This window comes from Alligator mississippiensis, chromosome 16 (assembly GCF_030867095.1).
Source record: "Alligator mississippiensis isolate rAllMis1 chromosome 16, rAllMis1, whole genome shotgun sequence".
NCBI lineage: Eukaryota > Metazoa > Chordata > Crocodylia > Alligatoridae > Alligator > Alligator mississippiensis.
The window spans coordinates 15,801,690-15,872,727 of NC_081839.1; the positions used below are offsets into that span (position 1 = coordinate 15,801,690).

The 71,038-nt window shown below is 51.2% G+C and overlaps 1 protein-coding gene, 1 long non-coding RNA gene and 1 pseudogene across 2 annotated transcripts; 1 reads left to right on the forward strand and 2 right to left on the reverse strand.

Annotated features, from left to right (window-relative positions):
* Window positions 1-10,394: 10,394 nt before the first annotated feature.
* LOC132246654 (U2 spliceosomal RNA) lies at window positions 10,395-10,512 on the reverse strand (annotated as a pseudogene).
* Window positions 10,513-13,274: 2,762 nt separating this feature from the next.
* LOC132246559 (uncharacterized) lies at window positions 13,275-42,279 on the reverse strand. Its single transcript, XR_009457931.1, has 3 exons — window positions 35,721-42,279; window positions 19,322-19,471; window positions 13,275-16,303 (listed from the first exon to the last, which is right to left on the reverse strand). It is a non-coding gene; the product is annotated as an uncharacterized LOC132246559 (long non-coding RNA).
* A 95-nt stretch (window positions 42,280-42,374) lies between these two features.
* On the forward strand, window positions 42,375-48,384 carry LOC132246432 (uncharacterized). Its single transcript, XM_059719525.1, has 4 exons — window positions 42,375-42,538; window positions 42,827-42,973; window positions 43,524-43,817; window positions 45,928-48,384. Exons 3-4 carry the CDS (start codon window positions 43,532-43,534, stop codon window positions 46,407-46,409), a joined length of 768 nt encoding a protein of 255 aa, XP_059575508.1. The 5' UTR covers window positions 42,375-42,538; window positions 42,827-42,973; window positions 43,524-43,531; the 3' UTR covers window positions 46,410-48,384.
* The last annotated feature ends 22,654 nt before the right edge of the window (window positions 48,385-71,038 follow it).

The following is a 71,038-nucleotide window of genomic DNA, read 5'->3' on the forward strand; positions in this document are numbered from 1 at the left end:
GGGCCGACGTGTGGAGTGGATGGAGCAAGCTCCGAGTTCCGCTCCCGGCACCGGAAAATGCGTTCAATGCGTCAGTCCTCGCATCGAGAACGTAAGAACAGATTGACTTTTATCAGTAAATGGTAAGGATGGTAAATCCAAAAAAAAGATGACAAAGCCGATAGGGAAATACAGAACGCCCGGGCGAGGGACTAACAATAGAAGGATGGGGGTGAGGTTGGGAACGCACCTAGGTTACATGCGATACAAAGTTAGCCAACTAAGCCCGGGGGTAAGGGGAGAGGGGAGTGGGGAGGGGGAGGGAGGGGGGGGTTTCGCGACGCTGAGAGAGAAAGAGGATAGAAACACACATACCCGTGACAATGGTCCGCGACGGTGGGAGGAGTGGTCCGAGGATGAAGCGTCTCAGTCTAGATACAGTCTATCGCGGGGGTCCTCTTCGGGTGGCGCTGGGTCGTCGTCCGTCGTTGATGAGTCCTCTTGAAGCGAAGGTCCGTCTGTTGCGGAGGGGGGCGGTTCAGGCGGTCCCCTCCGGGTCCGGTCCGGCGGCTGTTCTCCTGCTGGGGTCCGTGTACTGGCGGTGGCCCGTGATGTGTTCCACGTAGATGTCGCGGGACCACCGGATGGTGTCGGACACCATGAGGCAGCGCATCAGCTTGGCGTAGCGGCGGGAGACGCGGCAGGCGCGCAGGACGCTCTCGTTACTGGGGTCCCAGGCTCCGAGCGTCCCCACGATGAGCGCGTCGACCGTCACGTCGTAGCCGCGGCCCCTCAAGGTGTCGGCCAGCGGGGCGTACTTCTCCCGCTTGCGAGCCCGGGCGTCGGCGAAGGCTTGGCGCCGGTTCTCGAACGGGATGGTGACGTCCACGATGGTGATCTTCTTGGCCTCCTCGTCGGTGATCACGATGTCGGGGCGCATCTGGCTCTCGCAGCCCGGGACGGTGCGGTTGACGGAGACCTGCCCCGCGGCGGCCGGGATGGCCCTCACCAGCCGGTCCTGGACGGCGTTGTGGCGGAGCTGCCAGGCCCTGGCGTGCGGCTTGCAGCTGCACAGCACGTGGGGGAGGGTCTCGGCCGCGTAGCCGCACCGTCGGCACCTCTTGTCCCGGTGGCCGAAGCGGACGGCCCCGTTGAGAGGCAGGCAGTTGAGGCGGGCGCGGTGGAGGAAGCGCCAGTCCGCGAAGCGCGTGAAGCTCCCGCTAGGCATGAAGTGGTTGCTGGCGTCCCACTTCGAGGTGACGTCGAAGACCTTGCCCTGGTCGGGTTTGGCCCTCAGGTCGCCGGCGTATTTGTTGCGGACGGCGTCCTTCAGGAACCTCTCCAGGAAGGTCCTCGTGCGGGGCGTCACGGTCACGGGGTCGGCGTGCGGGGCTGGCTGCAGGGAGACTGCCAGCTCCCGGCGCTCCTCGGTCCAAGTCCAGGCGCAGCCGATGCGCTTCCCGAGGCGGCGCGTGGCGTTGCGGGCTCGGCTCCACAGCGAGGCAAAGTCCCCGCCGTCTCGGCTGAACTCGCCCTCCAGCGAGCCGCTCAGGAAGGTGGCCAAGTCACGTCCGGTGGGTTGCCTGCCGATCCTCTTGCGGGCGGTCTCCTCCAGGGCGCTGGCGGCGATGATACTTACCGTCGCGTCCGGGCAGGTCAGGAGGCGGAAGGCGTGGGTGACCACGGCGATGTCGCCGAGGTCTCCCATGCGGGGCACGTTGGCACCCCCCTGCCGGTAGGGGATGTGCAGGACCTCGTTGCTGGCCCGCAGCGGCAGGTGCAGCCACTTCTTGAGCAGCCGTCGGATCTCGGCGTCCGCCTTCTTGAGGGGGGTCTTGGGGACCGCCGAGCCTCTCAGGACGAACGCGACGCGGGGGATGAGGAAAGTGTTCACCGCGTCGATCTTCTGCCACGGGGCCAGCAGGGACAAGTCCAGTTTGTGCGCGTCCTGCACGATGCCGTTGATGGTTTCCTCCGGCGTCTGCCTGGCCCGGTGGCCGGTGGGCGTCCCCAGGTGGCAGTAGGCCTCTCCGTCGCGCAGGTGCCGCATCGCCTGGCCCTGGATCGTGACGGTGGAGTCCAGGACGCGGCTCTTCTGCTTCCCGTCGACGTGCAGGGAAGCGCACTTGGCGACGTTGAAACGCAGGCCCATCCACCTGGCCGCCTCCGACGTCACGTCCAGCATCTGCTGCAGCTGGGTGGCGTCGGGGGCGAGGAGCACGAGGTCGTCGGCGTAGGCCAGGACGCTCAGCTTCTCGCCGTAGAGGTCGAGCCCGCCGGGGCCGCCCGCCACGGCTCGAAGGAGCGGTTCCATGGCCAGGTTGAAGATGATGGGGCTGAGGGGGCAGCCCTGCCTCACTCCCGACCGGATGGGGATCTCCGCGGTCTCCCCGTCGGTGGCGCGGACGGTTGTGGTGCAGCCGTGGTAGAGCTCGCGCACCAGGTTGGTGACGCCGTCCGGCAGGCCCAGCTCGCGGAGGGTGTCGAAGATGTGGCGGTGGGGCACGGACCCGAAGGCGTTGGAAATGTCCAGCCACGCCACCGCGCACTGCTTCTTGGTCCTCCGGGCGTTGTCCAGGGCCATCTGGAGGGTGAAGTTGTGCTCGTAGCAGCCCTCCGTGGACATGAAGCCCTTCTGGCTTCGGCTGACGGCTCCGCCGGTCACCGCCCAGTCGGCGATGCGGCCCGCCAGGCAGCCGGCGTAGAGTTTCGCGACGGTGGAGCACAGGGTGATGGGTCTCCAGTTGCCCGGGTCGTTCGGGTCTCCCTTCTTGTGGATGAGGACCGTCATGGCCCTCTTCCAGGCGGCGGGCGTGCGCCGGAACTCTCTGCACCTGTTGAAGAGAACAGAAAGAACAAGGCAGCCCGGGTCACGTTTTTTAAGGAGACCGTACCTGATCCCGTCCTTGCCGGGGGCGGTGTCCCTGGTCCTCTTCAGGCGGGCTTCCACCTCCTGCGGCGTGAAGGCGTCCTCGAACCCCTCCGCCGGGGGCACGGGGGTCAGCGCTTCGACGGTCGCGGGGCGTGGGGTGGCGGCATCCGTTGGAGGGTTGAAGACCCTGCTGAAATATCTGAAGAGAGCCTCCCGGGGGACCTGGCAGAAGGCCGAGGGTCCCTCCAGGATTTCTCTCACCGCCTTGGGACGGTTGGCCCGGTACAGCTTCTGGATCCGGGAGGCCGCCGCCGGGTCGTAGCGCTGGCGCCTGGGTCGCCTCTGCGGTTGGGGCCTGTGGTCTCGTCGCGTCGCCGGTCTGTTGTTGTTTCCTCGGGGTTGGCCGGGCCGGGCGGCCGCCGAGAGCTCCTCTGTGAGCCGGGCCACCGAGGCCTCGAAAGCCTCGAAGGTGGTGGCCTGGGAGAGCTCCTCCAGCCAGAGGGTCTGCCACGGAGAGGGCATCCTCTGCTGCGGGGAGGGCTCCGCACCGGGAGATTCCGGCACGCTCGGGGGCCGGAGGGCGCCCGGCGGCTCGGTTCCTCCCGGCGGCTCCGGAATCCTCGGCGGGGCGGGGGCCTCGGGTGGCCCCGGGGGTCCCGGTGGAGGGCTGTCCGGTCGGGGCGTCGCGTTCGGTCGGGGGACCCTGGGCGGAGGCCTGCACGGTGGCGTCGTCGGGGCAGGTCTCTCCGTAGGGCGGTCCTCGGAGGTCTGGTCCGGTGGGGTTGTCGGCGGGGTGGCCGGTCTGGCGGGTCTCCGCGCCGCGGCCTGGGTGCGCCGGGCCGGGGCGGCGGACCTCACCAGCGTGCCGGGTCTCCTCTCTGCTCCGTGGCCTTGGCATACCTTCTGGTGGTTCTTGAGGAGCTTCAAGGCCTCGTATTCGGTGCCGCAGAGGGAGCAGTAAAAAGCTAGGCGCAGCTGGTGGAAGCGCCGCAGGTGCTTGTTCATGTCGCCGTGCGACCTGTACTGTCTCGGCGGGTGGCAGGTCGGGCAGAACAGCTTGCCCGGAAGAGGGAAGGGGAGGAACGTGAGCGCCGTCACGTCTGCTCCTTCCCCTGGGTCGTCCGTGGGGGGGTCCGGCATCGGGGGGGTTCGGGGCTCCTCCACCAGCGTGGGGAGACCCTTGGGGTGGGCGTCCTCGGGGCCGCCGGGGTCCGGGGGCCGTCGCCGTTCGGGGCCCGTCGTCGTCACCGGGGTGCCGTGGGGGTCCGGAGGGCTCCGCTGTCGCACGGGACGCTCCGTCGTTGTCCGGGGGGCGTCCTCGGGCTCCGGGGTCCTCCGCCGGGAGGCGGCTCTCGTCAGCCGGGGTTCCGGGCTTTGAGAGTCTCTCTGCCTCCGGGGGTCGATCGATGGTCGGGGGTCCGCCGCCGCCTGTCGGGGTCCCGACATCGTGGGGGGGTGCGTCGGGGTTCTTCGCCGGCTCGGGTTCGCTGGTCTACCCTCCTGGGAGGGTCCTCCGGGATCCGCAGTCGACGTTCCGCCCTAGCTGGGGTCTCCGTGCCTCGAGCGTTCTCGACAGTGGATCAGGGCGTCCTTGAGACCTGGGGGTGTTGCTCCACGTTCCGTCCTCCGAACCCTGGCGTTCGCCTACCGACCGAGGTCTTCGGCTATTAGCCCGAGCTGGGGTTTTCGCTTTATCGGGGTCCGGCGAGCCAGAGCACCCTTTGGCTACTAACCTGGGAAGCACGGTCGCTTGCGCAACCGGATACCCTTTCGGACGTACTGGCGGCACCGCCTTCTCTAGCCCGTCATGACTGACGAGAACCCTCGCTGCAGCAGGAGAAAGAAAAGCAAGCTGCTAGTCAGCTCACTTTTTGTCTCTATAGTTCCGGCAGTCTGCCGGACTGGGTTGGCGCCGGTCCTGGAAGTACTGCAATACCAGGCCGGGCGCGGGGCGAGAGTAAGTGTTTCTCTGTCTTTTTCAGCAATTAAACTGCAAAACCGGGCCGATGTGTGGAGCGGATGGAGCAAGCTCCGAGTTCCGCTCCCGGCACCGGAAAATGCGTTCAATGCGTCAGTCCTCGCATCGAGAACGTAAGAACAGATTTTTTTTTTTTTTTTTTTTTTTTTTTATTAAAAGCATCCTTCGTTCACCACCACCAGGAAAAACCTCTCTCCTTCACATCACAGCACAACAAACCTTCCCGTACAAAACTGGAAAGCGCTTGTCTCTTTGTTACAGGTTCAGACTACAAAAACCATTTTAGCTCTCCCGTAAGTAACAACGCTGAACATAAAATAACATCACATAACATAACATCTATCCAAACAGTTGTTTACTCTACCTTTCCCACCCCTTTCCTGCCCTCTCACTCAAACAGTTTCTGCCACTCAATATCTTCCCACTCTCCTTCTCCTTTCCGTCGATAGTACCCCAACTCTGCGTACGCTAAATACACACATTCCCGTGGCGCGAAATAAAGCCCCTTCTGTACCAATAAACATCGCGTTTTCCACAGTGCCATCCTTGTACACAACAGTAAAACCCGAATCTCCCATTCCCACGCTTTATGCCTCGCCAGTCCGTACATCGCTCCCTCGTAGCTCACGCAGTCCCCCCACCCTATCTCTTTACAAAACTTCGCCACCTTCTGCCAAACCTTCTGTGCATATGAGCATTCCCATAGCACGTGGAACACCGTTTCCTCCCTGCTGCACAGTTCCCTCGGACACTCCCCTGACCTTAGCAGACCCCATTTCCGCTGCTCTGCCCTCACCGGTAGCACTTTCCTGACCGCTCGCCACGCAAAATCCTCGTGCTCCCCCTTCCATCTTTTCCCCACTATCCCCTTCCAGGCCCTTCCCACCTGCCCTTCTGACAACTCTCCTATATCTGCCATCTCATCCTTCGCTCTGATTCCTCTCAGCACCTTCTTTGCTTCTCTCAGTCCCTCGCACCCTAACTCCTCCAGCCCCTTCGCTCTCAAAAAGGCCCAGGCCCGTGCATACCACTTGGGCGGTCTCTCGGCCCACAAGCCCGTCCACCTCTCTCCGTATAATCCCAACCTCCTTAAAAACCTTCCCGCCCAATATCTGCACAACGCCGCCGCTTTCCTTCCCTCCAAACCCGCAATTCGCACCACCCCTTTCCAAAAGTGCACGTACAGGAACACCTCTAGTTCCGGCACGCCCCAGCCTCCCAAGTTCTCCCCCTTATATAGCTCCCTCCTCGCCACCTTCTCCGTCTGCCCACCCCAGAAAAAGAGACATATCTCCCTTTGCACCCGCCTCACCTGCAACCAGGTAGGCGGGTATACCGTTGCCACAAACAAAATTGTTGGCAGCAGAAACTGTTTCATAATCCCCACCTTTCCCCGAAACGTCAACTTCCTCGTTCGCCATAGCCCTACCACCTTCCTCACCTGCCCTCGAAGCGCCTCCCACGCCCGTTCCCCCTTCCCCTTCACATCCATATAGACTCCCAACACCTTCAAACCCTCCTTCTCTACCTGCCACCCCACCTCCTCCAGCCCGGCCCATTCCCCCACCGCTAACAAACTGCTTTTCCCTGTGTTCACTCGTGGCCCCGCTGCTTCTCCATATTCCTTAATGCTTTCCACCACCCTCTCCAAGGACCCCCTATCCCGCACCATAAACATCACGTCATCCATATACAGAGTCACTCTCACTTCTCCTCCCCCCGGTACCGGTATTCCTCTCACTCTCCCATCTCTCCTCACTCTCTGTGCCAACGGCTCTATGCCGCACACAAACAGCTCCGGAGATAGGGGGCACCCCTGGCGCACCCCTCTCTCCACCCTGAATTCCTCTCCCAAACAGCCCTTCACTGAGATCCTGCTCCTCGCCCCTCTATACAGGGCTCTCACCCACCCCACAAATTTCCCAGGGAAGCCCATCCGGTCCAACACCTTAAACAGGAAACCGTGCTCCAAACTGTCATATGCCTTCTCTAGATCTACACTACCCAGCACCACTTTCCACCCCCTTTCTCCCACGTACTCCAAAGTATCTCTCCATACCCACTGCGTATCCCCCAGCCTCCTACCCTTCACTGCACACGTCTGGTCTTCCCCCACCACCTTTCCCATCACCTTCCCCATCCTTGTTGCCAGCACCTTTGAGAACAACTTGTAATCCACATTCAATAAAGTAATCGGTCTCCAGTTCTTCAACACTTCCTTGTCCCCTTTCTTATGCAACAACACCACCACCCCCACCGCAAAGCCCTCCCCGACCACCCCTGATTCCATTACCTCCCGAAACATCTCCACCACATCCTCCCCCACCACCCCCCAGAAACGCTCGTAAAATTCAGCCGGCAACCCATCCAAACCCGGCGTCTTCCCCTTCTTCATCTGCCCCAACACCTCCTTCACTTCTTCCTCCGTGACGTCCCTCTCCAAATCCACCCTCTCCCTTTCTTCTACCCTCTTTTCCAGCTCCCCCAAAAACCTCTCCCCCGCCATCCCATCCACCTCTCGCTTTTTATACAGCTCCGCGTAGAAACCTGTCACCTCCTTTAACACCTCCCTTTGCGACTCGACCCGCACTCCCTTCCCTGTCACCACCGCCCCCACTTCCTTGCTCCCTTTTCTAACTCTGCCTGCAAAATACTTCCCCCATTCCTCCCCCTCCCCCATCCACGGAGCCCGTGCTAAAAACATCCTTTCCTGTTCCTTCCCCCGAAACCATTCCTCTACCGCCCGTTTCGCCTCCCCCAGCTCCCGCTTCACTTCCTTTCCCCCCATCGCTTCTCGAATCAGCCCCTGAACCTTCCCCTGCAATCTCCCCAGCTCCTTCCTCTTCTCCCACGCTTGCCGTTTTCCAACTCTACTAAACCACCCCTTGATCTTCTCCTTCATAACCCTCCACCAATCCCAATGTGATTTAAACAGCACTCTTGTTGTTCTCCACCTCTCATATTCCCTCCCAAAGGCTTTACACACCCGTTCGTCGTCCAGCACCCTCGTGTTCAGCTTCCACACCCCCTTCCCTCTCCCTCCCCCGACCCGTAACTGTACCCTCAACATCTTGTGATCACTAAAACCCACTTCCACCACCTCCTTCCTTTCCACCCCCACTCCTTCCGAGACCAACACAAAATCAATTCTCGAAACCTTCTGTCCCCTGGGGTCAATCCTCGTTCCCACCCGCTCTCCCTTCCAGACATCCACCAGCCCCTCTTCCCGAATCCAATTCCCCAAACACCTCCCTGTACTATCCAAACTTCCCCCGCCAACCCCCCCTTCCCTATCTCCTTCCTCGAGAATGCAGTTGAAATCTCCGACAAAAACTTTCTTCCCTCCCCCTCCCCCACATATCGCCAATCTCCGAAAGAATTCCCTCCGTTCCTCCTTCACCGCCGGGGCGTAGACATTGAAAACCCCCACCTCCTCCCCCCCCACCTCCACCTTCATGTGTTGCAGGCGCCCCTCAACTAAGACCTCCACCCCGGTTACTGTTACCCGTGTTTCATCCACTAAGATTCCCACCCCCGCCGCTTTATTTCCACCCGCCCCCGCCCACCACGATCTTCCCTTATCCCATCTTCTCCGTAGCACCCCGTAATCTTCTTCCCACCCGATCCCACACTCTTGTAAACAAATAATATCAGCCCTCACCGCCCTCAAAAACCCTCCCATCCTTTCCCACCGTTTCTTAGACGCTAGACTCCTCACATTTAAGGAGACAACACACAATGCCCCTGCCATGGCGAGTAGCAACAACAAAAACTTCCCCTTTTTCACACTTCTTCCCCACTCTCACTCTCCGATGTCTCCAGCACGGATTCCACCCCTTTCCGCCATTTCCCAGAAGTTTTCAAACGCTCCCCCACTGCTTTTGGGTTCAAAAATCCCAAAATGTCTGCCGTTTCCCTTTCCCCCTCTCCCTTTTCTTTCTTCTTCCCTTTCCCTCTTTCCTTTCCACCGTCGGTTTGTACCCCCGGCTTCTTCGTCTCCTTTTCCTCCCCGCCGGAGTTCTTCCTTTTCTTGAGACTCCCGTCTCGCCCTTGCTCAATGGCCTCCATCTCCTCCAGTTGTTCTACCCACGCTTTCTCTTTTATACGACTCGGCTTTTGTCCCTTTCCATGTTGCCTTTCCAAATCTGCTACCATACCCCTCAAGTGTTGCAATCCCTCAGCCTCCCTTCCTTCCTCCTCTGTTTTCTGTGTCCACTTCTCCACATTTTCCTCCTCCACCAGCTCTTTGGCTGCCTCTTCGATCCCCTCGTAAACCTTCTCCTCGTTCTCGAATCTTTCCTCAACCTGCGTTTCCTCCACGCACATCTCGTCCCCTTGCTCTGGCACCAACCTCTGCGCCTCCTCCTCCTCCTCCTCCAGTATTCTCGTTTCCTCCCGGGCCTCCTCACGACTCCCCGCCATCCGTACGCGGTTAGCGTAGGACGAGGGGCACGCCTGCTGCGTGTGTCCCTCCTGCCCGCACCCTGGACACACAATGCTCCCCTTACAGAATTGGGCTGTGTGCCCCAGGCCCCGACAGCGGTAACACACAGTAAGGCGACAGAACGCCGCCAAATGCCCCTCTTGCCCGCACCGGTTACACAACTTGGGCTGATCGTGATATACCACGTAACCTCTGCATGGCCCAATTTGCACCGCCGAAGCTAAGTGCTTGACTGCCCCGGGCTTTCCCACCACCTCGCAGAGCGTCACCTTTGCTTTCCATGCCCCGGTCCACACCCCCCAGCGATCACACTCTCTCTCGACAACAGCCACCCGTTCCACCCTCTGCTCCAGCCATCTTTTAACTTCTTCTTTTTGGTCCACCTCAGTAAACATCTTGATGTAGAGAATTCTCTCTCGTGCTCTCCGCCCCATGTCAAAAACCAGGCCCTCCAAATCCCCTCTGTTCTGGGCCTCCTCATGTGCTTTCCAAAATGCTGCGTAACTGCTCCCATTTTCGAACGTGACATTCCAAACTTTTCTGTTATCGAAAGCAATTACACAGTACAAGTCTCTCGGGTTCACTTTGAGAAGCTTCAGGAGCACCTCTGCCATGAACTCCCCACGCCTCAGTGTCTTACTTCCTTTGTAGCCCTCAGGGCTGAGGGTTATTTTCACCCTCCATTTTGTGCCCTGGCCACCATTTCCTGCTTCTTCAGGCTCTGCTTCTGCCTCTGGCCCTGGTGTCTCCCGACGACTTCCTGCCGCCGGCGAGGCTCCTCCTCCATCTTCAGGGGTCTTCTGCCCCCCCGCTCCCACGTGGGCCTTCCCTTTCCGTTGAACGCGGGTCCACCCCTCCTCCTCCTTCTCCTCCTCCATCGCCATTTGCTCACCATCTCTGGTCTCCGCCCAGTCACCGATATGGTTCGCCAACCGACGTCTCTGCTCCCGGACTCTCTCCGCCTCGGTTCCTGCCTCCGCCGTAATCTGCATACTCATCTGCATATTCATCTGCATATCCGACCTCGCCTTCGAAGCAGCCATTCCACTCTGTGTCACTGTCTCCTCCGTCTCGTGCGCTGCGCTGCTCATGGGTGTCTAAAGACCCCGCATGCCTAGCACGTCAGTTTTTCCACTGAAAACAGCCGAGACTACACTTGATCTGAGCCTTCAAGAGGCCGAGAAGCGATCACAAGAACAGATACTACACTTGATCTTAGCCAAAAGGCCGAGAAGCGATACCCTGAACCCCACGGAAACCTCGGGGCCCCCACCGGCAGCGTCCCCAAACACACCGCAAGCTGCCACGGAGGCCCCGCCGCTCACAGTCATCACCTGCAGCTTCTGGCGCCACAAACCCACACGGAAAAGTCCTTCCGCAATATCTCGTGCCCAACAGGTCCGAAGCACCCCCCTCCCACACCCCCCACGTAGCCCAAAGGCCCCCTCATTCATGCCCTCTCAACACTGCGCTGCCTCCCGCCGCCTCCTCGCTGGCCATGAGATGAGAGATGATTTGCTCACAGCCCGAGCGAGCATGATGACGACAGCATCTCGCTTTAACCCTCTCCTGTTTCACGGGGCGTTCCTCCAGCCCTGCTCTCGCCAGCAACAGCAGCAGCAACCCCCTGAGCAGACACGGGTACACTGGGGGCCCTTCTCAAAGGGGCAGGGATCAAAAGGGCAGCTGCTGATTCCTGAGGGGGAACAGGCTCTAATCCCTGAGGGGCAATGCGCTTCACTGGTCGGTGCCACCGTGCTTACTGGATGTTCGTCACATTCATACATCAGTGTGAATGTACTTCAGTTGTGGTTGAACACCCTTCATCACTGAGTGTGAGTCTCACCCGGTTGTATTTGAACAGGAACACCCTTAATTGTTACCTGTGAGATTATGAATGTCTGCAGTTGTGCTTGAACACCCGTTAATCACTGAGTGTGAGCCCACCCGGTTGTATTTGAACAGGAACACCCTTAATTGTTGCCTGTGAGTGTAAATGTCTGCAGTTGTGCTTGAACACCCGTTAATCACCGAGTGTGAGCCCACCCACCGGTATTTGAACGGGAACACCCTTAATTGTTGCATGTGTGATTGTGCTTCAGTTGTGCTTGAACATCTGTTAATCACTGAGTGTGAGCCCACCCAGTTGTATTTGAACAGGAACACCCTTAATTGTTGCCTGTGAGTGTGAATGTCTGCAGTTGTGCTTGAATACCCGTTAATCACTGAGTGCAAGCCCATCCACCAGTATTTGAATGGGAACACCCTTAATTGTTGCCTGTGAGTGTGATTGTGCTTCAGTTGTGCTTGAACACCTGTTAATCACTGAGTGCGAGCCCACCCACCAGTATTTGAATGGGAACACCCTTAGTTGTTGCCTGTGAGAGTGTGATTATGCTTCAGTTGTGCTTGAACACCCGTTAATCACTGAGTGTGAACCCACCCGGTTGTATTTAAACAGGAACACCCTTAATTGTTGCCTGTGAGAGTGTGATTGTGCTTCAGTTGTGCTTGAACACCCGTTAATCACTGAGTGTGAGCCCAACCACCGGTATTTGAACAGGAACACCCTTAATCGTTGCCTGTGAAGGAGCTGCGGACGAGTGAAACAGACGGAGCAAAACTCTTCTTTCCAGTTTCGGGTGCGGCCCCTCTCCTTTGCTTCGTCTTAGTTGTTCTCAGCTAGCTTACAGCTAACAACAAGAACAGGGTTGCACGTGATTGCACTTCGCTGTTTCTGTGCACACAATTGTGTGTCAGTGGACATCCCTGTTGCGTGCAAATACACTTAATTGCACAGAGTGAACGCTGAGCGAACACGCTTAACAGTTGTGCAGGCACGAGCCGAGAACGACTTGAAGGTGGCAGCTCCTTTCCAGTTTGGGGCGCGGAGCCTCTGCTTTGCCTCATTTGAGGCGTTCTCAGCGTGCTCACACCCCACCGTCCCAACAGAGCTGCTGCTCCCCTTTGGAAAAGGCCCCTTTCCTCTCGGCTGTCATGAGCAGCCTCTGGGCCCAGCAACCTGGGGAGAAATCCCTCTCGCAACGCCGCCCTCGGCACTGGCGTCTCCCTCGCTCGTGTATCCCAAAGATTCCTGCCCCCTCAACACTTCCCCGCCTCTCGCCTCCTGGCTGGCTGCGTGAGGAGAAGAGACGAGACAGAGACACGCAGGATCTGCATAAAGGCAGCGCACCGCCCCATCGTGATGACGACATCCTGACTTGAACCCTCCCCTGGCGAGGGGATGTGCCTCTGGCCGCCCGCCCTCTCCTCTGCCCGGCCCTACTTCCTCCAGGAGCACACGCGACTCGAGCAGGGGACCGACCCCACACAGGGACCCTGCGCTTACTGGAAGGCGGTGTCAACAAAGTGCACGTTAAATACACAGCTGGAACTGACAGTCAGAAGTTTTCAACAGGACGCGAGGCTGTCAGTCTCCCTGTATGCTGCAAATACCGCAGCATTACCAGCACGGTAAGCAGGGCCCGTGAAATGCTCAGCGCTGTCAGCGATAACACCAGTTCAGAAACTGACTTTTGGGGGCCTCGAAGGTTCGCGGAACTCGTCAGTTCAGGACCTGCCAGCAAACGTCACAACCACAGCAACAAAAATAACAACAGTTCATAGATTCATAGATGTTCGGGTCGGAAGGGACCTCAATCGATCATCGAGTCCGACCCCCTGCACAGGCAGGAAAGAGTGCTGTGTTTAGATGACCCCAGCTAGATGCCTATCTAACCTCCTCTTGAAGACCCCCAGGGTAGGGGAGAGCACCACCTCCCTTGGGAGCCCGTTCCAGACCTTGGCCACTCGAACTGTGAAGAAGTTCTTCCTAATGTCCAGTCTAAATCTGCTCTCTGCTAGCTTGTGGCCATCATTTCTTGTAACCCCCGGGGGCGCCTTGGTGAATAAAACCTCACCAATACCCTTCTGTGCCCCCGTGATGAACTTATAGGCAGCCACAAGGTCGCCTCTCAACCTTCTCTTGCGGAGGCTGAAAAGGTCCAGGTTCTCTAGTCTCTCCTCGTAGGACTTGGTCTGCAAGCCCTTAACCATACGAGTGGCCCTTCTCTGGACCCTCTCCAGGTTATCCGCATCCCTCTTGAAGTGCGGCACCCAGAATTGCACGCAGTACTCCAACTGCGGTTTGACCAGTGCCCGATAGAGGGGAAGTATCACCTCCTTGGACCTATTTGTCATGCATCTGCTGATGCACGATAAAGTGCCATTAGCTTTTCCGATGGCTTCGTCACACTGCCGACTCATGTTCATCTTGGAGTGGTACGCAGCTCGGCTGATTCCTTGTCTGGTTTGACTTGCCCATAGCTGTCCTCTTCATCAAGAATGGTGAACAGCTTTTTGCCTGACAGGCTCTTTTGCACATCCTCTACAGCGGGAATACAAAAGTGCTGCCTCGATACTGCCTCGTTGAGGTCTTGCAGGTCTAAACAAAGCGGTAGCGAACAATCCTTGTTTTGCGCGATCACAAGGCTATTGACCCAGGGTGTGTGGGCTTAGTCACCTTCGTAAGGACTCTCATAGCTTCCAGCGTTTCGAGGGCAGTCTTCTATGTGCCTAGGTTTGCACAGGGAATTTTTCTACACCCGTGCACCACTGGTGGTACTGCTGGGTCGACACAGATGTGGCAGGTACCGGGAAACTGGCCCACTCCTTCGAAAACGTCCGGACATAGTTTGAGAAGGTCCGCCTTGGTTGCGGGTATTGTTGGGGCCATTCCGTGGACTCGTCTGATGAGGTCTAACGTGGCGTGTGCCACCCGTACCAGGTCTTGGTGGGTCACTATTGTCGGTTAGGTAGAAAGTTACATCAGATTCATTAGCACCAGATTTGCAGCCTGCAATTCCTGCACCTTTTGGTTTGATGGGTGCACCGCCAAATGCAACTAATGTAACATGAGTTTGAACCTTGCATACTTTTCCTTGCAAAGCCTTTGCTATAGCTACTGGAACAGCGTTTGCTTCCGCTCCAGTATCTAACTTCAAATAAGCTGGCAAGCCAGCGATCATCGCTGTGCTATACCAGGCATTCTGCTTATCAACGGTCGGTGAGTGCTGCTTGGCAGACACTGCGCCCATATAGAGGGTACTGACTCCTTTTGCAGATTTTGGAGCCTCTCCCTTTGATTTGCACATTTTTGCAAAGTGGTTCACTCCAAAGCATTTGTACCACGTTTCTCCAAAAGCTGGGCAGGATCTAGGCTTGCGTGTGCTTCCGCATCGTTTGCAAACTTTGCCCTTTGCAGCTTGATGGCCCTCCTGTGGAGCAAACTTCACCTGTGCTTTGCTTTGCTTTTGCAAAGTGCTATGGCAGCTTTGCTTCTGCTCAACTGTATGCAAGCTTGCTTCTGCAGAGAGCATTTGGTCTGCAGATATCCACAGCCTGTGCTAGGGTGAGGGAGGGGTTTTCCAGAAGCCTTTCCCTGAGTTTGCAATCAGTTATGCTGCAAACAAGCCTCTCCCTCAACATAACATCCTCAGCCGACCCAAATTCACAATGCTGTGCTCTGCTCAGCATTTGCTTCCTTCAAACAGAAGGTTCTGCCTTCTGAATGAAAGCTGTAACCCCCTTAATCAGGCTGCTGGTGACTCCACCAAGACACAGGTCACAGGAAGCGAAGACGAGACGCTGTCGGCAGGAAGGCTGAGAAACGCCCCAGCGTGACAACGACATCCTGACTTGAACCCTCCCCCGGCACTGCTCTCCTCCGAACCGCAGCGCGTGGCTTCTCCCCGGCCCTGCTTCGTCCAGGGAGACTGCTTCTGAGCTCTGTAACAAAATCATCTCTGCCTGCAGCCTCCGTGTAGCTAAGTTGCCAGAACCGATACCTTTCAAAAACAGGGTTTTTTTCTGGGTTCATTTCTCTTGAATGCTGCAAGCACCTCTGCCAGGGTTTTGTTACCAGGGTCTGCAAACACCCCTTGCGTGGTGTTGTAAATGTCTAGGCCTTTATACCCATCGCAGTGAAGCGTGACTGCAATGTTATAACCCTCTGCCTCTTGCCCGGCCTTTGTGACTGCAAGGTGTAATCGTAGCTTCTGCTCCCACCTCCTCCAGTTCTCCCCAGGATTTCAAGCGAAGGACAATGCTGGCGGGGGTTTGAAATGCTCCATTTTTCTGCCTTCTGAATGAAAGCTGTAACCCCCCTTAATCAGGCTGCTGGTGACTCCACCAAGAGACGGGTCACAGGAAGCGGAGACGCGACGCTCTCGGCAGGAAGGCTGAGAAACGCCCCAGCGTGACGACGACATCCTGACTTGAACCCTCCCCCGGCACTGCTCTCCTCCGAACCGCAGCGCGTGGCTTCTGCCCGGCCCTGCTTCATCCAGGGAGACGCGGGACGGATGCGGGAGGCTGCCCCCGCACAGGAAAACTGCCCGTCTTGGAACGCGCTGCCAACAAAGGGCTCGTTAAATCCCCAGCGGGAACGGACCGACCGTCAGGAGCCCTCCGTGGGATAAGAGGCTGCCAGCATGCCCGCTGCAAGCACCGCGGCACTGCTAGCGCCGTAAGCCATGCCCAGCACTGTCGGTGATAACACCAGTCCGGAAACTGACTTCTGGGAGCCTTGAAGACTTGTGGAGCTTGTCAGTTCAGGGGCTGCTGCTAACAAATGTAACAGCCGCAGCAGCAATGCAATGGCACAACTAGCGATGGTTGTGGGGCTGGGAATACTAAGTACCATGTAACGTCAATGGGAATGCTTTGTCACACGTTACGGTGTCCTAAATAGCAGTGCTGACCTGCTCTGTGGTTTGCCGACAGAAAAACATGCGATCTCCCCCAAATTCTAGGCCCACTTCACACATATCGGAGAGGCAAAAGCCATGAAAAGCTTATCATATAATAAAAAAAATCAGCTCTAAGGACATGTGCTGTAAGAGGTACTTTTCAAATGTAAATCGTGGAACTCACCAGGCTGCATAGATGAAAACAGGATACTTTCCCCGCAGTCATCTTAACAGATACGCTTGTTTTACCGTCAGGACCATTCAGACCTCTGTTTCATAACCTAGGAGATGTTTCGAAAAGGGAGTAAGAAAAGGAAAACTGAACGAGAACTAAAATGAATATAGGGACAGCACATAAGGAGAGTAAACCATGGAAAGCCAACCAGTTACGGCCATCCGACTGGCAGCTTGTGGGCTGCGTGCAGCTCCCACACTCCCAGTCTCGATTCTGCTTGCCCCATCACTTCACTGCTGCTGCTGCCACCAAAATCCCCTTCCCTAGCCCAGCATCTGCTTCCTGCGTGCCCACCTCCCCCCGCACCTCCCACCCCGCTTCTGCACTAGGGCCAAGGCAGGGCAGCACAGTCCTGGTGCAAGGGAGTCTGTGGCTGGGGAGGTCCTGCAGACCCCTTTCAGCTTGTGCAGGATGCGGCTCTGGTGGGCATGCAGCCCCTACAGCATGCGGATAGGGGGGCTGCAGCCCCAGCCACTCAGAAATTGGACGGCTGTGTTGTAAAACAAGACGTTTCAGGAAGCAGCGGTTCTAAACAGAGAGCAGTTACTGGAAAACAAAGGGTAGGGAAGGGAGGAAAAAGAAAGGGGTGTGAAGCGAGCTAGCTTACAAAAGCTTACGCACCTCTGATTGACTTAGTCTACGAGGTGAAAGCCTACCCTGCCCCTTAGCACGAGTCTTTCAATGTAGAAACAACGTAACAGGAGCATCTACAAAGCCCCAGCTGAAAAGGAGCTATAAGAGGGGTGGCAATCTACAGCCCACAGGCTTAATCTGGCCCACAAAGAGGTCTGATCTGGTACGTGGGATCCGTCTCACAGGGTTGAGCTGCGCTGCCCCTCCGCTCCGCAGCAGTGCGCTCCGCGACCGACCCTGCTGCTCTACCGCAGTGGTTCTCAGTTCGTGGGTTGTGTCTCAAAAGGGGGTCACAAGTACCTATGAAAGGGTCACGAACAAATTTTAAAAATGGATCAACAAACTTTTAAAGTGGATTGTCTTTTAATGGAGAAAAATGTGGGCAAAGGTGGTTTCTCCCTTGCAGGCTGGCAGAGGTCCAGGGATGCTGGGGGACTGTGTGTTAATATGAATCTGGAGAGGGTCTGGATCAGAAGTACAATAAACCAGTTTAATCTAAATCAGTTCAGTCTAATACTACATCCATCCAGGCTTATCTTAAACCCGTTTTGGCAATCTTGAAAGTGGCTTATGTGCACCATCCTTCTGTTGTGTTCCAGATCTGAACCTGTTTCCAATCTCTTAGACCAGCTTGTGTGTAATTTCTGTCCCAAGCCTAACAGACGAGTCAAGAATTTAAATAGCTAACAATACTACTTGTTTGAAGAACATACCAAATGCATCCAGCAAATGTACTTGTGCAAAGCATTTGCACGTAACAATATACGTTTATATTTCATGCCTTTGAATGGATACGTTCCTTAGGGGATATGTGCACATTTGATTTTTCAGCAATGAATTTATTCAAAACTAAGATGGGAGCCAGGTTGTTCCCTCAAGCCTGTGCAAAGTGGAAGATGAATGCCCCGATCTCTCTGCCAGGGGCCACAGAAGGGTAAATCTAGTATTAAGTAACATCAGCATCAACCACTCTTCAGCCAATTGACTACCAAACAAGGAAGCTGCTCAGACCTAACCCACTTGTTTCTCCAAATCAGTTCAATTTGTTGCAATTTACCTGCAGGGAACAGGCTAGAGAGTCATCCTTCCTCCATGCATGAACTGCCCAGGAGCTCATCCACTGGGAAAGAAAGGGAGACACACACTACTCCTGCCATGCCTCAAGGGGAATTCCCTTTGGCTAAAAACAGACCCAGGACTCTTCCTCCCCCTCTTCGCTCCCTCAAGAGTCTTTCATTTGGCGATCCTAGAGGTAAAGTTCCCCACTCCCTACCATAAGTACCTGTGACCTGAGATAACAGGACTCCTGGGACAACTGTGACTAATCCATGCTAATTTTCATTCAAGCCTCATGTTTAAATGACTTCTCCCTCATTCCCCTTTTGATAGGAGTTAAAGACCAGTGATAAAGCCCTTGTTTGCTTTCTGCCTTAGGTACTTACTAGTGCTCCTCTCTCACTGCACCTCTGAGGAGCCTGGAGCATTAGCTAACAGAAGAGGTTCTGCAGACTAAACAAAGTGTAGGATTTTGCATGCAGCATGTGTGGACACACACACGCACACGCAAGTTGGCAAGGTTTTCCAGCATAGCTCCAGCAGAAGGACACTGTCAAAAAGTGGGATGCAAGGAAGGGGGAGGAAATGCAGAGAATTACACGGTCTGTGGATTCCACAAGCTCAAAATGCATGATATTACTTCACTATAATTGAGCCGGTATTGTTCCAAGGACTAACTTAGGAAAAACAGGTGCAAAGGAAAGACCGATTCCTAAAGTGAACTGAAATTATTTCCTCCTCCGTAAGTTAACAAAAATAAAAGGAAAGAAGAAATACCTTTCAACTGCAGTTTTGACTGTAGCATAACAAACTTCACAGGTGGCTGTGATGTTTTAGCCTAGAGAGAGTGAGGACTATTTTTACAAAGAATGATGTTATGTCTGAAATATAACTGCTTCATCATTGCTGCAGATATAGATTGCTCCTTGTGATGCCCCTCTATAGCACTGCTATATGTCAAAATGGTGAAATATGCCCCCCTGATTTAATGAGAATATTTGCATACTGTATTAGCAGGGGTGCAATACCTCAGCTTTGCATAATATTTCAGAAAGTTTTAACCTCTACAAACTAAAAGAAACAGACATAAGGACAGTTCTTAAAAAGCCACTCCTGTGCCCCTAGCTCTGGCACAAACTCTTCTAGTTTCTATGCAATGCTCTGTGCAAGCACGTGGACTGTAACGTTTACAGCATTACATACTCTACCCAGGGTCGCAGATGTCTGTGTATAACACAGTACAGTCCTCAATCTGCATATCCCGCACAGACAGAACGAAGTAAACAGCCCATTTTTCAAAAGTACATAAAATATGGTATTGAGAGTTCTTTGCTTTAATGTCAAAAGCTACTTAAAGAGGAAAATTGCTCTTTACCAGACAAGCTTTCTTTTTGCAGAGATCACATCCACTATTCCTTCCTTGGAAGAAATCTGGGCAGGGTGGCACGCTGGAGACTAACTGGTTCAATGACACAGCAGCTTTCCTCTTGGGATGCAATGAAGGCACTTACAGAAAGCAAGGGCTCTAAATAAAAGAGAATTTAAATATAAACGTTAGACTGAGGTACATTGAAAGGCTCAGTAGAGAGAAACAAGGTGAACAGGGGCAGCAAACAGGGCAAAGGAGACGAGGGAAGAGGAGCCAGGCACCTGACCCGAACTCCTGGAAGCAACGCGAGCTGGGGCTGCCTGTACGTCTGGGCACGTGCTCTAAGGAGCTGGGAGTGCTGCAAGCTGGGGGACTGCTACCTCTGTCTGACAAAAGTCTTAACAAGGCCCAGGAGGGGAGAAAAGGAGACTCTGCGTGACCAGGGGCAGCGAACGGGGCAGTTTGCAAACAGTTCGTAAGTCAGTTTGCAGGTTTCAATGTGACGGTGATGGGTGTGCACACTGCACAGTACAGTCTTTGTAACTAGACTAAGAGTGGTGTAACTGTAAAAGTGTGGTTTGGACTGTCAAGCGAACCATAGCAGTCACAAGGCAGGCTGTCAGAGCAGTGCCTCCCAAACTTTTCCTCAGCACGATCCATTTATGGCCCCATTCCTCAGCATGACCCCTCACTCCCCACCCGTAGCCCCCCACCCCTGCCACCCCATCCCGCTGATGTTTCAAGCCCGTTTGGGGTTGTGACCTACAGTTTGGGAACCACTGTGTTAGAGGTACAGTTACACAGATATTTATGTATTTATATATAGAAATAATATTTTTTTTAAGTTAGTTCGCAGGTCAGTTTGCCCCCCGTTCTTTAAAGGGGAGCTTTCTTTAATTGAGAGTACCTAATCTACATCTATTTAGTGTAAGTAGGTAAAACACAGCAATTAGACCAGTTCTTGTGCTCCTTGCTTAACTGGAGTCCAGAGTGAGAGGGAAGTTGGAGGCGGCGTTTGCTAGGTAATTTATCTGGAAACTCTCCCTCACCTTCCTTCACCGTAAACTTGGAGAGAGGAAGCGGGTTAGCAGGGGAAAGGGAAGCTTTTGGGACCAAGGAGCAGCACAGAGGCCAGTTTACAAGGGAGTTTGCTAGGAAAGGTCTGGTTGAAAGAGGGGCGAGCAGAGAGAGGGAGCAGATTAAGAAACCCAGCAACACGGCTGGAAGACATCAAAATCCCTGAGCCACTGCCACTGCCAGCTCTCTCTGGGCTCCTACCTGTGAGGTGTCCACCCAGGCAGGAGCGCTCACCATCTACCCCACGGGGTTTGCCACTGGCAGGTTCCTTTCAGTGACAGCGAGATGGGGGAGCCTGTGATGTGAGCCGCGCGTTCAGGTGGTGCCCCTCGGGAAGCAGGCGAGAGAGCTACAGGAGGAGGTGGCGAGGCTCCAAAGCATCCTCCACCATGACAACTTCATCAATTTGATGCTTGAGGATACTTCTACTGTGGGGAAATGACTGCCAAGGGCGGCACTAGAGAAGGAAGAGGACTTGAACGCCAGGGAAGGCAGAAGCTGAAAGCTTGTGACCTCTTGCAGCAAGGAGAAATATTCACGCCCACCTGCAGCGGTTTGCCTGGAGAAGAGACATGAAGCCCCAGCAGCAGAGGAGGAGCATGTTCCATCGGTGGCAGAGGCCAGGCCAAGCCTTTCCAAGAGAGAGAGGGTCGAGACCACTGCCACCAAGAGGAAGTGAAGGGTGGGGGTGGTTGGAGACTCCCTCCTCTAGGGGAAGGAGGCGTCCGTCCGCCAGCCTGACCTGTTGTCTTGGGAGCTCTGCTGCTTCCCTGGAGCCTGGACCTGAGTTGTCACGGAGGAGTTACCCACACTCATCTAGCCCTCTAACTCTCTCCATGCTGCTCATCCATGTCGGCACCCGTGATACTGCCAGGGGCGACCTTGAGCAGATCAAAAGTGACTACAGGGCTCTGGGTGCCAGGGTGAAGAGGAAGGGGACTCGGGTGGTGTTCTCCTCAATACCGCTGGTCAAAGGGAAGGGCCTGATCGGAAGCAGACGCATCTTGCAGATCAATGCATGGCGACACAGACAGTGACACCAGCAGGGCTTTGGCTTCTTCAACCAAGGGAAGTTGTTCCAAGAAGGATTGCTAGGGAGACACAGGACGAAGAGAGGGAACGACATATTTGCAGACGGGCTCACTAACCTAGTGAGTGAGGAAGGCTTTAAAATTTAAACTCTGTGCACTGGAGGATGGAGACCAAAGCCCTGAGGTAAGTGGGGAAGCAGGTGACCTGGAGGAAGTGCAAGAACATGAGGCAAAAGGAAAGCCTCTCATTCTTCCTGAGAAAGCAGAGCAATCAGCTAGGTCCTCAGGTGTCTGTACACACATGCATGAAGCTTGGGAAATAAGCAATAAGACTTGGAAGTCCTTGCAGTCACAGAACCATGACATGACTGGAATAACAGACTTGGTGGGACAGCTCGCATGGCTGGAGCACTGCAATGGATGGATATAAACTGTTCAGGAAGGACAGGCAGCAGAGGAGAGAAGGAGGAATTGCACATGCACAAGTATCTGTACAACGGCTCAAAGCTCTGGTCTGAAACTGGAGCTAGGTCTGTAGGAAGTCTCTGGGTTCGGGTCAGAGGGAAGAGCAACACGAGTGATGTCATGGTGGGTGTCTGCTACAGACCGCCAGACCAGCAGGAAGTGGTAGCTGAGGCTTTCTTCAAACAGCGAGCGGATTTACCAATCGCAGGCCACGGTTCTCATGGGGGATTTCAATCCCCGACATCTGCTGGGAAGGCAATACAGCAGCGCGCAGGCACACCAGGAGTGTTGGACAGTGCTGGGGACAACCTCCTGGTGCAAGCAGTGCAGAGGCCAAGTAGGGGCCATGCTCTTCCTGACCTCCTGCTGACAAACTGAGAAGAATTGGTGGGGAATCAATCAGTGAATGGCACCGTGGGCAGCACCAACCACGAGATGACTGAGTTCAGGATCAGGAGGCAGACAGGCAGCAGGGTACGAGCCCCGCCCTTCAGAAAAGCAGACTTCCCTTCACTCAGGAAGTGCTGATGGGCGGGCTCCCCTGGGAGGCCAATCTGAAAGTAAAAGGAGTCCAGGAGAGCTGGCTGTATTTTAAAGAAACCTGACAGAGGGCACAGGAATAAACCATCTCAATGCGCAGAAAGACTAGCAAGAATGGGAGATGACCAGGTCGGCTTAGCAGGGAACTCTCAGCACGCTAAAACACAAAAAGGCAGCGTGCAAGAAGTAGAAAGTTGGACCAATGACTAGGAAGGAGCATAACAGTACTGCTTGGCATGCAGGGACGAAATCAGGACGGCCAAAGCACACCTGGAGTTGCACCTCATGAGGGGCTCGGACTAGACGACCTCCTGAGGTCCCTTCCAACCCTCATTTTCTCTGATTCTGTGAACTCTTCCGCTTCCGTTTCATCCACCAGTTTTGTTCAAATGATCGAAAAGACTAGAGACAAATTGTTTCCCTTTACAAAAGCTGCGCTGGCTTGTCCCCCTTTTTTAATCTGTTTACTTCTTCAAACAGTTGAAGATAGCACTGGCCTATGGATTATGGGTTTATAATTGCCAGGACCACCATTCAGCCCTGTTTTAAAAGTAAGGTATAGTTTACAACCCTCTGTTATAATAGGTGATTTAAATGAGACTGTATTTTTCTTAGGAGAGAGGCAAGAGTTTCTTAGGGTGATATTTTTTACTGGATCCACTGTGTAGTTAAGATCAAGTTAGACAAGCTTTTAAATGCAAGACAAGCTCAGTCATTTCATTCTTTACAGCTTCTGAATGAATGCTACGTGGTACTAGTGATTTAATGGTCTTTAATATACCACTTTATTCTAGCACTTGATCTCCTTGCACCAAAATCTCCAAACTTATCTCCTCCATATTATCTAAAAGGAGTAACAGAAACCTCGACATCCTTTGGGATGAGAACTGATGAGCAGAAGTTGTTTTCTTTTTAATCCTCTCTCTTCCTTAATTGCCCCGTATAGTCCCAGGTAGTCCAGCAGACCTAATAAGTCTCTCACAGACTTTGTGTTTCTAATTTTTTTTAAAGATCAGAATGGACATATACAGTAACCACAACCTTCAATTCACAGTTAAAAAGTTAAATAGTTTAACAGATATTTTTCACACCAGAAAACATCCATAATTTTGAAGCAGCTCCTTGGACACTTCAAAAGATTGATTAAAATACTAATTTGCATAACCATAATACTCAAGAATTGTCAGAACTGCACTGAGAACAGCTAGAATCCCTCGAAAGAGCTAATAACTCAGTGCATTGTCTCACCAGCCCAAACCCCTCATTAGCTGCATCCTTGGGCTGCTGCTGCCACTGCCACTGGGGGCTGGAAGCTGCACCAAGCTCTTCCCAGTGTGGCTCTGTTTGGGCATGGCAGGCGGCAGTGCTGGGAGGGGGGGCTATGGCAAATTATGGGGTGGCTGTAGCTCCCCCACCCGTAGCTACCCCTTTCAATGCTGCTGCTGCCGCCACTGTCCTTCTCACCTGGCCTGAGCGCAGCCCCAGCCCAGCCCCCGGCAGCAGCCTGCCCTCACCCCACGCACAGATCCGGGGGACACAAGCCCGCCCTGGGGACACGTGCAGGAGTGGGAGCCACCCCTTCCCTCCCTGCCACCCTCGGACGAGCTGCGGCTCCATCTCACGTCCTGCCCCACTTCAGCTGGGCAGTGCCTGCCCCTGCCTCAGCCCCTCTCCCTCTCTCACTGCAGAGGACCTCAATCTGCCCCGCTGTGCCTCTTTCCTTCCCAACACCCCTTCACCCCCACAGACTTCACCCCCCAGCCAAATGCTGTTCTCCAAGCTACCAGGCTGCATATTGGCAATTGGATCAGTATCATCCAATATGAATGGTCTACAATCGGCCATCGGTATTGGCCCAAAACATCTTTATCGGTGCATCTTACTGCTAGTACATCATCAATAATCATCAATCAATAATAAATGTACAGTTGAAAATATCAATCATGACAGAGCACAATTTCAGAACTCTATAATTAACAAAGGTTGATAAAATAGTCTTGCTTGTTAACACCAAAACCTTGGTGGAGCTATTCATTAAGAGCACAGCACAACAGGTATTTAGGAGGTTACACTCAAACCTAATGTATGCTTGGTATCACCAAAAGGACAACTGAATCCCATCCACTATTAAACTGGTCAATTGACATATCTGGAGGGGGAAAAAGTTAAAATACAAGATTATTTTTTGTTCTTATTTGACAATGAGCAGTCTCTCAGCTAATACATTCTGATTTTTTTGAACTGTTACTTGAAAGCAAAAGTGAATGTGAGTAATTACTAACAGTTAAGCATACACGAGTAGGTATACATTCTTGTCTTCCTAAGAGTAAGCAGACACACCCAAACCCTATATACTTCAGGTAGTTGTGAGGTCCAGGAAGTGTACAAGAGGCAAGGATTGGTGTGGGTGATATCTTTTATTAGACCAACTGCATGGCTGGAATAGATTAGTCAAGCTTTCAAATGCAATGCATCCTTCAAGATATCACCCACAAAAACCCTTGTCTCTCACATACCTCCTGGATCCTCACAGCTACAACATCATTCCAACAGCAGGAGAACCAATGATTTTTTTGGTGATGTCTTTCATCAGACCAACTCTATAGTTGTGAGAGCTGTTAGATAAGCTTTCAGACATCAAGTGTCTTTCCTCAAGTCCAAAAAGCCTTGTCCAACAGCTCTCCCAACTATACTAAAGATCGCACAACAAAATCCTTGCCTCTGACTCCATGTAAATGCAAACAGTCTGCTTGGAGGCACAGAGGAAAACTGTGAACTAGGTGTGAAGAGGAATTATCATTATAGGATACAAGAAATGCAGTAAAATAGTTCAAGCACCATGCAGGCTTACCCAGAGACATCAACATTTTTCACAAACTGAAATACCTGCTATTTGAATATGAAGCTCAAAAGATGAACACCAAAGCCTGGTTCCTACTAATCACAAGTTTATTGTCATGGCAAACAAAAGCACAAAATAGTTCTACATGGTAAAATATACAGTCCTCTGTAGAGGGAAGAGGCCACTAGCACTCTCGAAAGATTTTCATTAGCACGCTGCAGGTTATATAAAAATTACCAACTTCTATTTAATACAGTTTTTCAGACAAGAAAAAAGCACTGTCAGGCTGGAGAGGGCAATTACTGCATTCCCAAGACAAAGGTAGGAATTATACTTAATACAGAACAATTAACCATTAGACATTACCGCAGCTTCAGAACATGTTATTTCCAGTTTTAAATCACAGTCTGAGATGAGGAGACTGACAGATAATTAGAGGCAGTGAACTGGCCAATGTGCTGCAATAGCCAATCAGAAGGGTAATCAGCGTATACTGGCAAATACGAAGGGGACGTTAAGGCAGTGAACATTTGATTTCAATTAAAACTTCTACACCTGACACTTCAGGTCCCAATGAAAAACTGCATCTTACAAGATAAACTGTTTTTCTTTCCCCAAACACAAGGCCTAAAAATATTCCCTAATCTTCACTAAAAATGTCCTTGATTCCTGATCAGCATATCTTGGTATAGCTATACCATTACAGGTTTTTAGTTTGGGGGAATACTATGAAACAAAAATATGGTTCAGTGGTAAACTGTGCAGCAGTCCTGAAACACATTATGCCATCTTTACTTTGTGGGGGAGAAACCCAACAGCTCCATAGCTAAAGAAAGCCAAAATACCAAAACTTCTAATTCAGTGACTCTCCACCAAGGTGACTTGAGTTCCTCTAAAGGCAGCCATAGGGTGCCACACAATCACCCTTAGTGCTGGCAGACAGGAAACTAGGATTCAGAAGTAGGGGTCTACCAAATTCAAGATTTTCGCAGAAACCATGAATTTGGTAGGTGCCTTGTGAAAAAGCCCAAGCTGAAACCCTGGCAGCAAGCAGGGCTGTGGGGAGGGGACGGAGGGAGCTGAAAACGGGCTGGAAGCCCTGGTCCTGGGGGGAGTGGGGGGGAAGCAGGGGCAGGCTGGACTGAGATTTTCTCTGCTGAGCATGACAGGCCCCTCCCACATCTCCAATTGGCTGAGAGGCCCTGGAAGCCCTGCCCCTCACTGGAGATTGAGAGATGGCCATGGGTTGGGACTCCCAGGGCCCCTCAGCCAGAGGTGTGGGGGGGCCTGCCATGCGCCACCGTGAAAATGGTGACCACCACTGCACTCGCATCGCAGAGTCGGGGGAAGCCCCTGTGAACGACGTAGGCCCCATATTCATAAGGTAGTCAGAGATTTCCAGCAGGAATTCAATATTAAAGACATTCTGACCTGCCCTGGCTTTTCTGAGTTGGTTGCAACAGAAAAATTGCCATTATTTTTCTGTAGTTAAAAAAAAAAAAAGGTAGAAGCTAAGACCTGGAATTTTCCAAGCCAGGTCTTCAGTCTAAAAAGCTGAGGAACACAGTACTAATTAATAGCTGATTATGAAAAATCTTTATGAGGAAAATTTGGAGAAAGAGCAGCACAAGAACTACAACTTTGACAAACAGGATGTTAATATGCAAGCCAAGTGTCTGTTTAGTTCGCATTTTTACTTGAAAGGTTATAAGAAAAGTTCCTACACACCAAAGAGCTACTCAGCACAGCTCACAAAGACATTCTCAAGGACCCAGAGGGACGGCCTTCCATCTTCAGCTCCCTCTGTGCAAAAATGAAGTTTCTTTCCTACCCATGGGGCCTTTTTACCATCTTGTACCATCTACACTTTTCCCAGAGCCTAATGAAGGGACTTTGATCCCGAAAGCCTGCAGAAAAGGACAGTTTTCTTGCCTTTTTCCAGTTGGTCTAATAAAAGGTATCATTTTGGAACCCAGAGTTCTAGTTTTTTGTATATAAGAAAAGTTAGCAACTTTGCAGTCATATATGAAAGCCTAGAGGTACAATAAGAGAGCCTCTGATTTGCACCACTTAGCAGCACTGTGAGCGATCATATAAATTAGAGGTGCGCTGATACCTTGGTCTCATATCGGATCGGTACCAGTACCAAGAAAATACGCTGTATCGGATATCGGCCCGATGGGGCTGATAATTTGGCTGATAAATGCCTGTGCTGTGCGCAGTCACAGCACAGCTCTCAGGAAGCAAGAAGCAGATCTGGCCGCGTGGAGAGCTGCCTTCAGCTGGCAAGTCCGGTGTGGTGGAAGGGGAGGGAAGCGGCATGTGGGGGGCAGATCAAGGCTCTCGCTGGTGATGGAGGGGGCGGGGGCAGGTGCTGTCCAGGCGGGGTGGAGAGGGGGAGCTGCAGCTTGTGGTGGGGGGAGGTGGCTCCCACTGCTACCTGCACTCTGGGAGGGCATGGGCAGGGGGGGTGCCCCTTGGATCTGTGCACGGCAGGGTGGGCTGCAGCCGGGGCTGCGTGGAGCTCTTCTCGGTGGAGGCTGGGCTCGGAGAGGGCGCCGGTGGCATTGGGAGGATGCTGCATCCACCCCAAATTTCACCACCGCTGTGCTCCCAGTGTCACCGCTGCCAGCAGCCCAACGCAGCCCCGGGTTTTCCTGGTGCGTGGGTGGAGGTGGGGCGTTGAGCCAGGGCTGCATTGAGTGGCTGGCGGTGGTGGCGCTGGAAGCAGAGCCCTGGCAAAATTTGGGCTGGATGCAGCATCCTCCCAGCGCTGCCAGCACCCACTCCAAGCCTAGCCCCTACCAAGAAGAGCCCCACACGGTCCTGGCTGCAGCCTGCCCCATCCCACACAGATCCAGGGGGGCACATGTCCCCCTGGTGCCTTCCCGGGTTGCAAGCAGCAGTGACAGCCGGCCCCCCATCACAAGCTGTGGCTCCGTCCCCTCCGCCGCGCCTGGGCAGCACGTCCCTCTGCCTCCTCCCTCACCACAGGCGATGTTGATCTGCACCCCCGCCACGCCCCTTCCCCTTCTCCTTCGCCTTCCCCTTCCACCAGACCGGACTTAACCAGCTGGAGGTAGCTGTATCGGAAACCAGATCAGTATCAGCCAATATGCCTCCTTAAATATCAGCTATCGATATCGGCCGCAAAAATCTCTATCGATGCGCCCCTAATATAAATTCATAACTTTAAAAAAATATTTTAAAGGTATTATTTGGTTATTGTCCCAAATTTCATTAAGCTTTTAATAAACATAAGAGTATCTTACTACTCAGAAAGAGCTTAACTAATTTCCTTTTTCTCTAAAAGCTGTAAAATGATCAGCAATTAATAAAAAAGCACAGGTTTCTGGTCAAAGTCTTCAAAAGCCAGAACAACACTGCATGTTGTGTTAGAGTTTGATTATGTCAGGAACTCAACTAAAATGTCTTTATTAAATCCAAAAGACAATAGCAGATACATAGTGACTTTAAGCCAGTAGTTTTCAACCTTTTTTTAGTAAGTGTACACCCGGCAGCCCCCTTTTTAAAAAGTGTACCCCCAGGGGGGTGGGAGCAGCCGGATGCGGAGCAGGTGGGGGTGGCGAGCGGTCAGACATGGCTGGGGGTGGCGAGCGGTCAGACACAGAGCAGGGGCACGGTGAGTGGCAGAGCAGCGGCAGTGCAGCTTCTGTGGGCCCTGCTCTCCCTCCGCCCTGGCCCTGCTCCTGTGAGGCAGCAGGTGTGCTACATCTGCGTCCGCCCCTGTATATTCCCTGGGACCTTTCAAATTACCTCCAGGGGTAGGCATACCCCAGGTTGACAACACCTGCTTTAAGCAAATGCTCTGAAACACTGACAAAGAATGTTTTGCGTTTGAAAGCTTGTCTAACTTAATTCCAACCATTCAGTTGGTCCAATAAAAGTGATCACACCCAAAAAATCCTTGCCTCTTGCATACTTCCTGGATCATCACAGGTAGAACATAACTCTAAACAAACGGGTGCTCAAACCACGGGGTGCTCAAACATCGCTCTAAACAAAGCCATGCCAGGGCCCCATCCATCTGTGCAGAGGGAGGCAGGGGGCACGCCAGCCCCAAGACAGCGCAGAAAGGGGGCTTTGTCAGCCTCAACCCGAGCCCAAGGGGCTTGACAAGGCCCCACTACAGCGGCAGGTTGGGGGTGTGCCCATCCCCACGGCAATCCCATGGAAGGAAGAATGGCCAGGCCTCAAACCAGCCATGCAGGGGAAAAAGGCAAAGCTCCAGAAGAAGAAGTGCAAAGTAATGAACTTAGGACAGAAGAGTCTCATGCACCGCTACAGGCTTGGGACCAACTGGCTAAGCAGCAACTCCACAGAAAAGGACCTGGGGGTTACGGTGGACAATAAGCTGAATAGGTGCCAACAGTGCGTGCTTGTTGCCAAGAAGGCTAACCGCATACTGGGCTGCATTAGTAGGAGTGTTGTCAGCACTGAGGGAAGTCATTATTCCCCACTATTCTGCACTGGTGAGCTTACATGTGGAGTACTGTGTTCAGTTTTGTGCCCTCTACTACAGAAGGGATGTGAACAAGTTGGAGATTAGGAAAAACTTTCTGACTAAAGATTGGTGAAGTACTGGGACGGCTTATCTAGAGGGTGGTGGACTCTTGGAGGATTTTAAGGCCCGGCTCGACAAATCTCTGGCACGATCAAATTAAGGATGGTCCTGCTTGGACTAGATGAGTTACTGGAACCCCTTTCAACCCTAGTTTTCTATGATTTATTAGAAACATTTGGAAAAACAGCAGTATAAGAAACAATACTGGCGATGTAGCATCCATGGGCATCTGCACGCAAACAGCAGCTACGTCCCCATTGCAACACGCTCCTCTGGTATAGCGCGTCACTACGGTGAAGTAGCGGCTAAAAATAATCATGTGCCACACATACAGCACAGTAAAGTTGCCATAGTGACACATGTAGATGCGCCCTGTATGTTGTGTTAGAATTTGATTGAGCGTGTCAGTAATTCAGTTCAAATGCCTTTATTAAATCCAAAAGCCAATAGCAGAGATACAATTACTTTAAACAAATGCTCTAAAATAGTGACAAAGAGCTTTTTAGCTCAGCTCTCGTGGTGCGGTGGGTTAGCATGGGATACTTATAAAACAGCACTGGGGAAGTGAGGCTAAGGTTGTGAGTTCAAGCCTCACCTAGAGCATTTAACTTTTAGTTGGGATGCTGAAGCAAGCATGTGTGCACCCTTCGCTCCTGTGCGGTGGTAAGGAACCAGCAGCAGCAGCAAGGTGAGCTGGGCCAGCTGTAGGGAAGTGGGAAGGGGTTTTCTCCCATCCCTATTTAGTTGAGGGGAGAGCAGGAGGAGTCTGAACTGCGCATCAGCATCATTGTCTTCAGTGTTCAGGTGAGTGCACAGAAGGGAGTCTTAAGAGAAAGTTAAAGCATTGTGGGTTAGGACACACGGAGGTCAAGGGGAAAGGGACCTGGTGATGGGGGTCTGCTACAGACCACCACATCAAGGAGCAGAGCTAGACTGGGAATGCTTGAGGCAGCTCTCAAAGGCCGTACAGTTTAGGGACATGGTTGTCATGGGGGACCTAAACTACCCTGACATCTGCTGGGAAGAGCAGTCAGCCAAATCCAACCGTTCACCTAACGCAGGAAGTATATGGTCCCACTGGACTTGGTGTTGGCTATGCGGGATGACCTGGTAGGGGAACTACAGATCCGTGGTCACCTTGGGGACAGTGACCACCACTCACTCAATCAAATTCATCATACGGTGTAGAGCGGGTAAGATAATAATAGGGTGGAGGTGCTTGACTTTAGGAAGGCTAACTTCAGCGTGCTCAGTTTAATCAGCGATGCACTGCAGGAGAGGAGTATTGGCGAGATGGGAGTCCAGGAAGGGTGGTCGTTCCTAAAGGAAGCGATCCTTCAGGCACAGAGGGAGATGATCCCAGTGCGAGGGAAAGGGGAGAAAGGGGACAAAAAACCTCCTTGGCTAAACACAGACATCCAGAAAAGCCTAAGGGCAAAAAAAATAAAAAAGAAGGCATATAGGTGGTGAAAGCAGGAGGAAGCTACCAAGGAGGAGTGTATCTACTTGGCCCGCACTTGCAGGGAGGCAGTTAGAAAGGCCAAAGCAACTACAGAGCTGAGGCTGGCAACACAAATTAAAGACAACAAGAAGTCTATTGTCAGGTATGTAGGGAGTAAAAGGAAGGCGCAGGGCAGCACAGGACCCCTACTGAAGAAACAGGACCGATTAGTGACAGACAGGGGGGACAAGGCTGAGCTATTCAATGAGTTTTTTGCCTCAGTGTCCTTGAACAAGGGTCAAGATCAGTCTCCTAACAGGTTCTTAGATGGGATCAGAGGGATACCAGCCTACCAACTGTCAACGCTGACGTGGTGCAGAGTCACTTGGATGGACTGGATGTGTTTAAGTTAGCAGGCCCAGATGCGCTGCACCCGCGAGTACTAAAGGCATTTGCCGGTGTCATAGCAGAACCACTGGCACGGCTGTTTGAGCACTCGTGGCATTCGGGTCAGGTCCCAGAGGACTGGAAAAGGGCCAATGTGGTCCTCATTTTCAAGAAGGGGAGGAAAGAGGATCCAAGTCATTATAGGCCAGTCAGCCTCACCTCCACCCTTGGAAAAGTCTGTGAAAAGATTATTAAGGATCATATTTGTGGGAGTCCAGCGGGAAAAATACTGCAGCAGGGCAACCAGCATTGATCCATAGCAGGTGGATCATGCCTGACTAATCTGGTTTCATTTTATAACCAGGTCACAAAATGGTGATGCAGAAGTAGAGGTGGATATTGTTTTTTTGGATTTTAGGAAGACCTTCGATACGGTATCTCATCCCATTCTCTTAAATAAATTAAGAGGCTGTGACTTAGATGTTTACACGGTCCGGTGGGTGGCAAATTGGCTTGCAGGTCACACCCAGAGAGTGGTAGCTGATGGGTCAGTATCGACCTGGAAGCATCTGGGTAGTGGGGTCCCACCGGGCTCAGTCCTCAGACCTGTACTCTTCAGTGTCTTCATCAGTGACTTGGATGTGGGCGTGAAGTGTCCTCTGTGCAAGTTTGCAGATGATACTAAATTGTGGGGTGAAGTAAACACTCTGGAAGGTAGGGAATGACTGCAGGCAGACCCAGACAGGTTGGAAAAGTGGGCTGAACACAACAGGACGCAGTACAACAAGGACAAGTGCAGAGTACTGCACCTAGGACGTAAAAATATCCAGCGCACCTACTGGCTAGGAAATGACCCTGTCAGCAGCACAGAAGCGGAAAGGGATCTCGGAGTCCTAGTGGACTCCAAGATGAATATGAGTCGTCAGTGTGACGAAATCATCAGCAAAGCTAACTGCACTTTATCGTGCATCAGCAGATGCATGACAACTAGAACCAAGGAGGTGACACTTCCCCTCTATGCGGTACTGGTCAGACTGCAGTTGGTGTATGGCGTCCAGTTTTGGGCGGCTTACTTTAAGAAGGATGTGGACAGCTTCAAGAGGGTCCAGAGGAGAGCCACTTGTACGGTTCAGGGTTTACAGGATAAGCCCTATGAGGAGAGACTAAGGGACCTGGACCTCTTCAGCCTCCACAAGAGAAGGCTGAGAGGTGATCTTGTGGCCAGCTACAAATTCATTAGGGGGGCGCAGCAAGGAACCGGAGATGCTCTGTTCACCAGGACGCCTCTTGGGGTAACAAGGAACAATGGTCACAAACTGACATAGAGCAGATTTAGGCTAGATATCAGAAAAAATGTCTTCACAGTAACGGTGGCCAAAATTTGGAATGGGCTTCCAGGGGAGGTGGTGCTCTCCCCTACCTTAGGAGTCTTTAAGAGAAGGCTGGATAGGCATCTGGCTGGGGTCATCTGACCCCAGCACTCTTTCCTGCCTAGACAGAGAGTCAGACTCAATGGTCTGTTGAGGTCCGTTCCAACCCTAGCATCTATGAATCTATTTATTTATGAATCTTGTGTTTGAAAGCTTATCTAACTTATAGATTCATAGATGCTAGGGTCAGAAGGGACCTCAATAGATCATCGAGTCCGACCCCCTGCATAGGCAGGAAAGAGTGCTGTGTTTAGATGACCCCAGCTAGATGCCTATCCAACCTCCTCTTGAAGACCCCCAGGGTAGGGGAGAGCACCACCTCCCTTGGGAGCCCGTTCCAGACCTCGGCCACTCGAACTGTGAAGAAGTTCTTCCTAATGTCCAATCTAAATCTGCTCTCTGCTAGCTTGTGGCCGTTATTTCTTGTAACCCCCGGGGGCGCCTTAGTGAATAAAACCTCACCAATTCCTTTCTGTGCCCCCATGATGAACTTAAAGGCAGCCACAAGGTCGCCTCTCAACCTTCTCTTGCGGAGGCTAAAAAGGTCCAGGTTCTCTAGTCTCTCCTTGTAGGGCTTAGCCTGCAAGCCCTTAACCATATGAGTGGCCCTTCTCTGGACCCTCTCCAGGTTATCCACATCCCTCTTGAAGCGTGGCGCCCAAAACTGCACTCCAACTGTACTCCAACTGCAGTCTGACCAGCGCCCAATAGAGGGGAAGTATCACCTCCTTGGATTTGTTCGTCATGCATCTCCTGATGCACGATAAAGTGCCATTAGATTTTCTGATGGCTCCGTCACACTGCCGACTCATGTTCATCTTGGACTCTACTAGGACTCCGAGATCCCTTTCCGCTTCCGTGCCACCCAGCAGGTCATTCCCTAGGCAGTAGGTATGCTGGACATTTTTCCTCCCTAGGTGCAGCCCTTTGCATTTCTCCTTGTTGAACTGCATTCTGTTGTTTTCTGCCCATTTGTCCAACCTGTCCAGGTCTGCTTGTAGTTGTTCCCTGCCCTCCGTCATGTCCACTTCTCCCCACAGTTTTGTGTCATCCACAAAGTTGGACAGAGTACACTTCGCTCCCTCGTCCAAGTCGCTGATGAAGACATTGAAGAGAAATTTAATTCCAACCGTGCAGTTGGTCCAATAAAAGTCACCACACCCAAAAAATCCTTGCCTTTTGCATACTTCCTGGATCATCACAGCTAAAACACCACTCTTAACAAAGAGTGCTCAACCTTTTTGTCTGGTGAGACGGATGGACAGTGCCCAATCCATGTGCAAGCAGTACGCAGTCAGTGGTTCCAATCTGGGGCCCAAGGAGTTTATGACAGGGTCCCATCCAGCTGTCCAGAGGGGGGTAGGGCGCAGCCCCGTCCTGATCCAGCATGAAAAGGGATTTTTGGCCAGCCCCAATCGAAGCCCATGGAGGGAGGAAAGGTACAGGCATGACAAGAACCCAATCCATCGGCAATGGGGGGGGAGGGGGTGCCTCACCGAAGGAAAGAGTTTAGACAGGTGAGAAACCGCCAAATATCCCAACTGTGGGGAGCCCAATGGGGCAGGTATCGTAGCTCCACAGGCTGCAATTGGCCCAAGGACCGGAGGTTGAGCACCCGTGCTCTAACACTATCATCAAAACGCTATAACAATATTTATTATGCTTGCAAGCATTGAATCCGAGCACTTACAGCAGGGCTCGCAGGAAGATTCTAGCTATCCCACGCTGCCTGACTCCCAGGGAAGCTCACTAGCAAAGAATCCACCTCTTCCCCTCCACTCCCAATCTCTCCCAACGTCATCTTCTTCCGAGCTAGCCCTTCATTCCACACACATCTAGCTTGTCATTCCCCAGACACATAACCTTCATTCCAGCCTGCCTGCAAGTCACTGCTTGGGTGACTGGAGGCAGCAGGCACACATGTCTCTGCACACACATCCCCAGGGCCTGCATGCACCCAGGCAGGGTCCTGGGAGTAGCACCAATGGCTGGATGCAGGGAAGTGTATGATCAGTGGGGGTTGGAGGTCCGGGACTTGGGGACTGTGTGTGTCTGTGCGTGTGCGTGCGTGCGCGCGCAGGGGGGATGGGCACCTGCCAGATATGGGGGAAGATAGCCGGGCGCCAAGGCTGTATCAGGGCAGGGGGGACGGGAGGGGTAGGCGCCTGCCCCTTCAGCAAGAGAAGGAGGCATCGGGGGGAGCTGCATAGGTGGGCTGGTGGCACTTGGGCTGGTGCTCATACTTGTATGGGCAGAGCAACTGGGAGACGCTGCTGGGGGACGCGCTGGAGGGACCGTGACCAGGCTGCCTGGTGAGGCACGGCAGCCCCAGACCAGGGCAGGGGGGGCCGCCACAGGCCTCCCCTCCTCCCTCCAGCCTGTGCTGGGGCTGGACTCTCTCCGCTGAAATCCGCACAAACTGCGGGACTTCGGCCCGGATGGCACAGGGGCAGCTGGGGGCTCCCTTTAGCAGGGCTGGGGGAAGGCAGGTCGGGACTGGTCACTAATCTTCATAAATAGGTCCTGGTACAAAAAAAGTTGAGAACCACTGTCCTAGACCTCCCATCTCTTTAATGGGTATTTATTTCCTTGCCATTGTACACCCACCTTTTCTCTTACATTAGCATATCACTTCATCCTGCCAACTGAAGCATTTGGATTGTCTGCCTGGCTGCCTCTCTCAAGTCATACTTTCCTGAAACTGTCCTGCTTGAACCTGAGATGATAAAATAACACGCTACCTATTACTTTACAGTTCTTAATTCCTACATGTTTAATTTTTTTTTAAGTTACAGTAATCAAATATCCAAATAAGTTAAGAGCTATGATGCTATGCGATTGCCAGGTCAAGGTTAAATGCAGTTTTAGTAAAAACAAAACCCTTCTTTCTCTAAATCAAATTTGCTTAGTATATAAGGGAACAGGTGGAAGAAATGGGGTGGTTTTTTTCATCCCAGACCTACACACTGCTTCTGAATTTAAAAGCCAAACTGACCTCTTGCCATCATGACAGGTGGTAAAAGAAGATATTCTTACAGAATCGTTTTTCAGATTTTGTTCTGTTCAATCACTTCTGTTCAATCACAAAGTCCCCCCCTCCCTGTGTTTTTCCTTTTTGGTCCAAATCCTCCAACCAAGAGAGAGAGAACGGTCCCAAGGCTTAAAATGGTAATTTATCAGCATGAAGCTCATGTGTGTTTGCACAACAACCAGTGCAATCAGTGGGCTAATGTGGCCTACAAACAGTACCAAAATAAAACTAACCTGTAAAAACTCCAATATCCCACGCTGTATCTATTAAGTCTCATTTCCTTTGTTTGGTTTACTCTAGCTAAGCAAATGAAGTCATAATACTAGATTGATTAGCTGCTTTAAAGGTAAGACCTGCCTTAGCTTTGCTGTGTATTTATAAAACTACAGTTTCACACCCCACTTCTGCAAATGATTATGCATATATTTAGCCTCATGCATTAATAGTCTTACTGAGTTTAACAGCTCATTTGTTGAAAACTATGCACACAGAGACTTGGCCTTTGAATACAAATGGAGCTTTTTCAGACTATATCTTTTCAGGATAAGAACTAACAAACAGGCCACAGTGACAAATGCAGTTGCGTCGACACAAACGGGAATTTTCATTTCATTTACACGCACCTTAAGTCTTTATTTGCGTTTGTACAGCATCTGCTACAACAGAACTTTAGTCAGGATTGTCACCTCTCCTCATCGAAGGACATACAAATAATTAACACAGTAATCAACTATCATGGTTATCTAGTATACAGAATATGTAGCAGGGCACTGGGATGTGCCTGATCCTTTAGGAGAGCAAGCAGCCTGAGAGGCTGCTTTTAGGGGGCAGGGGGGAGCTAATGAGGGACTCACCTGGCTGGAAGAGGGCTCAGGCTGGAGCTACATGAGCCCAGAGTCTGCACCAGTCTGTTCGATTCTCCCCAGCTACTGCACAGTGCAGAACTCCTGGCTCCAGGGTCCCTGAAGGGAAGTGGATTTTGGCTGAACAACTCTACAGGTCTGGAAACAGAGGCAAGTTTCTTGGACTGAGGAAGACTGGGTTTACAGGCAAGTGGTCTTTATGTTACACCTCTAAAGATTGAGGTGTCTGCCAGACGGCGGTGATGTTACTTATTTATTTATGTTTAGCCTTGAACCCTGGGGGTGCAGACTCAAGGCTTGCTTAGAGAGCCAGTATCCCAGGAGCCCTCACACTGAGGGTGGGACCCAGGGAGGGGTCCCAGAACTGAAAAAAGGCTGAGACCCAGATCACGAGGTCCAAGAGGCCCAGAGCCACCTGTGTCCAGGGCTGGGCGGGGGAGGGGTCTGAGCGCTCAAGGGGCCAGAGTGTATAAGAAGGAAAATCAAAGGGAGAACATCTCTGAGGCTTAGGGCGTGGAGTAGGGGAGGAAAAGGAACCACTCAGTTTGCCCTGAAGGCTAGGTCCCTGTAGGGCACCTGCAGTCAGGCCGAGAGGAACCTACCAAAGTTGGATGTCTGGATAGAGGCCAACGGGGCCTCAGACCCAGTGGAAACTTACTGAATTCGGGCTCACTCTAAGGCCTGCTAGCAGCCTCCTTGAATCAACCTGTAATATTAAGAGCAAGGCACGGCTGGTGAACAATGAAGAGAGAGTGACATTAGGGCTGGAGCCAGGCAGGAGCAGCAAGGCCGCTAGGGGTGTCATGGCAGCCCCTGTGGCTGTGAGCCTGTCACAGAGTACTTCTATTTTTTCCTTTGAAAGGAAAATATAAAGTAGTGATAAAATTATGATCGCATAATCTGTGATTCCATGACTTGTTTATTTAAAATTGGTTTAATGGACCACCGATAGTGCAGTGCAGCCCCAACAGTTTCACACGGCAGGCCAGACTGTCAGTGGCCAGTACATTCGTGGGCTGGATCCAGGTGTTCCTGCTCTGGCACATGAGTGGGCACCATCTGGCCAGGTGGGGGACAAACTGGCTTCAACACAGCCCTGATGGGGAAAGGAGCTTGACCCATCCTTGTGAAGAGGGAAAGAAGGCTAGCCAGGTGACCTTGTAGGGAGGGAAAGAGTGCGTGGCCTGGCCCAACCTGGCCCTGCAGGAAAGGAAGGGGACACGGTCCAACCCTGATCCCGAAGTGGGGGAACGTGGCCCAGGCCCACGGGGGAAAGAGGCATAGCTTGGCTCAGACCAGCCATGCAGGTACTGGGGCTTGGGGATTTGGCAGGGGAAAGTGGGGGGGAGGCTGTGTTCATGGCCACCACTCGCTTGCTGCCAATTCCCCAGACCCATGGGGAGCCCCACAAGCCAGATGCGATGGCTCCATGGGGCTGCATTTGGCCCAGGGCCTGGAAATTGAGCAACCCTTGTCTAGTAGATGCATAATACAGCAATTTATATTTGCTCAGAGAGATAATTAATAAAACATAAATATCAATGAAATGTTAGTTAAAATTTCAAAAGATTAAAAAAATACCTGTCAGCATTTTCATTTTTACACTCAGCCTTGTATGGATAGCCATTTTAATAATATAACATTAGGTATCGTTTTCAAAAGATCCTGCCTGTTTGAAAATATGCACAAGTGGAGCAGCTGTAAATGCTTCACAACACGTTGTAGCACTGAAAGAAGAAGAAAAAAAAGTTAATTTCTCAATTAGTGAATTAGTTCACATTTTGGACTCTAAAAATACCCATGGTTAGTTCTGTAGACAATACATTTAGAAATCCTTTCCAAGAGTTACAAAAGTTCCATGTCCAATACAAATCACCATTTCCAAAGATATTAACAGAGCCAACAAACAGTCTTCAAAGCAACCTTGAAAACAGCACAAGAAAAGCTGGAAAGTAGGGTTTGATGCTTTTCCACCACAAATCATACTAGCCTATCTTCAAAAAGGCCCAAAGGTTCCCAAACAGTTACGACTTTTATTCCCTACCAGCCTTTACTAGACCTGAACTAGCAGCTTAAAAGTCAAAATTTTTCATTCTATTTTTAATCCGTCTTGTTTTTTGTTTTAAATCTATTTTTAATCTTTCTTGTTTCCCCAAGAAAAGCCATTTTAAGGATCCAATCCAATTGACACTGAGATGAATGGGAGTCTTTTCATTGACTTTACAGAGTACTGAATCAAGCCCAAAGCATTCATAGTGGATGATTTCCTCTTTGGAACCCCACCCCCCACTCCACAAGGGAAATCACCTATCAGTTATGATACCACATAGCAATGTAAAAGCAGAGACTCGCCAAAACAAAAGCAAAAAACCCAACCTCCATCAATCATTGTTAAAACAGAAACATGTTTCTAAGTATGTAAATCAGGAAAAAGAGGGGCTTTTTTCAGCATTGAGGAAATCAGGACTGTTAGTCTTAACTTTACACAGAAGAGCAATTTTAAAACTATCCCACACTAAATCCTAAGATTAATGTAAAAAGATGATACTATCTCACCAGAGGAAAGAGTTTAGACAGGTGAGAAACAGAATCTAGTATTAATGGAAAGGTAATTATTGGTTTGGCTAGACACTTTTGCTTCTACTTGCTCTAATATAATTTCCCAACCTTAAAATACATTGTACCTTCTCTTTGGGTGTGAATCATACAGTATTTCATGACACTACTTTACCCATTTAAAGGTAAAAATCCCAGTGATACAACATTCAAATTGGAAGATTTAAAATTATAGCAAAAACTGGAATAAATATCCCCCACCACAATTCTGCCTAGATAAGTCTTTTGGTTTCTATTTAACAAAAGAAGATTGACAAATATAATTCTTCCTACATGTTCAAGTTAACAGGAACACAATGATTCATATACACTGCAGTACTAAAATAACTGCATTACTGGACTTATTTTTGGCATCTAAACCTATTACTTATGTTCACTTGGAAATTTTAAAAGCCTTGGTGGGGTGATATAGTTGGGGGTAGTCCTGCTTCAAGCAGGGCATTAGACTAGGTGACCTCCTGAGGGCCCTTCCAACCCTAATTTTCAATAATTCTGTTTAGCTTTGAGAGCTTTGAAGCATGGAAAGTTTCATTCAAGAAGTGAGAGTTTCTAGTCAAGATTTTTCCCCTCCCCCCGAAATGCAGGAGCATGTGAAATCAGATTTCACTGTAAGTATTTTTAAAGCATAATTATAACTGCTATTGCTAAATGAATAGATCCTACTAGAAAGGTAAGCCAAGCAACTTCCTGTGTCAGGGAGCAGACATGTAGTAAATTAACTGGAATCAAAGTGGTTCCGTAACTTCATCAAGCACTTTCTCCTTTCTTTTCCTATGCGCATGCATGACTATGCAACGGGTGTGCGAAATGATGTTTCAGGCCTCACCTAGCCAGATATTGTGCCTATTTAATTAAAATTGGTTTTAAAAAGTTATCAACACAAGCTACACCAAGAAAACCACCTGTGAATTGGTGTGCACTACTTAAATTGACCAGATTGAGTAAACCAGAGTTAAACTGGTTCCATTTTTTGTGTAAGCAAAGCCAGAGGCATAACCAGGAACGTCAGTGCCCGGGGGAAGACAGCGCCGAGCGCTGGAGAGGGAGGTGAGGAGCGTCGAGTGCTGGAGAAACAAGGAGACAATTCCAGTCCTACTTAATGTCTTCACTGGAGCATTTCTGAAATCAGTCCCCATTAACAGGCATGAAAAATATATCCAGTTGCTATTTAAGATGCTGTAGAGAAAGCGATCATCGTGGCTTCCTGTACCTAGTACAGTGGTTTCTCAGCCTTTTTCATCTCCAGGTGCCCTTCTGTAACTTGCCTGAATTTTGTGGCATCTGCATTTCAAAAATTAATTTCACTCATTTTTTCATTATGAAAAATAGTAGACCGACTCCCACCCCTACCTCTTGCAGAAAGCTTAGACCACAGCAGATACGAACGGCTTCTGATGCTATGGCTTCCTACCTGAAACCTCGAGGTTTGTCTTGTGAATCACATGCAGGTGTTTACATGCCTCATAGAGCTAATATCACAAAGGAGCCCAGCTGAGGCTTATTTCATGTACCCAGACAATCTTGTAAGGTCTCTTTATTTGGGATGTTGCAGGAAAAAAAAATTATTTTTGCCAGATGCTTACAAGAGCTGACGCATCTCTGATTCAGCGAGTCTACGTGGTACAAACCACAACCAACACCATTCCTAAGGTTACTGCAGAAACCGAAGTGTTGAACCAACCTTAACTCATACACCTGGGCCCGTCCAGCAGGGCAGGCAGCACGGGCCAGGGGAAACAAGAACAGCACCAGCAACGGCTGCACGTGCCCACGAGCTTCCAGTGAAAGGGGTCGCCCGGATTCACCTCCCTGGGCTAAAACGGATCTCATTGGAAAGGGCGACTCCACCAAACGCTGTCCCCCGCACCCACCGCTCTGGGGATCGAGTGCTCAAATCCACCCAGTGCTCGACTCGCACTCACGCACTCGGTATGTGAGCCCATGCAGCCACATACACGCATGTACATGTGTGTACGTACACGCATATGTGTAGGTGTATACACACAGTGCAGTGCATGGGGTGCATTTGCATAGCATGCACGTGTTTGTGTGTGTGCATGCAGGTGTGTGCACAGGCAGAAGTGTATGTGCACTGCCACACGCACTCTTTCCACGTATGTATACCGACATGCACACATAAACATACGTGTACAAGTGTATATGTGGATAGCCACACCCCCCCCTCGTACAAACACCCGTGGGCAACCCCCCCCGCAGCCGAGGACGACCCTGTCTCACGAGGCCAGTCCCGGGTGCCGGACTCTAGCGCAGCCGGGCCGCGTGTCTGCGCGGGGGGGCGGCTCTGCAGTGCGGACCGGCCACAACGCGCTGCTCCTGCCCCTCCGGCTCCTGCGGCTGTGCAGAGACCCGGCCTCCATCGGGGCGGGGCCGGGCCGGCGCTGCCCCAGCGCTCATGTCGGTGTCGCAGGGTGTCGAAGCGGGCCTGAGCCGGCCTGGACACGCTTCCTCCGCCCTCCTCCTCCTCCTCCTCCTCCTCCGCCGCCTGCTGCTGCCGAGCGCGCGTGCCCGCGACACCCCCTCCCCCGTCGCTCCTGCCGCGTTTCCGGGGCAACGGACGCAGTCCCGGCCCTACCGGCAGCGGCGGGGGTCGGGGGGGAACAGGGCCTGGGCGCCGGCACGTGACTGCCGCCTCCCACCGCCCATGCTGCGCTGCGCTGCGCAAGCGCGAACCCCCTACTCCACCCCCCCCCCGCTGTTGTGACGCGCAAGCTCTCCATTGGCCGCGGCGCAGGTGGGCGGGCTGAGGGCGGGCGGGGCGGAGAGACTGTTGAACCCCTTCGTGTCCTGTCTGCCCCCGCCCTGGGCACCGGGTCGCACCTGCGTCTCCCTCCAGGCTTGCAGCTGCGCCCCCTTCTCCCCCAGCACCCAGCTGCCCCGCTTTTCTCCCCATCATGGTAGTGTGCATGTGATGGGAGGCAGCAGACATGGGCGTGGGAGAGGTGGCTCTCAGAGCAGAGGGGAGCACATGCATGCAGAACCATGTATCCATGGACAGGAGGCCGGGGGGGGGGGGGGGCAAAGGACACGTGCATTGGGCAGGAGGGGTGCAAGGGGAGGGGTGGTGAGGCAGAGACTGCCCCCCCCCAAGCCCCTGCTGCCCCCCAGCTCCAGCTAGTGACTCCCTGAGGGAAGTGGATGGGGGGGTCTCATGCCTCTGTGAACCTCCCACTGCTGCCCCCGAGGTGTGGATGAGCTCAGGACCCCCAGCCAACTGCATCTGGGAGGTAACCGGGAGCCTTCAGCCATCAGCCACTCAAGGCTGTGGCCCAAGGGGGGCAAATCCCACACAACAACGCAGACCCAGGTCACCCAGCGCAGGTGGAAGGAGGGTAAGGCCATTCTTTAGCATGCAGGAGCCTACCTGCAGGAGACCTGCATCGAGTGGCTGCGGCAGTACCTGCAGCACGGGGAGGCAGCACTGCAGAGCAGTGAGTCCCAGTGTCACCGCCCAGGGCAGCACTGACTGGGCACCCCCTCACCCCAGGGAATGCCTGCCCCATCGCCCTGTGTCCAGGATGGCGACCACTGCTTCTTGGTCTTGCTGCTGGGTGAGACTCCAGCACAGCTGTAGGACACGGTGCCTCTGTCCCTGCCCTGGTCAGGCCTCCCAGCTGGGCAGAGCCCACGTGGTGTCCGTGCCCTGGCCACGTGTCTGAGAACCAGAGATCAGCTGTGTCGAACCCTGTTCCTGCAGCCCTGAGCCCAGCGCATCCGTGTCTCCCGTCCCCCGCGCTCCTTCCCCAGCACTGCCTGCTCCTGCCTCAAATGGGCGCTGGAGCCAGTTTGTGTGGCCCGGTGCAGGGCCCAGCCCGGGCTCCTGGCAGGGGTGCTGAGGGCCCAACAGGACAGTCACTCTAGCAGGTGTCTCCTCCCTCCCAGAGCGTCCCATGGCACAGGTGAGCAACAAGCCATCATCCTGGGGCGGACGCACCACCCTAGCCTGCCAGGTCCATGGCTTCTGCCCCAAGGACGTGGCTGCTGTCTGGCTGAAAAATGGGGAGGTGCAGCCCCAGGAGACGAGCCATGCAGGGGTCCTTCCCAGCAGAGATGAGACCTACCAGACCTGGGCCACCATCGAGATTGACCCGAGCAGCAACCACAACTACGCCTACAGCGTGAGGCATGAGAGCCTGGGGGCAGCTCTGAGAGTGGCCTGGGACAAGGGCCAGACAGGTGAGTGACCCCCACACGGGGAGGGAGAAGGAACGTGGTGCTCAGGAGGGGAGGAGCTGACTGACCCTACTGAGCGGGGAGGAATTGGGGGGTCAGAAGATGCAGGGGTACTGATGGGGAGGGGGCACTGGGCCCATACAGCGTTGGGAACAAGTCTGGGGTTTGCCTCACTCACAGACCCCTTCCCTCTTCCAGAGTCCAACCCAGTGCTGACTGTGGGCATCATTACTGGTGTTGTGTGGGTCATTGCAGGTGTTTACTGCCACAGTAAGTGCTAGGAAAAGCCCTTGGAGCCAGGCTGTGCCCAGGCCTTGGTGCAGGGGAGCAGGAAGGGCTCATCACTGCTGTGCCTGGGACCTGGGAGGACAGTGGATTCTCCAGCTGCTCTGGGCTGCCAGGCCCACATGACCCGGGGGTGGCAGCAGCTGGGGCTGGGGACAGGTCTCACCCTCGCTCGCATGGAGCTAGCAGCTCTGGCTGGTGTGGGGCCACGGAGCTCCTTGGTGTGAGCTCTGGGTGAGGGGCAGGACCAGGCCAACTTCAGCTAATACAATCACCACTTCTCAACACATCTGGAGGGCGCAGACCCCGGCCAGGCTCAGGAGCACAGTCCCATGCATGGTCCTGAGGTTGCTTGTTGCTCACCCAGAGACGCACACGCTGCACAGCCTCTGCCTGCTGTGGCTCACAGCTCCCCAGCCTGCAGCTTGTGCAGCATCCACATTGCTGAGGAGTGTTTGGCCTCTCCCTCTCCCTGCCCAGATCCGGGGTTCCCCTGCCACCATCACCCTCCAGGCACCCACCTTCCATCTCCTTTGGGCTCAGCCCTGAGATGTTGGCAGATATGATGTCCTGCAGTAACCCGACATGGGAGAGAGGCAGAGATGACCGGAGTCCCGTGGCTGCACCAGCCTCAGGCTCAGATGCCCACGGCCCGCTCATCCCCTGGTCTGGGCAGGGCCTGGAGGACCTGGGGGAGGGAGCAGGGAGTGTGCACTGGGCCAGCACCTGGTTCTGGGCACTGGGCACCAGCTACACAGCAAATAGCAGAGAAAAAGGGGCAGGAGCCACAATGTCAGGTCCAGCAGGTCAGCGACAGAGGCGATACCCAGGAACCACTACTTAGTGGGCCAGAGGACTGTGGCAGGGGCAGTCCTGGGCATCTGGAGGGCCGTGGAGACCTCTTCAGATGGCCAAGAGGACACACCGTGGGTAGAGCCATGGGGCAGGAGGGGAGGGACTCACCCGCTCTGTCTCCAGTGCACAACGCAGGCATCCAGCTCACTGCTTCAGGCGCAGGCTGGGTCACAACTCAGGATGCAGCCGTGGCAGCTGCTGTACTGCTCACAGGCCATGGTGTTGACCTAGGTCACATCCATGGAGGAGCCCACGTACAGCCAGCTCTGCACTGGGGATGCACAGGCAGGGAGGGACTAGTGTGACGGGGAAGCCACATCGGAGGCAATGTGCACATGCACATGATGGGAAGGAGAGGGACCAAGGCCTGCCTGTGTTGGGCTTGCTGAGAGCTTGTTTGGCGGGCTGGGTGTGTGGGTCCTGTGCTCTGAGCAGCAGTTCTGCGTGCTGCTAGCTGAGTGGTTGCTGAGCTAAGCACAGACAGCCAAAGAGCCTGAGGATGAAACAACGCAGTCAGTGCTCACCTGTCAGTCGAAGCTGCATGAACTGAACTGAGAAGCAAGTGAACAGGCATTCAGTTTTTTTCAGGAAAGGCAGCCACATCCCCCCAGTGGTGCCGGGGGGCGCTAGAGCCGGGGGGCGCTAGAGCATGGCTTCCTGCCTGCCAGCCACTGCCAAAAGAAGGGACTGAAGCTCCAGCGGAGGGCACGGGCACCAGCCTGAGGAGGACTGCCCCACAGGCAAACCCTGGCTGTGGGCTGGGCCAGGAAGGGGATTGGTGGGATGGGCGGAGCCTGGGGGCAGGGCTTGTGCAGGCGGCGGGGCAGGGAACTTTGGGGCGTCCTCATTGTGCGTGGGCCCCTTAGGGTTGGGGGGTTTGCAAGGGGGGCTCTGGGGGTGCCTGGCCTGGTTGGGGTTGCTAAGAGGGGGTCTGCCCCCTCAGCCCTGCACTTACCCCAGTGACCCCGTGCAGGCAACGCTATCCTGGAGCTGTTGAAGGAGACGGTGAACAAGCAGGCGTGGAGCGCCAGGCCACGCAGTTCAGCACCACTGCACAGAAGGTCAAGGTCAAGCTCTCTGCCCACATCCTCTACAGCACTCAGGGGCAGGGCAAGGGGGCGGGTAGTGGAGCCGGGGGCCGGGGGTCTTGGAGGTCTCCTGCCCCTGAGTGATGATGGGGAAGCTGCACGAGGGAACGAGCTACTCAGACAGGAAGGACGGCCAGCTGGCCCCCAGCTGCATGGACTACGACCACCTCAAGCTGGGCAAGCTGTCCTGCATCTGGGAGCAGAGGCTGGAGCTCTGACACACTCCAACACGCCAGAGACATGTCCCGACATGCAAAGGACATGCCACAGACACACTCTGACACCTTACAGGCACATTCTAACATGCCATAGACATGCAATGTCATGCCACGGCCCCGGGGCAGCTTCTTCAGGTGTCAGAGCATGAGGAGATGTAAGGGTTGTGTGAGCACAGGGGATTGCAGAGGTGGCAGAACATGCCCCCACACACCAAGGACATGCCTTGACATATCATAGACATGCTATGAGGGCACTGGGACACAGGAGGATGGCACTGGGACATAATGGGAGATCCTGAGGGCAGAGGGAGATACTGGGAGGGTATTGGGAGATAGAGATACTAGGGCTGGCATGCAACTCATAAGCAATAGTTTAGAACTATTTAAAAGAAAAGTTTCTTCTGAGTTATTTGTTTTATGAACAAAGAAACGGGAGGATGCGTGCAAGCCCCAGCGCTCAAGAGGCACAGCTGGGCAGAGCGATCAGACCACTATCCTGCCTGGCACTGATGAAAATACAGAGGGGAAGGGAAGGGGGGCCAGCCCCAAGGGAAAACATTGCCCTTATTTTGTGGTGGACCCAGCACCAGACCCATGCTCCGTGGGTGCCTGAGGGTTGAGCTGGGCCTCTGCTCTCACCCCCCAGCCCCCTCCCTGTTCCCTGCCAGCGAACCCAGGCATCCCGGCCCCCAGCCCCCTCCCCTATAGAGAACCCAGGCACCCGAGACCCCAACCTGCCTGCTCTCTCCCGCACCCAGCGCCCCCAAGAGAACCCAGGCATCCGGCCACCCAGCCCCCCTGCTCTCCCCCCAGTGCCTCCCTGCACAAAACCCAGGGGTCCGGGCTCCCAGCCGCATCCTCTCATCCCCAGGCCTCTCCCCTCCCAGAAGAGCCAAAGGCCTCGGGGGCTGTGCGTGCGTCCTCTACATGCTTTTGTTGCATGTATGAACGTCGAGCCACTCGACTCACAGGACACTGAACGTGTGTGCAGTTTCTGCGGTACTCTCAAAAACCCACAAAACCAGGTGCTTGTTTCCTGGTCCATGTGCAACAGAAACACATTTCTGTGCAAACACTGAACACAGGTCAGCTCTGCAACCAACACACACAGACACACCGACCAGTTCCCTGAGACGCACACGCACACAAACCAAGTCTCTCTCATGCACCCCCAGTGTGTGTCTGACACCCATACATCTCTTCTATCCCCCCTCCAACTCTCTCTCTGTCTCCCTTTCTCTCTCTCTCTCACACACGCACACACGGATGCACAGCCGTTTAGGGCTGGAAGAGCCCTGGTGAGATCATCGGGTCCAGCCCCCTGCTCTGGGCAGGAAAGGCTGCGGGGATCAAATAACCCAGCAAGGTGTGCGTCCAGTCTCCTGTTGAAGCTCCCCAGGGCAGGTGCCTGCCCCACCCCGCTGGGAGACCAGATAATGTCCGCTAAGACCTGGACTCCTGAGGGCCCTGTTGCCCCACAGCTCCTGCATCGTTACCTCACAGCCGAGACTCCTCTCGTTCTGTTGTTTTCCATAGCAATACTCCAGTTTTCCAGGCAATACCCCCTGCATGGCCAGGAGGACCCGTGGCCCCGTATCTCAGTCCATAGAGACCATGCACAGGTCGGCTACATCAGTGGTACCATTTACTTCTGTGCCAGGCCTGAATGCCAGTCCTTGGACCCAGCAGTGGGAGAATTGCTGAGATATCTGTAGTCCATCTTGGATGCGAGAGGTGGGATCACAGGGAGATTCAGGGTGGTGTAAAATTCCTGTCCCAGTGAGTGAAGCCCAGCAGGGGATGAGTGTCAGGGGCCTGGTCAGACAAAGCCGAGGGGGAGCTGGTGCTTTGTCAGCCCTAACCTGCGGTGAGACTGTGCCAAGTTGGGTGCTGTGGGGACAAGCCCATGGGCAGACCCCACTTAGCAATCCCAGGAGCTGCCCCAGGCTTGTGTGTGTGTAGTTGGGAGATAACAACGGTCAGACACACAAGCACCCAGACACGCAGAGGGGCAAGTCTGGGCTGCCGGGAAGGGAGGGCTGAGAACTGAGGCCCCAGACGCCAGGGCATGGAGAAGTGATGGCTCCACGGTGACACCGACTCCCCTGGTAAGCTGCAATGTGACACCAAAAGCTCACCCAGAAAGGACAACGGCCCGGACTCCCCCTTGCCCCAGCTCCGGCAAGCCCCAGGGGTTTGGTCACTGGGAACAGCAGGCCTTGCCTGTGTCTGTGCTGGGTCCTGCTGCGGTGTCTCTGCTGTGTGAATCCTCACCTCTCTGCTCTTGATTGCAAGATAAGAAGAGTCTGAGGACACGCAGGTGAGTGACCCTCACCCCGTACCAGTGACCCCAGGCCCCTTCCCTGGAGAGCTGTGCTTCCTGCAGCCACTTCTCCCACCACCGCAGTGCCCCACACATGGACTTTGAGCCTGTGTTGAAACAGAGTCACCACATTTCTGCTGCCTTCTCCCCTCCACCATCCCTGGACTCTGGGACTGGCACAGACTTAGCCTACAGGGTCCCCGGGTGGTGGTCTTGGCTGCTTACCCCTAAAACCAGCCCAGATGGCTGTGGGTGTGCAGAGGTGCCCCTGCCTGTTTCCCTACATTAGTGTGGCCAGCCCATGCATGCGTGCCACGAGGGGCATGGGCAGTGGCTGCGTCTGGCATGTGAGCCTGGGTGCAAGGTAACGGGAGGTGCTGGGACAGAGGCAGAGACACGGGCATCACAGGGATCAGAGCAGCACTCAGGGAAGGTCTAGGCCAGAGTGTCTCTAGTGGGTTATGGACTAGAGAAAATCCCACACAATTTACTGATTTGTTTGATGCACTGGCTGGGTGAGTAGTTAGCTACTTGCATGATTTCACAATGATTACACACTTAATTCATACAACACAATTTTATTTTAAAATTCTTTGCTACATATATAACACTGCTTAGCTTTAAGAAACTCCACAAACATTAAGAACACAATAATTACATATATCAGAAACAGTGCTCCGAATGCACTTCCTTCCCAAACAATGCTATAAGAATTAGGATTACAAAAACAACTACAATTACAACTCAAAGTTAAATTTGAATCAATACTATTATTTTTCATAATATACTTACAATCCTAGAATTCCGAGAAGCCAAACACCTAAATATGGTTTAATTCCTCAGTAGTACAATTTAATGTGTTGGCCTCAGTAGTACGGTTCAATGGGCTCGCCTCAGCAATACGATTCAATGGGCTGGCCTCAGCAGTGATAGGACTAAGTCCCCTTCCTTCAGTCCCTTTCGGGTGCTCCGCGGCTTCAGCATGAACTAAGAGATTCGTGTTCACGGAGAGGGTGGTTCAGGTGATCAGTCTGATCCGGCCTACACTTGCGATTCTTCCTTCGTTGTTCTGCAAGTATAGTCACCTCCAAATTGGAAGAGTAGGTTACAGTTTTTATTGAGTGAGTTGCCGTCCTGGGCCCCTCCTACCCAAACCTGTCACTACCCCAAATTTGGGCTCGGATCTTACTCAAGAGATTCTTTTGCTTGGTAATCAGTTTCTTTTGTTCATCATTTTAATTACTTTGGGGAACTTCCATACCACTGCAAGTGACCTTTTCTTTCCAATTTTTTAAAAAGGCTCTAGGGTTTGATCTCTCGGAATTTGGGATATTTGCTTAAGGGCCATTTTTAGGTTCTCTTTATTAAAGGCCTCTAAAGATAAAATTCAAGAGTGAAGACTTTGAGCAAAGTCAGGACCTTCCGCACGTAGACCAAAACAATGGCCTAGATAAGAAGATAAATCTTGTCTTCTTCCTGAAACTGGCTAATGGGCAACCATTACAAACATTCAAACTATTTAATGCAATATGACATCCCCCCAGGCCCATTAGGCAGTTTGATTACAATTATATTTCATTACTAAGCCTTGCAAACTTATTACGGTAATTCCATGACAACATACACAACATTAATTTTCCTAAAATGATTAACGCAAACAATCCTATGATACTTATTATAACATATATCACCCATTTTCCCGAAAATACAATCTTTATGGTGTTCCATAGTTGTTGTCCTATCGATCCTATTTCGTGTATAGTAGATTTAACACCATTCCCCACTGCATTTCCAATCGCGGCTAGTCCTTCTAACACCAAAGCAGATGGTGCATTGAGGATCTTGCTGGCGTTGAGTAATTTCAGGTAAGTAATGTTCTCCATAGTCCTTTGACAACATCACTAATTGTCCAGTTTCCAAGTTAAATGATATATGAGTCAAATTTAATTCCTGCAAGTCAATGTCCCACACAGATAGTTGGGAATGCACCTTATTCTCCTCAGTCGTGCTCCAATGATCTGTGGCGATCCATGGGATACCTACCTGTTTTGGACCAAAGTACTACCTCCATACTGGAGTGTAGATCATTATTTTTTGGCCCTATTATGCGCACACACTTCCTTGCAAATGTGTCTCTCCATAACTGAGCTCCAGGCTCACAGGGTGAGACTTGAGGGATGTTCTATTTTATTTCCATTATTTCCCCTGTATCTCTCCAGAACACACCCTCTTGCTTACAGGGCTGGAGTTGAGGAATATCATATCCCATTTCTGCTATTTCATAATACTGGGTTGCTTCATGTTGGGGGGTTAAATCAAAAGCATAATCATAGTTTAATATGTTTACTTGAGCAGTTTTAGTGTAGATTTTGCATTTGCAATCAGCACATTGCACAATATGGGTTTGATTCCATGCTTCCAATTCAGAACATTTATCATTTAATTTTACTTGGCTGGTATTTACTTGCGTGCAATTATGCTTGGTACACCGCACGGTGGGTAATGTCCTGTATGTTTTCCCCCAATGCGGGTATGTACTGTCCAACCCATTAGTGGGTTCACTGAACAGAGCCATTGTACACTTCCCTGATTTTCGTGACTAAATAGCATAATTATTTGACTATGACATTCTACATGAGGTATATGTCCAGCATCTGTGAATTTCTTCTTTAAATTTGTTACAATAAGTTGTTCAAAGGTGCTGGATTCATGAAATTGTGTACAGGTGATGAACTGTAATCTAGCTTGTATTTTCCTCATATTAGAATTATTGATATTTTCATTTTGTTCAGTTAATGTTAGGAAATTTTGCATTCTTTATGTAATGTTTTTTGTAATGGTCACGTGTGTAGTGGCAAATCCCAAAAGTGACATGAATTCAGGTTTTACTGTTTCTTCCCATTCTTTATCTTGGTTTTGCTGTGCCCAGTCTGTCCAGACTGACCTGCGCTTTCTTTGTGGTTGCGTGCAGTTAATGTTATATGTAATGTGCATGGCAGTGCGGGAATATTCAGGAGATTTTAAATGCCAGGCTACTGTGCTTTGTTCTTGGTGCGGTGGATCCCTTATCATTAAGAGATAAGGTAATATTTCTTTTCTAGTATGTACTATAGTCCGACACCAAGTGCTAGTGGTAAGCCTGCCACTGTTCTGGACAGTGTTAGGTTTCCAGAAAAGTTTATTCCACTTACATTGGATGATACCATAGGGGTCTATTGTAGCATTTTCAAATAACCCTACTGGGATAATAGTTAATTTTACCCCAAATACACCCTTTTCTGGGTGTGTTCTCACAAAACCCCATGGTGTTGGATAGTACTCAGTTTCATTTATCCCTGCTTCTGTTAATTTAATGCCATATGGATATAGTCCATTAATTATATCACAAGGATTTAATAATTTGGAGGGGTTCCATGGTCCTTCCCAAGGAATATTACATTTAAGGGAATAAACTGGTATTGTGAGATTCCATACGTCAGCATTATATCCCAGAATCGCATTGGGTAGTCTAGGTACTGGTCTGTATAATTTTGCATTGGTTAGCCACATCCAGTGCTGTCCTTCAATCCAGTTGGGCGCTGTTTGTGCTGTGTGCTAAGGTGCAAACCTCAGTTCTGGATTCGGACAGATCCCAGGCAGGTGACATGACACGGGCTCTTTAATGTGCCTTTTCTAGTGCCCTCCACACACAGGAGAGGACAGTTCATCTGAAATAGGCTTGCTCGGGCATAATTGCAGCTGCCTAATCACACTCCTGTCTCAGTTCCAAGTACAAAATAACCATCGTATGGTCATTGTCTCGGTATGCAAAGGTCTGTGACGAGAGGCAGGTCCGTGACTAGGGGCTTCGGGTAATTGCTAGAGTGTGCCCCCGTCGCCACTCACCCATCACTGTGGGACTTGCTATTGAAGCAAGAGGCTTGTGCATGTCTTCTCTTAACGTGGGGATGAAATGGCACAACAGCAACCAGACAGTACTTCTCAGGAGGGAAACCTGAATCCCATGCCAAGGAAAACCGAGAGCACTGAGGATATCTTCTGCTGACGCCTACATCTGCCTCTGCCACCATCATGAAATAGTCTCGCTTCATTGGCATGTTCCACCATCAATCACTTTTATGTTGATTGTTGGATCACTCTTAGCCTGGCAAGCTCGCTCTCCACTTTGCGAACATGGGTGACCCTAGTAGAAGTACAGAACTGCAGGCAGCATCGCTCTTGATGTCAAGGATAGCAGACAAGCCTCTCTCCATCACATCACAGTAGCGATCATTGTGAGGATGACTTGGCAGGAGAGACCTATGCCTATAAGTGAGAAAAATAAAGCAGAACAAAAAGCCCACATGAGTGAAATCCCCTGCGATTTCCACATCAGGACAATGAAGCTCTTTCTGCAAGGCACTTGGGTGGGCTCATTCTGTGCAGCTTTCTTCACGTAGCCATTGTTAGTAGCCAGCGTATTGCAGACTAAATGGACACAGACACTTTGCCCATCACTCTAAGCTTTGGGAAAGGCTCTTGTGGGGTTGGTGCTTGCTGGAGGAGAGGCCAGAACTGGAGCAGGATACTCAGCAAAAGAGAAAAAGTGAAAAACACAAGCTCCTCTCCCACGCCAGCCACAGCCTTCCCACTGTAAGTGTCGGTCACAGCTGAAACAGTGCCCCAGTGTCCCTCCCCAGCCCACTTCAGGGATGAATGCATGCCCGTGTGCAGGGTGGGACTGGCGGTGGCAGGGCTAACTGCCCTGCCCAAAGTCTGGGGCCTTGCGTTGCAGCACTCCACTACGACTGGGATTTCCTCAAACTCCCCATGCAGCAAAGTGCATATTAGGAGAGAGCAAAACTGACAGAGGATCAGCCTAGACCCGCTGTGCTCCTTCAAGCTCTCCAGCCTACTTGGGAAGACCTGAGACACTGGGCAACACTCCCTCTCCCCAGGAGGTCCTGTCCTCCATGGTCAGGTCTATGTTAGTATGTCAGCCTAGGAAGTACTGTATTTTTCAAAATACAACATACCCGCTTTCCAAGCAAAAAAACAAAAAAAAACCACTGTCGGCAATCCCACTTCTTGTTACGTGCAAGCCAGAGGGTGAGAACAGTTCCTGCCAAAAGCAAAAGTCCACTCTTCATGTGATCTACGGGGTGCGGAGCAATGAGTGGGCTCAGGCTTCGTACTGTGCTCCCCAGTTAGGTACTACAAGTCATGATTTTTTTCTCTTCCTCCCGACTTTCAAGAACAAGGTGTATATGACATGTCGGCACATGCTGTATGTGGGGAACTATGATATGCACCTTTTATTTGCACCATCCTCCCCGACTTGAATGTCACTCATTCTGTACGTGAACCTTTCCAAATGAAAAGACCAGTGTTGTGGAAACACACGCAGCATACTTTTGGGTCAGGTCAGCAGAAACTTTTATTCAAAAGAAACTACAGCTGTAGGGGGGACCCCAAAGTGACATGGATTTCCCAAGCACTTGGAAGGGGTTCTCCCCCAAGAGCAAAATCAGGACGCTTATATACTTTTTAAGAGTTGCTTACAACTCACATGATCATATAGTGAAATTAGCATGAAAAGCGGCTATAAACATTACTTCATTACTTCTTTGCTGTAATCAGGATGGGAACTTATGGGGGAGGCGAGGTTAGTTCACAAACTTCCTTCTTGCACCTGGAAATCAGAGTTGTACATACTTTTTGCTATCTTCAAGGCCGCGGTGAGGGAAGCAGTTGCAGAGGAGTTACAAAGAACAAACACTTTCCCTTATCTGTTCTACTGTACAGAGCCAGCAATTCTCCACAAAGCCGTTATGTCATCTTATAACTCAAATGATCAAAGTTTAAGGCATTTATTTTTTTCTGATTCCACAGTCCCCCGTTTTGAGACTATTTAGTCTCACTTTAGCCTTAAACTTCCATTCTCATGAGCCCCTCTATTTCCTCATGCAGCCTTTCATGTTTTCTTTCAATCTGCTCACACTGTTGTAACACCATTATTCTAGACTCTGCCATGGGTTTTCTTGCCTTGCTACAGCTTCTATTGTGGCTGAAATGTTAATTATGGCTAATTCCAATTCTCTTATTTCAAGCCACGGTATGAAGGCTCTCACAAATTGATGGAACCCTGTGTTTCTGGTAGCTAAGGGGTTAACCGCCCTTTTCATGTGATGGTTGAAATTTTTTACTTGTTCCAGATATATTGCACTATGCATTTCGAAACCAGGGATAACAGGTCCACGAGTGCATGCCCCCACCCAATTCCAGGGCAAGATTTTATGAGCCCTGTTTCCGCAGAGCCAGTAAAGGCCTGGGGCAGAAAGGGTACTCAAGTCTGGACAGGTGTTGTGCCATATCCGGCACTTTTGATTGATATGCATCGTATAGGACGGACCACGTTCGGCTGCTATCCTGCTGGACCGAGATATATTACAATAAGTAAAATTGGAGTCAATGTAAAATGCCGATCTGTTTGCAATGAGAGCAACATGAGGTTCCTTAGAAAAGTTGTAGACCATGAATCCTGTACAATTGAGAGAGGGTACGTTACCCAACAGGATTCCACTGGTGCTATTAGGGCTATAATCTAGAGTAGTTAGGCAATGAGGGTAGTGTCCTACAGGTGTGGCTTTATTATAAGCTCCGGTGTTTTTGGATCTGTAACAGAAAGGCGCCTCTACTCTTGGGGAGGTTATCAAGACAGCAGGGGTGGCCCTCCATTCCTTAGGAGCAGATCGACGGGCAGCTAACGAGTAGTGTCTAACGAAGCCGCCGTTTATTTTTCCCCATTGCTGGAGGGATATTGGTACTCCGATCATTGGGATTCCTTGGTGTAGGTGTGCTGGGCTGTGAGAGCATATCCAGCAGTCACTTTTATTTCCAGCTTGTGCCACCGTAAGGGAGATCTGCAAGTACAAATTTATCTCCCACCCCACTTGGGTGATACCAATATACCCAAGTGTGATGTATCAGGACATCAGTGCCATTTTTAGAGACAGGAGGGACAGAGAATTTCAACATTTACTTTCTTCGAGGCCGGAGATGATATCTTTATTCTTCAACTGATGAATCCGGCTGGGCTGAGGTGTTGGGTTCAGGGGAGAGGTTACTAGCACTTGCACCCTGATGCTCCTCACTTGCCTGAGTGAGGTCCTGAGGGTCTTTGTCCTTGGCCTCAGGGAAAGGTCCCAACCTGGGTTGGAATTCAGCTGCTTCGGGGTCTAATGGAGGTGATACCTTCTTGCAGTGATACAGGGAACACAGTAAGAGAGGAAATGAGACTCGGGCTGCCTGCCTTCTCCAGGACAAATCCATTTTAATATTTTAAAGTTGGTGGCCTGTAGAGATTTGGACAGTTCTCCAGCACCTTGGCTCCCTGGCCTCAGGCCTAATTTAGGATGGAGATGTGGTCCATGTCTTTACAGAGCAGAAAGATCCCAACAAAAATGGCAAGAAGCCTTTTGCATGAGACGAGCCATTGCAGCGCTGGCTAGCTGTGGCAACAAGCCATGAAAGGGAAACTGTTTTAGCATTCTTCGAGGCACATTTTATTTCTTAAAGACATTTTTCACGTTCCAAGCCAAATTCGCCCAATGAAGTCCAAATCAGTGAGTCAGTTCAGACCCATAAGTGGCCCTACAACCAGCAGGCCCAAGCATGGAGGCTTGGGGTTCAGATGCCCCTCAAGTTTTGCCTGTCCTCAGACATAGCTGCAGAAGCAAGCGAGGGAGGAGCCTCCCATGTCCATAAAGTGGGCTTTAAACCGCAACACCTTGGCGGGTACTAAACCGCACCAGAAGAACAGTTATCCCGAGGATCGCTTAAGGAAGACTGCCTGCATGGACCCAGATCCATGATGTTTCCCCTGCCAGGAGCAGCCTCTCTGCAGCCTGCTGCAGCACCCCATGTGCTTCCCCCTGTGAGGTTCTACAAGATAAGATTGAAGAGCACAGCATGTAGGCTGCGGAAGACTCCCAGAATGCCTCCCTAACACCAGCAAGATAATGTCTCCCTGACACCTGCAAGATAACAAGAAGTTCAGAAAAAGGTCTCATTATAATGCTAAAAATCACCCCCCTGGGGCAGAGCAAAGTATGTTAATGAAACATACATATATGTAAATGAGACACATGGCTGAAACATAGGTATAGAGACATGCTCAGGAGAGAACGTCTTATGTCAGTGGCTTGTAACCAATCACCAAACGATACACTTGCGAACATATGTATAAAAGGTACCCAAAGGTAGTAACCTGTGTGCTTGTTATGTGAACTATCTGCTTGCACCATTTATTGCTGGCAATAAAACCTTCCTTTGTACTTCCACCCCTGGTATACTTATTGGCGCTTGCATACCAGGCACGATCCCAGACTTGAGCTGGGGCACAACAGTTTTGGCACCCCAGATGGGACTGCCTTAGATAAGTCTTTGCCCGTGTGGAATCAGAAAAAATATATGCCTTAAACTTTGATTATTTTAGTTATAAGATGACAATACCGCTTTGTGTAGAATTGCTGGCTCTGTGCAGTAGAACAGATAAGGGCAAGTGTTTGTTCTTTGTAACTCTTCTGTAAATGCTTCGCTCACCGCGGCCTTAAAGGTAGAAAAAAAAAAAAAAAGTATGTACAAAGTAGATTTCCAGGTGCAAAAAGGAGGTTTGTGAACTAACCCTACCTCCCCCATAATTCCCATCCTGATAACAGCAAAGAAATAATGAAGTAATATTATAGCCGCTTTTCATGCTAATTTTACTATATGATCACGTGAGTTATAAGTGACTGTTAAAAAATATATAAGCCTCCTGATTTTGCTCTTGGGGGGGGACCCCTTCCAAGTGCTTAGGAAATCCATGTCACTTTGGAACTCCCCCTACAGCTGTAGTTTCTTTTGAATAAAAGCTTCTGCTGACCTGACCCAAAAGTACTCTGTGTGTGTTTCCACGACAATTCCTGGTGCCGTGACTCAGATCCAGAACACAGACTGAGGAAGGAGGACCGCAGGCTACCCCCCCCGAACCCTGAGGCGCCAAACTTGAGAGGTAAGAGACCTAATTCAAAATCTCTATTGGGGTTTCGGAGGAGGACTGACTGTAGGCTCCCAACTTGGCCGTGGTAACTGGATCTGAACCTTGTTAAAACAGGTCAGCCTGAACCTTACTGCCGGCTAAAATTTTCTGTCTGGTAAAGGATCCCATTTTGTGTCTGGTAACGTACGTTTTAGGGAGAAACTGTTTGAGGCACCTTCATCCAACAGCACATTGGGCTTGTAGTTAATTAACTAAGGCGGTGCGGGGTAGGAGGTCTGGCTGACTGAATAAATGTGCATGTGTGTGTGTATTTAGAAATATGAGCCACTGACCAGGACTGAGACTACGGTTGGGCTCAGCCGCCCCAATTCTGCCTGACAGGGCAGTTTTGAAAGCAAGGGGACCCAACTGGAACCTCGTGACCCAGTGGACAGGGCTTATTAAATGAATGTGTGTGTGTATTTAGAAATATGAGCCACTGACCAGGACTGAGACTACGGTTGGGTTCAGCCGCTCCAATTCTGCCTGACAGGGCAGTTTTAAAAACAAGGGGACCCAACTGGAACCTCGTGACCCAGTGGACAGGGCGTCTGAGTGATTTTGTCTTTTCCAAACCCCTCGTCCCAGTAGCTTCTGCCAAAAGCAGGAGTGAAAGGATCCCTCTAGTGTTTCCCTCCCCATTTCCATTTTATGAGCCGGTGTCGGGTCAGAAGCCTTTTGTCTGGGCAGTGAAAAACTGCGGGGCAAGGCACTGAGCGGCCCGGACATCCTAAATAAGCCTCTCCTACGTCTCCCTGTGTGACTGAAAATGGGAACAAGTCAGTCTAAACAGGTTCCTGTCCCCCCTAAGGGGACTCCGGCGTACTTTATGTACACACACTATTCTCCCGAGACTTGCAAGTACCTGGATAAGTGGAACTGGTATACTAGGGATGATCCTGTGAAACATTTTCCACAGGAAGGAACATTTGATCAGGATAAAATAGTGCACTTGAGAGGGGCGTTAGAGTCCCGTGGATCCAAAACACCACAAAACCAGTGGGATGCGTTCTTTTATTGGTATGATAAAATGTCCAAAAGGCGGACAGAATCTCAAACTAGGAGCCTAAAAGACTCTCAAAAAAAATTAAAACAGCAGTTAAAAGCTGTTCGGGAGAAATTGGCTGCTCCCCCAAATTACACGCTGGCCACCGCTCCGATGTATCCAGCATTGCCCGGGGCGCCCCCACCACCGGAGCCAGCAGAGGATATCCTTGACCTTTGTTCGAACCCTGCTCTCCTGGGACTCCCACATCAGCAACAACCGGTTCAACATCAGGCTGCAGCCCAGGCTAGTGACCCATTAGCTGAAGCTCCTTCAGTAAATCCATCCACGGAGCTTAATAGTCCGGACTCATCCACCATATCTGCCACTCAATCATCACCAGTGTGGCAATTTACTCCTGGGTCACAACCCACCACAGGTGTATTTAGAAGAATGGGAATAGGCATGGAAAGATCTCCCATCAATCTGAGATCCCGAACTGCACAAGTTTACCCCCTAAGACAAATGCCAGGCATTGGCACCGATGGACAAAATATAGTAACTGTGCATGCACCCTGGACTCCAGGTGATCTCTACAATTTAACTCAAAAGTTCCCAAAAATCAGGGAAGACCCAGAAAAATTTCAGGAAGAATTGCAAACTGTTATAAATTGTTATAATCCAACATGGGCTGACATTAATCAGCTCATGCGATCCATTTTGCCCAAGGAAACTATGCTACGTCTGTACGCTGCCTGTACTTGGCCAGATCAAAACCCAGGGATTGGCCAAGACTTTATTGACAAGAGAAATGCTTTGGTTCAGGCAGTTCTCACAATTTGCCCAAAAAAGGCAGACTGGACCAAAATAAATACCTGTAAACAAAACAAAAATGAACGCCCCAGTGACTATTTAGAACGCCTCAAACAGGCATTTGAACGATACTCAGGAATGGATAACCCAGTCGGAAATGCTAAACAAGCAATAGTGGCAGCATTCGTCCAGGGACTTAACCCTAAAATTGCTGAGAAAATTCAAACAGTAATTATTGGCTGGGAAACTAAAGATTTGACTAAAGTCCTTGCTGCGGCTAACCATTTTCATAACAAATTGGAACGGTCTAAAGACAGTGCCGAGTTTAAGTTAATGGCCTTACAGATTTCTCAGTTGCAGGGTCCAGAAAGAGGAAGGGGACGAGGATGGGGAAGGGGAGGCCCGGGTAGATTCAGGGGAAGAGATAGATCCTTGAGCCCACAAAACCCAGGCTATGGGAACCAATGTCATTATTGCAAGCAAGAAGGACATTGGAAATCAGAATGCCCCAACCGCCCCGGCCAAGGACCCAGACCCCAGCCCCCACCTCCACTTCCTGTCAATTTTCCCAGTGTTGAATAGGACAGCCTGAGGGACAGTGACATCATTGCTCCTTTGCTTGCTACTGACCAATCTGGTCCGTTTGTTGAATGCCTTATTTCTGGTAAACCTGTCTCCTGTCTTGTCGACACCGGAGCGTCCCGCTCCACGCTAAAGGCTGCTGAGTTTCCTTTTCTACCTTATTCTCCTGAAACTGTAAATGCTGTCGGTATAGGCAAACAACCTATCCCACATCCCGTCTCTGAACCTGTCTCCATCTCTATTGGCCCTTTGTCTGAAAATCATGCCTTTCTTCTTAGCCCCTGTGCACCTGTCAACCTTCTTGGTAAGGATTTGCTGTGTAAACTGGGATGCGTGATTTATTGTAGCCCAGATGGTGTTTACCTTGAGGTACCGGAACATAGGGAAACCGAGCTTGTGGCTTTGCTAACCCAAGAGTACTCTGATTCTGACACTTCCTTCTTGCAAGAGGAACTGTTGGCACGAGTACCTCCACAGCTGTGGTCCACCCATGCGAATGAAGTGGGGCACATGCTGAGTGCTGAACCAGTGCGTATCATCCTGAACCCTGCCAAGCCACTTCCTCGTGTCCCACAGTACCCCATCTCAAAGGAAGCTGAGGAAGGGATCAAGCCTGTCGTTTCCTCACTCCTTGAGCAAGGGATTATTGTCCCAATACGCTCCCCTTGCAACACACCTGTCCTACCTGTCAAAAAACCTGGTAAAGATACGTCTCGCTTTGTGCAAGATCTTCGAGCTGTAAATGCTGCTGTGTTACCCGCTTTCCCCGTGGTCCCTAACCCTGCCACTATTCTTTCCTGTATCCCTTCAGATGCTACATATTTCACAGTAGTGGATCTTTGTTCTGCTTTTTTCTCTATCCCCGTTCATAAGGATAGCCAGTATCTGTTTGCATTTACTTATCAGGGATTTCAATATACCTGGACAAGACTCCCTCAGGGATATACAGAGTCCCCAACCCTGTTTTCCCAGATCCTAAAAAAAGATTTGGATCCTATCACGTTCAAAGGGGGGTCCACCCTTGTTCAGTACGTTGATGATCTATTGTTAGCCTCACCCACTTTAGAGGCCTGTGAGCAAGATACTTTGACACTCCTCACAGCTTTAGCTCAGAAAGGCCACAAGGCCTCAAAATCTAAATTGCAGCTCTGCAAGTCTAAGGTACATTATTTAGGGCATGATATCTCAGCAGGAGAACGACACCTTTCCCCTAGTAGAGTTGAAGCTATCCTCAACATTCCCAAACCTATGACTAGAAAACAGATGAGGGGATTCTTAGGTGCAACGGGTTATTGTAGACAGTGGATCCTGGGTTATGCTGCTTTCGCAAAACGCTTGCAAGCATTCACTCATGATACCACCCCGGAACCCCTCCCTTGGACTCCTGAAGCCGAACAAGCATTTGTGGTCCTTAAGCAAGCCCTCACTCTTGCTCCTGCTCTTGGACTTCCTAATTATAAGAAACCCTTTACCTTGTTTTGTCATGAACGGGAAGGAATCGCTTTAGGAGTACTCACTCAGCTGCATGGTGAAAAGCATCGCCCAATTGCATATTACAGCTCTGCCCTTGATCCCGTAGCTGCGGGACTTCCTCCTTGCCTCCGTTCAGTTGCAGCTGCTGCCTTGTTGGTTGAAAAGGCAGATTCTCTAGTTTTGGGACACTCTTTAACCATTGCAGTTCCACATGCTGTGATGGCCCTTCTGCTCAAGGGCAAAACTCAGCACATTTCCAATTCCCGTCTTACTAAATATGAGAAACTTCTACTGTCAGCTGCAAATGTAACCTTAAATCGCTGTTCAATTCTGAATCCTGCGTCACTTCTGCCTATTGCCTCTGATGGTGAGCCTCATGATTGCCTGTCTATCACAACTCAATTGTTAACCCCTCAAACTGACCTCAAGGACATTCCTATCCCGAACTCTGACCTTGTTTTGTTTGTTGATGGTTCCTGTCTTAGAAATGATGCAGGCAAATTAGTTGCGGGATATGCAGTATGCACTCAGTATGCTGTTTTGGAAGCCTATTCTTTACCCCAAGCTCGTTCTGCTCAAGTTGCTGAACTCATTGCTTTAACACGTGCTTGCATTCTTGCAAAAAATCAAACCACAACCATTTATACTGACTCTAAGTATGCTTTTCGTGTTGTTCATGATTTTGGACAAATCTGGAAACAAAGAGGGTTCCTCACTTCATCAGGGACCCAAATCAGTCATGGTTGTTATGTAAAAGCGCTCTTAGAAGCTGTTCAATTGCCTCTTGCTATTGCTATTGTTAAATGTAAAGCTCATGAGAAACCCTTTGATGATGTCACACGAGGAAATGATCTGGCAGACCGTTCTGCCAGAAATGCAGCCCTTTCTGGCCCACAGGCTCCTAACTCTGTTTTTGTGTGTTTTTCAGCAGACCAGTCTCCTTTGGCTAGCCTTTCAAGTCTGGCCCTTCTTCAAAATCAGGCCCCAGAAAAGGAAATAAATGACTGGCTGCGTGCAGGATGTTCACTGCACCCCGACTCTCTCTGGCGCTCCCCGGACGGCCGCCTGGTGGCGCCTAGAGAGCTTTTGCCACATCTTGCTCGTTTAACCCACTCTGTGGCCCATACGAGCAAAGGAGGAATGATTGCTACAGTACAAAGAAATTGGTTTGCCCCAAATTTTCCTTCCATGGCACAACAGTACTGTAGCTCCTGTCCCATCTGCTTAGCTCACAACATTGGGCAACGGGTAAAAACGACACCCGCAGCCCATCCCCCTCCATGGGGACCGTTTATAAATCTACAAATTGATTTTGTGCAGCTACCTAAGTGCTGTTCTTATAAATACATTCTTGTTATTATTGATGTGTTCTCTGGATGGGTGGAAGCCTACCCATGCGTACGTGCTGATTCCATCACTGTAGCAAAGAAATTGCTCAAAGAATTCATCCCTAGATTTGGATTGCCCCTCACAATAGATAGTGACCGTGGCACCCATTTCACAGGACAGATAGTAAAAAACATCTGCCAAGCACTCAACATACAGCAACACCTACACTGTAGTTATCATCCACAGTCAAGTGGTGCTGTAGAACGTAAAAACTCTGATTTAAAAACGCGCATTTCGAAGATTTGTGCTGAAACAGGCCTCAAATGGCCTGATGCACTGCCCATTGCTCTTATGCACATTAGAAACACTGTTAACAGAAAACATGGCCTAACCCCTTATGAAATACTCATGGCACGACCCATGAGGATGCCAGCTACACCACCTGTTGCCCCTCACCAAACAGACCTACAATTAACTGATGAAACTGTACTAAATTATTGCAAGGCATTAATGAAGTATGCCAGGTCTGTTCATTCACAGGTCCAAGAAGCCTTACCTCAACCACCGGATGTTCCCTGTCACAACCTCGAACCAGGGGATTGGATCTACGTAAAGGTCTATCAACGGAAAAATGCACTTCAACCCAGATGGAAAGGACCTTTCCAGGTACTTCTAACCACTAATTCTGCTGTTCGTTGCCAAGGTCACCAAACATGGACTCACGCCTCGCACTGCAAGAAGGTATCACACCTCCATTGGACCCCGAAGCAGCTGTATTCCAACCAAGGTTGGGATCTTTCCCTGAGGCCAAGGACAAAGACCCTCAGGACCTCACTCAGGCAAGTGAGGAGCATCAGGGTGCAAGTGCTAGTAACCTCTCCCCTGCACCCAACACCTCAGCCCAGCCGGATTCATCAGTTGAAGAACGAAGATATCATCTTCGGCCTCGAAGAAAGTGAATGCTCCCATTCGGAAGATCACCACCTCGATCAAGACCAAGAGCCGACATTATCAGTCCTTTAGGTAACTTGAGCCCAGAGGACAAAGAAAGACTTTGGCTGCCATCCTGGGTTTGGCTGGTAGTGTTCTTTTTTTTACTGGTGCTGGTTATGTTTGTTGTTAAGATTCTTTGTCCCTCCTGTATCTAAAAATGGCACTGATATCCTTATATATCACACTTGGGTATCTCAGTATCACCCAAGGGGGGTGGGAGAAAAATTTGTATTTGCAGATCTCCCATGCGGTGGCTCAAGCTGGAAATAAAAGTGACTGCTGGATATGCTCTCACAGCCCAGCACACCTACACCAAGGAATCCCAATGATCGGAGTACCAATATCCCTCCAGCAATGGGGAACAATAAACGGCGGCTTCGTTAGACACTACTCGTTAGCTGCCCATCGGTCCGCTCCTAAAGAATGGAGGGCCGCCCCTGCTAACTGGATAATCTCCCCAAGAGTAGAGGCGCCTTTCTGTTACAGATCCAACAACACCGGAGCTTATAATAAAGCCACACCTGTAGGACACTACCCTCATTGCCTAACTACTCTAGATTATAGCCCTAGTAGCACCAGTGGAATCCTGTTGGGTAACGTACCCTCTCTCAATTGTACAGGATTCATGGTCTACAACTTTTCTAAGGAACCTCATGTTGCTCTCATTGCAAACAGATCAGAATTTTACATTCACTCCAATTTTACTTCTTGTAATATATCTCAGTTCAGCAGAATAACAGCTGAACGTGGACCGTCCTATACGATGCATATCAATCGAAAGTGCCGGATAGGGCACAACAACTGTCGAGATTTGAGTACCCTTTCTGCCCCAGGCCTTTACTGGCTCTGCGGAAACAGGGCTCATAAAATCTTGCCCTGGAATTGGGTGGGGGCATGCACTCTTGGACGTGTTATCCCTGGTTTCGAAATGCATAGTGCAATATATCTGGAACAAGTAAAAAATTTCAACCATCACATGAAAAGGGCGGTTAACCCCTTAGCTACCAGAAACACAGGGTTCCATCGATTTGTGAGAACCTTCATACCGTGGCTTGGAGTAAGAGAATTGGAACTAGCCATAATTAACATTTCAGCCACAATGGAAGCTATGGGAAATGCCACTGCGGATGCAATTCAGGCTCTGCAAAAAGAGATCTCCCAGATCTCACAAGTAACTATACAACACCGCATAGCCCTAGATTACCTATTGGTATCCCAGGGAGGAGTATGTGCCTTAGTAAACTCCACCTGTTGTGTCTATGTCAATCAGGACATGCGAATCGAAACTGACATTCGCAAAATCCGAAATCAGTTAAGGGTCCTACATCAAGTGGCCTCAGAAAATACTGACTGGAGGCTAGAAGAAATGTGGTCTTGGCTAACCTCCTGGCTCCCAGATTTCGGGGCCCTTGGCAAGAAAATCCTGTATGGAATATTGTTTGTCTTGATAGTTCTGATAATGTTCTATGTCTTAATGCAACTGATCCTCTGCTGCATGAAAGCCAGCAGGAGAAACTTTAGCAAGGCAAGAAAACCCACAGCAGAGTCTAGAATAATGGTGTTACAAAAGTGTGAGCAGATTAAAAGAAAACATAAAAGGCTGCATGATGAAATAGAGGGGCTCATGAGAATGAAAATTTAAGGCTAAAGTGAGACTAAATAGTCTCAAAGGGGGGGGCTGTGGAATCAGAAAAAATATATGCCTTAAACTTTGATTATTTTAGTTATAAGATGACATAACCGCTTTGTGTAGAATTGCTGGCTCGGTACAGTAGAACAGATAAGGGCAAGTGTTTGTTCTTTGTAACTCTTCTGCAAATGCTTTGCTCACCGCGGCCTTGAAGGTAGAAAAAAAAAAAAAAAGTATGTACAAAGTAGATTTCCAGGTGCAAAAAGGAGGTTTGTGAACTAACCCTACCTCCCCCATAATTCCCATCCTGATAACACCAAAGAAATAATAAAGTAATATTATAGCCGCTTTTCATGCTAATTTCACTATATGATCACGTGAGTTGTAAGCGACTGTTAAAAAGTATATAAGCCTCCTGATTTTGCTCTTGGGGGGGGACCCCTTCCAAGTGCTTGGGAAATCCATGTCACTTTGGAACTCCCCCTACAGCTGTAGTTTCTTTTGAATAAAAGCTTCTGCTGACCTGACCCAAAAGTACTCTGTGTGTGTTTCCACGACACCCGGACTAACTGACGACCAGCCAGCCGCTCCTCCGGGACGAATGTCAGGCGCGCCCCAGGATCTCTTTTCCCGGTAAGACCTTTGCTTCAGGGGGAGCTGGATCGCTGTGGCGGCAGTAGCCTAATGGTGCAATGCCATAGAGTGGAAATACCAGTAACAGGCACCGGGAAGAGAGGGATAGGGTCAGACAATGGCCCGCATTTCATCGCACAGATGACTCAGAAAGTTTCTGAGTTTCTAGGAATCAGCTGGCACTTACACACCCCTTGGCAGCCCCAGTCCAGCGGGAAAGTGGAGCGTATGAATAAAACCTTGAAAAGACATCTTACAAAAATTTGCCAAGAAGCCCGACTCAAGTGGCCAGAAGCTTTGCCTTTAGCTTTATTACGGGTAAGGGTGGTGCCTCACTCTAAATTGGGATTAAGCCCATTTGAAATAATGTATGGAAAGCCCTACCCACTGAATCTGCCTGTGAGTGGTGAGCAGCAACTACATGTGTTAGGGGAAGGAATGGTCAGAGAATATGTATGGTCGCTGGTTTCTGTTTTGTCTTCTATCCATCAACAGGTACGAGACGTGTTGCAGTCACAGAACAAGTTTCCCGCCCCAGAAAACCAGTTGTCACCTGGGAGCTACGTAATCGTGAAGGACTGGAACGAGGAGCTGCTTCGGGCCAGATGGAAGGGTCCATATAGGGTACTCCTGATGACTCCAACAGCAGCCAAGCTCGAGGGAATCAAGACTTGGATACATTCCAGTCGCCTAAAGCCGGTGGCTGGACCAGAGCAGGAAGAAACCCCTGTGGACTATGGGACCAGAAACAGAGAACAGTGGAAAGTGGAACCGATTAAACACTTAAGATTCCTATTCAAAAGAAAAGAACTTTAAATAATTTGTCAATTTTGTTCCTTTTGATCAAGTTTTACAGCACTCATTATGAAATTAGTCAGGATTCTCTTGTTAGGTGTCCTGGCCTGCACACTCCTTCTCATGGTAGAGGAGGGCCTTTTAAGACATAAATTTGATTCCCAGGAAAATGTCTGGATCTATCTGGCCTGGGAGGTTTTAAATAGGACAGATTTCTGCTTAGCAGGAGGGACCAATACTCGCCTGATTTTTACTTCATGCTTAATTGCAGTACCGACCCCTTTGGAAGTTTTACAAGAATATACTATGCTGAGAGATATAAATAAGGAAAACACCTATCAAGATATGTATAATTGGAGAGCTATTGTGAAAAATAGAAGCAGAAACATGTTTTCCTTAGGGGTCCAGGTAACAGCCAGCGTTTCCAAATGCTTCCTAATGGTCAATTGTACTGGTAATTGCCTTCAATTGAACCACGGTGAAAATATCCTCTGTAATGAGACCAGTCAAGTATCCTATGCATATGCACATACCATCCTCCCTCGGGGATGGTTTCTGGCTTGTGGGAAAGTAATATATTCGTACCTCCCGGCAAACACTACTGGGGGACCATGCACCGTGGCCCGGGTGACCGCAGTTATCCCAAGGAAATCTGATATGATGTATACTGAACGAACCTCCCTCGGTGGGAGATATAAGCAGTCATACACTGCTCTCACCGCTGATTGCGATGAGAATGATTCCCCTGGGTTGTTATCTAAGGCTGAATATACAGCATTAGCTGTATCCATTGCAGGAATTCCGGGCCTCACGGTGAGTAATAGCAGAAACCTTAATGCAATCGCCTGTGTTCCAGCAGAAGGACTAAATGCCACATCCCCAGCTCGTTCAGCCCTGAATGCTGAGCAGAAACAATTAAGAGACGCTGTCTTGGAGAATGGGGCCGCTATTGATTATCTCTTACTACGACACAATCAGGGGTGTGAAGCTTTTGGGGGAATGTGTTGTTTCAATCTCACAGATAATTCTGTGCTAATTGAAGACAAGGTTGGTGCTTTACAACAACTAGCACTGGCATTAAGAAAATCAACTGGTCCAGACTTTTCCTGGTTAACTTCCTGGATTCCCAATTTTGGGTGGTTGAGACAGTTATTTAGTATAGTTGTCCTTTTCTGTATTATAGGTATAATGGTTTGTTGCTGTATACAATGCTTGCCTGCTTTCACATCTATTTTTAAGCCTAAGCTTAATCAAATGATTCTGCAAACAAGGAAAGCTGACGATACCAAATTTGTCTTAGACCAAATTGAATGGAGCAATTCTAATAATTATTAAAATGCTCCAAAGGGGGGAATGTGAGGTTCTACAAGATAAGATTTTACTGGGGGAGATTAAGATTTGAGAACACAGCATGTAGGCTGCGGAAGACTCCCAGAATGCCTCCCTGACACCAGCAGGATAATGTCTCCCTGACACCTGCAAGATAACAAGAAGTTCAGAAAAACGTCTCATTATAATGCTAAAAATCACCCCCCCCCCCCCCCGGGGCAGAGCAAAGTATGTTAATGAAACATACATGTATGTAAATGAGACACATGGCTAAAACACAGGTATAGAGACATGCTCAGGAGAGAATGTCTTATGTCAGTGGCTTGTAACCAATCACCAAACGATACACTTGCGAACATATGTAACCTGTGTGCTTGTTATGCGAGCTATCCGCTTGCACCATTTATTGCTGGCAATAAAAACTTTCTTTGTACTTCCACCCCGGTATACTTATTGGCGCTTGCATACCGGGCACGATCCCAGACTTGAGCTGGGGCACAACACTTCCGCGCCCGGCAGAGAGCCCGGGCGCCCCAAGAGATGAACACTGTGAGAAGACACGGGCTGGCAGTGCCATGCCCCGTGCGGTTCCCGACACTGCTCCGTAGTGACCGTGCACCCGTGCGCTGCTGACCCGCACCCTGCAAAAGAGGGGCGAGCTGAACAGCCCCGCCCCCAGCCGGGCCCGATCCCCGGGGATCCCCGGGGCCGCCCCGCTCTGCTCCGCGGCGGCGGGCGGGGTCACAACCGCCGGGGGAGGGGCCCGGGGCGGCGTGGCGGGGACACGTCTGTCTCCCCCCGGCTGCACGGTGGGGGGAGGACGTCTATCCGCGCTCTCCGCAGCCGGGACAAGACACGCCCACGCCCCGCTCCCGCTCTGGCCCCGCCTCCTGCCCGACGTCACGGCCCGGCTGGTGCAGGCCGGCGGCTTTGAGGCCTCGGCTCCTGTCCCGCGGGATGGCGGCGGGGAGCCCCGGGGCTGCTGCACCCGGTCTCGGGGCCGGGGCCAGGGCCAGGGCCAGGGCCGGGCAGGCAGAGAGGGCCTGATCCTGCCCGTGCGGGACGAGGGCGAAGGACTGCACAGGACCACCCCCGCGCCCCCCACTTGCCCGCCCCGCCCCGCCCGTACGTGCCGCCCCGGGTGGTCCCGGCCCCCGCTCCAGCGGGGGAGGGGACAGGCGGGAGGGGGGCGCTGTCCTGTGCAACCCTTCGCTCCGTCCCGGACGGGCAGGATCCGGCCGCCCCCTCCCCCAGGGCCGCCTGTCTGGGTGCCCCCGTGATCCCCGCGCTGCGACCCCGCACGACACCCCGTGCCCCGCCCCGCTCAACCTGCCCGCAGCCTCCCAGCCCCGAGCCGGCGGGTCCCGGCGCTCACCGCCGCCCGGCTCCGCTCCGCGACACCGCGCCCCCCCGTCCGTGCCGGCGCAGCCCGCGGTCAGCTCAGGTTTCCTCCTTCCCGCTCTCATCAGAAGCGGCACGAGCTCCGCTGGCTGGTACCCGAGTGGTGACCGGCTGAGCTGCTCCGTCCTCTGCCCCTCTGCGCTGTGGGGTCCCCGGCTGGTGCAGAAGAGGGTTTCCCCGCCCCGCTGTGGCAGAAGCTGCGTTTGCCTTCGTTTAACACGAGGAAGCTGGTCCATGGAAACACGAAGCACACCGTCTTGACAAGCTGGACAGCGGCACTCGGTGGCAAGGGCGAACCCGAGACAACAGGAGACTTTCGTCTTACTGCAGCTTTCTGCTCTCTACAGCTGTACAAAATGGATGGCTGTATAAAAACATAATTATGGCTGTACAAAAATAGATGTATTCATGGATTTTCAGCATCTTTGAAAGGGTGAACCAGGCTCACATTTCAACACTTAGGTCCACTGAGATGTAGCATCGGGCTTTATGTGCTCATGGACAGAAGTCACCCGAAGCACTGTTTCATAGACTCATGGATGGTAGAGTCGAAAGGGGCCACAATGGATCATCGTGTCTGAGCCCTGCTGAGTCCATGAATTTCTGGACCTAGGAGGTTGATGAAGAGCAATTCATAGGCTCGTCTGTGAAAAATGGTTTGCAAACTCACTTTGAGGATCAGGCCTGAGAGATTGGAGACAGGTAGTTGAGTGTTCTTGTCTTTGATAGATTTTTGGTGCACGCTCATTCTGGTGTGCAGTTGATGCTTGTGTCTCCTATGTATTTTCCATCAAGGCACCTGGTGCCCTGATGCAGATAGGTATTGTGAAGCTATCGCCATACTGGAGATATTGTTGGCAGGTTTTGCACATCTTGTCATGGCATGGCCTGGATCTGTTCAGTGTCTTTTGGGCTGTAGGAAGTTGACGTCTGGTAATGAGGTTAGCAAGGTTCAGCTCTTGTTTGAATTTACAAACCACTTTCCATGGGCAAGCCTATGAGCTGCACTTCATCAGCCTCCTAGGTACAGAAACTCATGGACTCAATATAAACACTGGAATGATGACACACCACAACCTGCCAGACATCTGACTCACCAGGCACCTCTCCACTTTTACCTGCTACATCCCCCTTTCTCCACCCATCGCAGCCTGTCATCCCTCTGCGGATGCCTCCATTTCCATTTTCACGGACTGGCTTTCTTGCCTGTATTACATGCCAGCCTTTGGCTTCTTTACTATTTCTTCCATCCAAGAACAGCACGTACACCAACTGCAGGTGCTTCCTCAGCCTGATGAAGGGCTTTTCAACCCCAAAGCTTGCTAACATACATTTTCTACAACTAGTCAATTGGTCTACTAAAAGATATCAGATTGACCTAAAGAACCTGGTCTGCCAGTGCCATGTCCTTAGAACAACATTGCCACAAGT

Coding starts and splice junctions, on each gene's coding strand:
- LOC132246432 (XM_059719525.1), top strand. CDS start 43,532: ATGGCACAGGTGAGCAACAAGCCATCATCCTGGGGCGGACGCACCACC. Junction 43,818..45,927: donor CTGGGACAAGGGCCAGACAG/GTGAGTGACCCC, acceptor GACCCCGTGCAG/GCAACGCTATCCTGGAGCTG.